The 56,800-nt window shown below is 37.5% G+C and overlaps 3 protein-coding genes and 1 long non-coding RNA gene across 8 annotated transcripts; 2 read left to right on the top strand and 2 right to left on the bottom strand.

Annotated features, from left to right (window-relative positions):
• The first annotated feature begins 22,377 nt into the window (after positions 1–22,377).
• Positions 22,378–24,075, top strand: LOC131013362 (wall-associated receptor kinase 2). The gene is given in 4 exon segments (XM_057941427.1): positions 22,378–22,812; positions 22,814–23,372; positions 23,720–23,758; positions 23,843–24,075. Coding segments are annotated over 4 exon segments (963 nt in total). The 5' UTR covers positions 22,378–22,572; the 3' UTR covers positions 23,968–24,075.
• Positions 24,076–25,473: 1,398 nt separating this feature from the next.
• LOC131013361 (phytosulfokine receptor 2) lies at positions 25,474–29,996 on the bottom strand. 4 transcript variants are annotated; one of them, XM_057941426.1, is made up of 3 exons: positions 29,566–29,996; positions 29,229–29,476; positions 25,474–28,927 (listed from the first exon to the last, which is right to left on the bottom strand). In XM_057941426.1, the coding sequence occupies exon 3, from the start codon at positions 28,710–28,712 to the stop codon at positions 25,584–25,586; it is 3,129 nt and encodes a 1,042-aa protein (XP_057797409.1). In that variant the 5' UTR covers positions 28,713–28,927; positions 29,229–29,476; positions 29,566–29,996; the 3' UTR covers positions 25,474–25,583. The 4 variants fall into 4 exon arrangements, with proteins under 4 accessions (XP_057797409.1, XP_057797406.1, XP_057797407.1 ...); XM_057941423.1 differs by having other exon boundaries at positions 29,229–29,479; positions 29,566–29,811; XM_057941424.1 differs by having other exon boundaries at positions 25,474–28,966; positions 29,229–29,479; positions 29,566–29,806.
• Positions 29,997–32,912: 2,916 nt separating this feature from the next.
• Positions 32,913–33,602, top strand: LOC131008308 (uncharacterized). The gene is made up of 2 exons (XM_057935195.1): positions 32,913–33,315; positions 33,550–33,602. Exons 1-2 carry the CDS (start codon positions 32,913–32,915, stop codon positions 33,600–33,602), a joined length of 456 nt encoding a protein of 151 aa, XP_057791178.1.
• A 4,895-nt stretch (positions 33,603–38,497) lies between these two features.
• LOC131013360 (uncharacterized) lies at positions 38,498–40,792 on the bottom strand. 2 transcript variants are annotated; one of them, XR_009097658.1, is made up of 4 exons: positions 40,644–40,792; positions 40,259–40,512; positions 39,217–40,119; positions 38,498–38,793 (listed from the first exon to the last, which is right to left on the bottom strand). It is a non-coding gene; the product is annotated as an uncharacterized LOC131013360 (long non-coding RNA). The 2 variants fall into 2 exon arrangements; XR_009097657.1 differs by having other exon boundaries at positions 38,498–40,119; positions 40,259–40,315; positions 40,420–40,512; positions 40,648–40,792.
• Between the last annotated feature and the right edge of the window lie 16,008 nt (positions 40,793–56,800).

Raw genomic sequence — 56,800 nt, 5'->3', positions numbered from 1 at the left:
ATTAGGCCTCTCTAATTAAATCCTCGCTCACTCACCTCTCTCTTACTTCTCGTTCACCGACGGACTCAACACACACAATCGCAGACCGACGCCGCTCCCTTCTTCCCCGGCGGAGAGCACCGCCGTCAGCCACGACCGCCGGCCACCCCTCGCCCGTCACCCTCTCAACTCCCTCTCTCGTCTCTCACGTCTTCTCCCTCCAAAAACACAACACCCTCATTGAAGCAGATCTCTCTCTCTCTCTTTGAAGGCTCCGCCGCCCACCTTGTCGACGGCGCGGGTTTGCTTTTTGCCGTCGCCGCCGATTTGGGGCTAGGGCTTTGCCGCCGCAACCGCCGCCGATTTTCCCTCTCGCATCTGGTTTGGGTGTCTGGTTTTGGAGAAGTAGGCGCAGGCGACGCCGTTAGGGGCGGAGGAGCAGAGGTCGTCGTGAATCTTGATGCGTGTGTATCGAGTGGGGTAGAAGGCTGCTGTTGTTGTCTGGTTTAGGCTGTTGTTGTTATGAAATTGAAGGAAAATGGGGGCCTGGATTTGGGGATCTAGGGTTTGTAGGTGGCGCCGCCGCTCATATGCGGGCGGCGGTTACTGAGAAGCAGATAGGAAATGAGAGGGGAAGAAGGAGCGAGGGCAGCGGTCGTCGGAGCTTGAGAGGCGGCGGCTCTATCGTCGTTCCGACTAGAGCAGGGGAGAGGAGATGGAAGGTTAGAGAGAGAGGCTGCGGTCGTCGGAGATGAGAGAGGGACGCGGTGGTCGTGGCCCTGCTGCGGTCACCGGAGCTTGAGAGGCAGCGGCTCGGTTGTCGGAAGAAGATGAAGCCACTTCTTTAATTTCATTAATTAAGACATTTAATAATAGTGGGGCCACACAATTAAAACATAACTATCAATTTCTTAATCTCCGTGCTCAAAAGAAAGTAGCCACATTTATTGGGACAGATGGAGTACCTTTGTGCAGGCAATCAAGTTGGTCAAATGATAGTTTTATGGAGTTATTACATTATTGATAAGCACTATAGTATTATATGTATGGTGGTCAATCATATGTCATTTATCTTATTCATAAAATTATAGTTTTAATTTTGGAGCATAACAGTAAAGTTTACTGTGGTGTATTGGTGGCAATGTTAATTGATATTCAAATTTATGACATCACAATCACAAATTCACTCTACCAATAAATTACCCCAATTTATAATTTAGGGTTACTTGTCCATAAAATACTGAACTTTCTTTCAATTCTGGTTTTGCACACAAACTTTGAAATGTAGCGTGAAAATTATTAAACTTTAGATTTTATCTGATTTTGCTACTAATCCAAATTCCGGCCAAATACCAAGCCAATATGACGTGCAAATATTTGACGTGACGTATCTATTGTTAATTTCTTATTAATAATAAAAAAAAGAACACAAAACAAATAACCCAAATTGTCAATAACTTAATACATCAAATCAAATAATAGTATTTTTTTTAATTCTCAAGTTTAAATCATTTTTTTTTTTCTATTACACAACTGATTACTCCAATATATAAAATAGAAATCATTCAAATAGTATAAATATATATAGTTTATAAAAAAAAATCTTTAGATAATGAAAATTTAATAAACTTTATTACTTAGCTAAATAAATTTTTTATATATTAAGTTATTGATAATTAAAATGTTCTTTGGTTGACGCACCTAAATTCGAAGAATCCCCTTACTATTATCGAATTTATTCAATTAATTAATTCAACTGTTATTTGATTTGATATATTAAATTATTGACAATTTGAGTTATTTGCTTTGTGTTCTTTTTTTTATTGATAAGAAATTAAATAAAAAATATTATTTTGTCAACTAATTGTCACGCAATAGTAAATACGTCACGTCAAAATTGGCACAACATATTACTCCCTCCGTCCATGAAATAACTTCCTAGGAGGGAGTGACACGAGTTTTAAGAAAAAATATTGTTGAGTGTATTGAGAGTGGATAAAAGGTAATTGAGTGTATTGAGAGTGGTGAAAATGTATTATAATTAATATTGAGAGTTGTGAAAACTGAAAAGTAAGAAGATTATAAGTGGTGGGGTATAGTCCAAAAATAGGTAGGAAATTCTTTTGTGGACGTCCCAAAAAGAAAAGATAGGAAGTTCTTTCGTGGACGGAGGGAGTATATATTAGCTTGCTATTTGGCCGGAATTTGGATTAGTAGCAAAATCAGATAAAATCAAAAGTTTAGTAATTATCACGCCATAGTTTAAAGTTTGTGTGCAAAATTAGAATTGGATGAAAGTTCAGTATTTTATGGGCAATTAACCCTATAATTTTCAACCCCTGCTTATTAACTGGCTTTCACACAATTTGATCGTTTAATACTCCCTCCGTCCCTGAAATAAGTTCTTATTTTTCCTTTTTGGGACGTCCCCCAAATAAGTTCCTCTTTCTTTCTTTCCATTTTTGGACAACTATCCCACCACTAATAATACTTTATTTATTTTTACTTTTCACTTTTACACCACTCTCAATACTAATTATAACACTTTTTCACCTTTTCACCACTTTCAATACTAATTATAAGTTCTTATTTTTCTTCACTATCAATACATTTTACCACTTTTCCTTAAAACCCGTGCCGTCCCCAAAGAAAAACTTATTTCGAGGACGAAGGGAGTATGTTCTTACAAGACTAGTCTAGACAATGCAATTTCTAAATAATAATAAAACGATATCATTCAAGTGCATTTCTACCCATTAATAAACCTACAAAAATGCCATATAGTAACTAGTAATTAAGGAGTTTGCTGTATTGTTTTTAAGCTTCAAATGGGTTATTGCTTTTTAATTGAGTAGGATTGGTTATTTAAATATTACTAGCATATAGTATTTGCTTACTTTTATTTATTTTTAAATAAAAACTTATAGGATAAATTTTTTATTACCAGCTTATAATTAATTTTCAACATAAAGAAAGAGGATTATAATTATTATTTTCGATCATTTTTAGTCTCTAGTTACTAACTAGAGTCGAATGAGTTTAAAATACTACCTCCGTCTCGTTATAAATGACTTTTTTATTTTGAGTGTCTCATAAGTGAGACTTTTTTTTGGGTAAAAATTTTACTTTTTAAACACCTTTTTAATTGTTCACCTATACATAAAATATGTCTTTCTTAATTCAAGTAAAAAAAAAAAAAAAAAAAAGATCTGACTGAGAGGGAGGGAGTAGAATCTATAATTGTTTTTAATGTTTGTTACTAAGTTAAAAGTCATTGCATTACTTGAATTAAGTAGAACAGTAATTACAAATAATTGATAGTATTACGTAAGATTGTCACGTCAATAGTTAATGCATTAAGTCACCCCTTGAGGCGTGAGCCATGATTGCCGCTGAGTAGCTAATCATTGTCCAACATTTTCTTTTTGTGCTCCGTGGGCGGGTTATATAGTTTCAACTTTAATCTACTTGTATACAAATTCAAGCATGCACTCTATGAATGTATGCTTAGTGATAATCGTCATCTGAGAGAGAAACTTTCTCTCCGTCCCCAGTGGCGGATCCAGGATTTTTAAATTTGGGTACAAAAAAATAATCTCATAAACATAAGTGTAAAAGATACTTTAATGTTAAAATATTTTAAAACATTGTTCAAAGATACAAATAATGGGGATCAAGATTGAAGACATGAGTGAGGGAAACCTAGCCGCCGCCGCCTTTCTCGGCGGACTATGGCCTGTTCGTCTCCGGGTAGTGCTCGAGATAAGGGGGCCCTGAATCTCCCACCCATCTCTACGAATTTTGATAATCCTAAAGCTCTCCTGCAAAATACACCTAGATCTTCTGCCATTTTTCAGCATGGCTCTGCTGCAACTCATGACGGTATCATTCGCGCTGAGTCCAGAAAAGAAGCGTCACCTTTGCGTGGCGCCGCCAGTCAAACTGTTCCTCACGCTTCGGCTGCAGTTTCGGGACCTAATAAAGAAAACCCTAGTGTGTTTGCTGGGGATAATCGTATCTCTTATGCTGCTGCAACAGTTAAGCGGCCGGTCAAGCGGCCGGATCTTGCTGCTCACGTCTTTCATGATTTGCGTCCTACGAAAGACGGAGATCAGTTTTCGCTTAAGATTCCGAAGGAGCTCTACCTAAAGGAGGTTCAGGCGTTTCAACATGCTTTGACAGGACGCGTCTTCTTTTGCGGAAAGGAGATAAGCCGAGGTCGACTTTGGAGTTGAAATCGGAGCTTCAACAGTTATGGGGAGTAGCCTCGGATTGGCAGCTGATCCCCTTGGGAAAGGGTTTTTATACTCTTCGTTTCACTACGGCTGCGGATAAATCTATAGCAAAAGGGAAGATTATTTGGGAACTCTCGAAGGGAGACTTTCGGTTACGGGAGTGGTCTCGGAATTTTGATCCTTTCAAGGAAAACTCTCCCTTGGCTAACGTTTGGGTTCGCATCCACTTTCTTCCGATCGAGTACTGGAATCCGCAAGTTATTTCTGGTATTGCTCGTTTCTTGGGTCATCCTTTGAAGATTCATGGAGCTTCAGCTGGAAGAGATTTTGGGCAATTCGCTAGAGTTCTCGTTGAAATAGATATGTCGCTCCCTTTACCTAATACTTTACTTATTGATATGGACGACTTTTCTTTTCATGTTGAGTTCGTTTTCGAAAATCTTCCACTTTTTTGTGGTCGTTGCAAGATCACGGGACACTCTCCCGACAAGTGCCATAAGATTAAAGCAACGGTGTTGAGTGAGGTTAATGGTGAGGGTGCGGTGTTGCCGAAGTCGCCACCGATTATTCAACCATGTCTGCAGACTAAGCCGTCTGCATTGCTGCCAAGGCCGACACACGAGTGGCACCAGGTTGTTCCTAGCAGCAAGGTGGCCGGCAAGGTTGCTGTTACTGTGGACAAGGATGCTGCTATTGGGCGTGAGTTGGACATCAACTCTTTTGGCCCTCTAGCGGAGAACAGTTCAGTCATGGATGGAAGGGAGGCAGCCTATCATTGTGATTTGTTGGGTCATAGAGAGGTTGCAGCTAGTCAGGGAGATCCGAAAGATCTTCAGGTCGCTAATGTCCAACAATCTAGCGGTGCAGATGCGGACACTGATAGTTTTGTGGATGAGGAATTGAAGGCTGATGATGCTGAAATTATTAATAAGGCAGCGGAGCATCCGTTGGAGGTTCATGTGGCTGTTGATTCGGTGACTGAGGTAGCTGGTGGAGTGGTCGATCAGATAACTGAGGCTGGTAAGAGAGAGGAGGTTGCCCAGACTAATGTGGCAGCTGAATTGGTTTCACAGGACGACAAGGATTTGCCCACTGCATCGGAAGATTTTGCTTGTCGTCTTAGTAGGTTAGAAGAGCAAGTTAGTCAAGGCATGCAACTGCTCGTTGCGACGCCTAAGCGACGGGGCCGTCCCCCGAAGGGGATGGAGCGTCCGCGTGTAACTCAAACTCAGGAAGATAATATAAAAAGTCGACTCAGGAATGCGGAAGAAATGGGTTATAAGCCGAGGGCCTTTGTTGTTGATCATAGCAAAAGTCCTAGTATGAGGGTTATGGATAATATCGCTAACAGTCGCTGGTCTGATGAAATGGAGTTGCACGATCTTCACACAAACATGGATTTTCTTTATTATTAGATGTTTGTGCGTTTAGCGTGTTGAAGCTTTTTTAGCGTTTTGAGTTTCGTTCTCTTTCTCTCTTTTTTACGAGCTCTTTTGAGAGTCTCGGACCCCTAGTCTGCGTCTTTGTGCTTTCACGAGTTTCTTTTTCTTTTTCTTTTTCTTTTTCTTTTTCTTTCTTTTTATATAAAACCGCAATTTAATAAAGATACAAATAGTGGCAATCGAAAAAATCAACATCAATTTAATTAGCAAAAATTACTAAAGGATAAGTTAATATGTTTTTTTGTTTCAACAGGCTTCATCGAAAGTGAACTAATATCATCCAAATATTAAAACTTATAATCTTTTCTCCTATCTTTCATGAATATATTAGAGTTGATAAATCAATACTTAAAGAGTTTAAGTTGTAAGTTTAAGTTTAAAGGATTAATCTGTTCTTAATAATCAATTTGGGGCCCTCAAATTTTTTTTTTTTAACTTTAATTTGGGCCAACCGCCCAAGCCCAAATACAATTTGAGGGTGGAGAATGGGAGACTCTATTCTCACAGTTAAATTATTGGGGGTATAAAATACACTAAATAATATATTTAATATATATTACTAGCTAAAAAAAATTATTTTGGGGGTACAGCAGTACCCCCACTGCCCCATGCTGGATCCGCCTCTGTCCGTCCCTATAAAATATATTCAATTTATTTTTAATAAATTTTTCACTTATAACATATTCAACTATTTTATTAAAATTTATACTCCCTCCGTCCATGAAAAAGTGCCCCATTTGGGTGCCGGCACGGATACTAAGAAAGCTGAAAAAGTTGTTTTGAGTGGGGTAAAAATTACAATAGGGGTAGTTCTAATGACATTGATTAGTTTGTTAATATTTTCTTGTCTTTTAGTTGTTGAGAGTTTAAACAATCCTACTCTTTATTGAGTTCAATTTTAATGTTAATGACTAGTATTTAATTTTTATGCCTATTTTAATTGTTGTGTTTTTTTTTAACATATTCATTCTTGTTTTTTTTATGCCTATGTTAATATTAAAGACTATTTAATTTTTATTTTATTGTACAATTGTAGAGAAATCAATTGATTAGTTGGCACTAATATATAAAAATAAAATTAAAATTACTTTAATTTGTTAAAATATAAATATAAAAATTATTATCCACACATATATTATGTGTGGTTTAAAAAAATTAATAGAGGGTGCACACCAAATATATAAATAAACTTCATTAAATAAAATAAAACTTAAAAAAGAATTACCGCCATATAATAAATGTTACAAATAAATTTTCTGCTACACATTTTAAATGTCAATAATAATTGAAAGTTTCAAATTGTTTCACCTACACCTTTTTCAAAATATGTGTGGATAATTATGTGTGGGTAAAACATCAATTAAGATTTGCATAAATAATTAATTAAAGCCAAAATATAAATGTAGCTAAAAATATTTTCCCACGTTTCTTACATGTCAAGAATAAATTTTTATTAGTTTTCCACGTTGGCGCAACAAATTTAAAAATAAATTTTATTATCCATAAATAAAACTTAAAAATTACCGCAAAATAATAAATATCACGAAAATATTTTTGCCACACATTTTAAAAGTCAATAACTAATGAATTTTTTTTGTATTAATTACCTACACATTTTGAAATTATGTGTGGCTAAACTACCACACATTATTATGTGTGGGTAATTATGTGTGGGTAAAAACTCAATTTCTTGTAGTGCGGAATTCACACGTGAAGTCGAGTTAATTTTCAGAACATATTTATTATTCCATTGATCTAATCAACAAACACACATAGCCCAAAAGCCATTAAATTGGGCTGTAGATATAATTTGGAGGGTTTGTGTGTATTTCTTCCACTTGTTTGAGTTTAGAGAAAGAGTAATTTAATTTTGGGGGAAATGAGATTGATTAGGCGTGGGGGAGTTGGTTTCGTAGTTTTAATTAGTGAGTTAATTGTGTGGGTTAATTGCATAGATTAAATAAAAGTGTGGATTTATTAGTGAGTTAATTGTGAGGGTTAATTGCATAGATTAAATAAAAATGTGGATTTATTAATGACATAAGTTGTAAATAAATTGAAAAGTAAAGGGTATGAATGTACAAAAAGGTAAACATGGCACTTTTTCGTGGACAAAAAAAAGGGGTAAGTAGGGCACTTTTTCGTGGACAGAGGGAGTATCATTTAAAAGATGATACTTTTAATGAAGACGAAGGAAATATTATTCTTTTTAAAAATAGAGGTAGGTCATTATAATTATGTCATTTGACAATTTTAATTTGAAATGAGTTGGATTGTAAAGACAATTGCATTAGGAAACTCGCCCATAGCAGAGAATTGAGTCTGATCGAATTGGACTGTTTCAGCTGGTTGTTGCATTTTAAAGCCTTAACTATGCACACTTCTCGGGGACTGTCGATATCTCGCGAGACTTGGACGAGTGGGTGTTGTGTTTGGAGAGTAGAATCGCATGTGTTTCCCTTGATTGTGGTGGTTGTTGCTTGGGTTCTAACTTTTGGCCTTGTTTAGGGGGTTATTTTCCCCGTCTTTGGTTTTTGAGGCGTGTTTGTGTGTGCTTGGTGCTTTTGTGTGTTCCTTTTTTGTTGGGTCCGGGGGGTCTCGAATAGGTGTATGGGGGGGGGAATACACCTATAGGCTATTTTTATGACTATCTACAAACCTCAATCAGAGGGATCTCAGTCAGAGATAGAAACGAAACTTTACACGCAAACAAGATACCTGTTTAACCGAAATAAGTGTTGACCAACAGGGTTGACGACTGATACTGAAAGCTCTTCAGTAAAGAGTTATCAGTTAAGTCACTGGAACTTAACTGATCCACGTAAGGGCTTCAGTCGTGTTTGCAGAGATGAAGATGATATATCTCTTCCTTACTATCAGAGGATAGTGAGTCAGATTGATATCATACGCAGCGGAAATTAAACTTAGTTTCGAATAGCCTCGGTGGAGCAGATAGTTGGATTAAGGTTTCTCTTTTCAGTTAGTCAGCATTCAGTTTTATCAATTGAAATAACACAGTTATGAATATAAAACTGAAAGCTGTAAATAACACAGAGACTTTTACGTGGTTCGGAAAAACTCTTTCCTACATCCACGGCTGGTTGATCAGACCAACAATCCACTCCGCAAGTGCTTCCCGGGTGCACTGCAAACCGTGAACTGAAGATAGCTCTCTCTTCAGCACCTACACACCTCACGTAGGGTTTCCCTACCTACACACCTCGTGCAGGATTTCAGCACCTACACAGCTCGCGCAGGATTTCCTTGCTAAGCACACCTCGTGCTCAGACTTCCCTATCAGAGTTCAGAACACCTTCTGAAACTCCGAGTCACTCAAACACTCTTATGGGGGAGAGGTTTAAACGAGTGCCAACTATACTTACAAAGAACAAGTTCTTTGAAGCAAGTTTGACCTTTGGCTTCTGGGTACACAGAATATATGCCTAGGGTCTAAGAGAATGTATGTAATCAGCAGTGACTGATTTTGGCTTTGGAATTCTCTTCTTCGATTCAAGCTTTGGGCGGTTTAAGCTTTAGGCTGAGTAGCTATTTCGGCAGAGCTTCAGCTTATGTCGTTGAATCGGTGAAGATTGAAGTGATCCTCGAGCGCTATTTGTAGGAGAACTCTTGAATAGATCCGTTGGCGTAAATCGTCCTCAAGATTTCTTCCGTTGGAGAGCAATTCGAATTTGGGCTGAGGCTTCAATCTTCGAGGTTCCTTGTCTGTGTGGAAACGGCTCTCTTTGATGGACAGGAGATGTGACATCTCTGAAAAGTAACCACCAGATAGGAATGACCTCTGCAGAGATAAGATATTGAGATATCTCTGCATTTAATGCGGCTGTACTTGAGCGTACATGGCTTCCTCTGAACGTTGGAAGATCAGTCCTAGGAGGATGTTCAACTGATACTTGACTTTAGTATCAGTCCATGGCGCGCATTAAATAATCAGTCTTCAACTGATACTTCAGTTGGTAACTGCAGTCTTCAGTCTTCAGTCTTCAGTCTTCGTTCTTCAGTCTTCAGTCTTCAGTCTTTGACACCGCAACTAAACTAGAAACGAACTCTAACACTTGAGTTCAAAAACGATTCTAGTCTATTACATTTAAGTCCTATGAATTTTGGTATCATCAAAACAAGGGTTAGGATATTCCACAAGGTTCCCAACAATTTCCCCCTTTTTGATGATGCCAAAACCACACAGAAGTTCTAGACAGCAAAAAGACTGAGCTCACAGTGCAAGTTCTAGACAAGGGGTGAAAGCTGTTCCCCCTTAATAACTTGTACTCAGAGCAAGAACGAAAACAGTTCTAAACACAGAACAGTAAGAAGACAGAAACAAAACCATAAATCAGAGCCTGGACAAAGAGTCATTGTCTTCAGGGTGAGATCAATAAGAAGTTGTTCTTTTTATAAACGAGAGACTGATAAAGTATCAGTCTAAGATTACATCTTGGGAACATAAAAAGAACATTACAGAGTATTGCCATCTTACTTAAGGTACTTGATTGTAGAGTTTGCAAACAACTTCCCATACCTTTTTGGCTTCTTTGGAGTCTGGATGAAAGTTCCAGATTCTACAGACGGCTCTGCATTCTTTCTTGATCTTCTCTCTGTCAACACCATTTCTGAACCTTGGTGGAGCTACTGCTTTCTTATGAGGGTCAGGTATGCTTTGTCCATAAGCCTTATGAGCTTCCAACATTTGATGAACAAGTTCTTGTTCTTGTAAATGCGTCAGGAAGTACTTCCAGGCTTCATTCCTGCGCTCCTTTTCGCCTTGAATATCCGCAAACACCATCCATTTGGTGTAGCGTTCCTTGAGTTGTTCCCACCAGTCATTCAGCTTTGATGGTATCCATTTATCTGGTCTCTCAAACTTCTCCAGATAGGATACAATCAGTTCACTCTTGAGATAATGCTCAAGCTTTTGACTTTCCTTCAGAGTTGAGCTGAATTCGACTGTTTTCTTCCTCTTCAGTTCTGATTCACTAGAAGAGTGTTCTCTGTCTCTCTTCCTGTTAGCTTCAACTGAGGCGAAGGTGGGAGCTACTCTTGCCGTGATTTCCTCAGCCCTGTTTTCCATCTTTTTGAGAACATCGGGGAGCATGTCCGCTTCTTTTTGCATTCGTCTCAATATATCCTCTTCCCCCTTTTTGGCATCAGCTGGAGGAAGTTGGCTTTGTAACTCTTGAAGATCAGTGAGCATTTTCTGAACAAGAGCGGTGTCAGTCGATTCTTTGGTTTGTTGGAGTTCCCTTTCCACCTTTGCTAGTCGTTCCATTATAGGCTGTACCGTGGTTGCAACAAGTACCTGAACCTCTGTTCTTGGCATGAACCTCTTTAGGAACTCAAGTTCCATTTCCTCGAGCTTTGTAGTTAGACTGAGGAAGTGTGTCTTCCTTTCAATCTCTGATTCGAGAAAGAGAGTGTAGAGTTCTTCGTGCTCTTTCTGTACTTTGGGAAAGCCAATCTTTGTATCAACCATTTCAAGCTTGTAATTGATCAGAGAATCTTTCTGTTTCTTCATCTTCAGCTGGATCTCCTTGATCAACTTGTCATGATGAATCATATCTTCGGTTGCCTGTTCTCCGACTTCTTTGAGCTTTTTCACGAATTTCTCACCATAGATTCGCTGCCCTTCAAGTTCGTGTCTGAGAGAGTCGATCTCAAGCCTTTGATCAGCAAGCTGATTCAGCAGTACATCCATTGGGTTTTCTTCAGTATCAGCTATCCTTAAGAGATGTCTGCGTGGCCGATTGTGCTTCCAGATAGTAAGACGCGTATCAGTTTCTTCATCTAAATCAAATAGAGCAGGTCCTTCCGGGCGTTCGACGTGTTCTATTGGAATGTCTGATTCGTCAGAGGAGTTCTCCTCTTGTTGACGTTCTTCTTCAGTCTTGGATGTGGAAGCCTCAGCTTGATTGGATGAGACAGGGTAATCAGTTCTTCCTTCAATAGGTTGCAGAATCTCTGGTTCTTGACTGATGTTTTGGCCTTCCGGTGGAATTACCTCATCAGTGTTTAAGAACGTTGATGAAGTTGGTGGAGATTCGAAGATGTTATCAACTCGTTCTGGAATAGCTTTGTCTGCTGATCTATCTTCTTCTACAGAAGGAGGAGTATCAATCGCCGTGATGCTCGTCAGATCCTTTTCAGCAGTGACAGTCGGATGGGTGGATGGTGGCTCCGGTTGACTGATTGAGTCAGTCATTGGTTGATTATAGATGGCATGATGAACAACAGCTTCCTCCGGTTGTTGAATGACTTCCTCTGTGATGAGAGGCTCTTTCAGCACTTTTGAAGTTTCTGCTTCTCTGTTGTATGTCAAGAAGCGTCTGTAGTATTTGGAGGAGAACAAGTAGCTCATGGCGAAGTTGTCGAAGTCATGAATTACTTCAAATGAGTAGGGAAGCCTCCTCCATTTCAAATGACTCTTCAGCTCCAGAGCCGAGAAGACTGTTGATTCTAGGGCATGGCGCCGTTTTCAGCAGAGTATACGTTAGGAGTCTGTGAAGGTCCCGGTAGACTCCTTGAGACATATCCACATTTCCAATAATGCTTCGGAGGTGATTGGTGGCACATTGTTGAGCTTCAGTCAGAAAGTCGACTGCTTCCTGAGTTCCTTTCAAAGCAAAAGTGGGAGCTGATTCTGGTACACTCTCTACAACTGTTTTGCCTTTGGATCTAGGAGAGAATTTCCAAGGCATCTCTGTTGGTATTGACGGTTTCTTGGGAAGGGTGGTACGAGTACGTCGAGGTACTCTTGTGCGAGGATTTGATTGAGATGAAGCAGGGGCTTCAGAATCTGATGATGGAGGATAAGAGATGTCGATTACCTTTTCCTTCGAGGAAGGTTTGGTATCTCTTCTGGCAATTTTGAAGAGGCGCAGGCTGTCTGTGAATTTGATCATCTGAGGCCAATGCACATACTTGTGCTTCTTTGTTCATTCGATGATGATCTGAGATACTCTGTTCCCTTGTCGAACCATCGTCGCCGGTCGTGTGTTGTGGGCTTCATTGTACAGAAGCTTCAAGTAAGCTTCTTCCCAGTTGAAGCACTCCTTCTTCATCAGAGCAGCCATGACATGCTTCTGCGGTTGAGAAGCTTTGTCTGGAGTTCCCGTAGTGCCTATCCAGCATTTCTGGATAATCTTCCCCAATGTGGCAAATTCTGGATGAAGATGAGACAGAGTGATCTGACTCTTTGTTGATTCCGATTTATCCTTTAGCGCAGTCTTGAGGGTTTCATTTGCTTCATCATCAGTCAGTGAAGAGAGTAGAAATCCGTTGTTTGGGAGATTGAACAATTCCCCAACAATTTCAGAGACGTTGAGAGTCTCTTCAATACGTTTTGCTCCATCAATGATGCTGACCTTCGATGTAAGTACTCCCGACTTGTTGAATTTGAGATTTTTGTAGAACTCTCTGACAGCTTCATCGAGCAAGTAATTTGGTTCACTTGTGACAAACTTCGTCCAACCATTCTGGCGAAGTATTTCAGAGACCTTCAAAAATTCTGGCTTCTTTTCAAATGATTCTTCATGTATTGTCTGTTCATATCTGACTTCTTTCTTCATTGAAGCTTCCTTCTCTTTGTCAGTCTTCTTCATGTCAGTATTGGCCATTTCGAACAGAATATCAGTGAAGAGAATTTCTGCAAAAGGGGATCTCACAGTAGATTGCTGTGGATTTGGACTGTTAGAGAGAATGTGCAGATGCGATGGAGAAGGTGGAATGGCAGTAGTAATGAAGAAAGTGTGATCGTGGGAGATGAACAGTTTCCTAGGGCAAACGAAAAGGCGTGGGCGCGGTTTGAAATGTGCGCGCTAAATCAATTATAATAAATTTTGACGTCCGTAGTAAGTGCCCTACATAAAAATGCCTAGAAAAATGAGATATGCACTGATATAGAATATTTGTCATAATCATTTGCCGTAAATAGGCGGCGAGCAGTGTTTGCAGAGATTCGAAAAGATATGCAAAAAAGAGTTGTTGGAAATTGAAAGTCTAAAGATGGATGCAATCTCTTCAGTCAGTCAAAATCACACCTAGGCCCTTTTAAAGATAGGACAAGTAAATGATACGAATAGGTTCCCAACAAATAGTAATTACAGTCAGTCAGGTTCTGAGGAAGAAAAACATTAACTTAAACAGTGTTCCCCCTGAATAATGTAACCCATAAACATCGTGTGAAAAGAGACAAACACTGAAAAAGCATGAATCATCTATGAACACAGTCTAAATCAAAAGTAATCAAAAATACGGAAGATCATAACAAGGAAGAGCTAGCTAAGACAAACCAAGAACATCATATACAAAATAATGAGTTTCTGTTTAGATGACATTCCTTGTTCTTTCTTGGTCCTTAGTTGATGCGGAGTTGCTTGTTTGGCTTCCTTGGAGGACTTCCTTTTGATTCTTCAGTCAGCTTCCCTTTTCCTTTCCTGTCCTCTTCACGTGTTTCCTTGTTACCAGATTCGGGGACATTGATGACTTTGTCCTGGACGTCCAGTTGTTGTTGAAGGTGAGCGACTGTTGATTCCAGAATCGCGATTTTTACTCTTAGCTCATATGAGACTTCTTCATGAATGAGCATCCTTTCCTCCAGCATCTGGACCCTTTCATCAGTGGTATTTTCAGTAGGCTCTTCTTCTTCTTCAGATTGCTTCTCTTTTTCCGTTGCTCTTGTTGAAGCCGACTGATGAGGTGGAATTTCATGGTGGACTTCAAAGTCCTCATCATTGTCTTCTTTGAGAAGACCTCTGGAGGTGAGGTACAGTCTAAAGTTGGGTGCCCAGTCGTGGATGCCATCCCACACATTTGTGACTCTGAACTTCTCAAAGATGCTGTTTTCCAAAGTTTCTATCTCACCATCAGTGAGAACTTCATCAATATCTTTGTATTGAGATTTGGGTAGAGTCTTGATGAAGATATAGAAGAAATAGCTGACAAGAGCTTGGAACTCTTCAGGATTCAGGGAGGCTAAGACTGTGGGAAAAAGGGTTGTGACACAGTGTTCGGACAGTCGTGTCACGAAGCTTTTGAGAAGGGCTTTTTGATCGACAAAGGTTGAGGATGAGGGAGCAGCATTGTCGTTAGAAACTTCATCAAATTTTTCCTTCTTGTTGAACCCTTCAAGACAGTAATGGAAGAAACCTCTGAGAGGAAGTTCTTCAGATTCTGTTTTCTTGTCAAAGGTTGCTCGAGTCTCCTCTGTCGGTTGATTTTCTTCATCTGCAGGAGTGATAGATGGAGTCTGTTGTTGAGGAGTTTCTGTGCTTGGCATTGGAACTTCTTCAGAAGATTTTGGAGCATCTTCTTCATGTTCCTCATTGTGGGATTTCAGTGGGGTGTCCAGCGAGATCTTGACTGGAGACGACATGCTATCGAGCTTTCTTTTGGTTGAGCCTCGAGTCTTGTATCGTGGCTCGGATGTAAGGAGAGGAATTTCAGTCGAGATGATGGACTTTCCTCTGAGTGAGCTATTCTGTTTTTCAAACAGATGAATGGTGGAAGACACTTGAGTAGTGTTTTTCCAGAAGCAAGGAGTCCCCTTAGCACTATGGAGGATGAGTGTTGAGACTCTTGTTCCTTGACGCAGATGTCTGGTGGAGTGAGACTCTTTCTTCTCTTCAGCGAGGATCTGAATATAGGCCTTCTCCCAGTTGAATGGGCCTTTCTGCATTAGGGCAATCAGCACAAGTTTGTGTGGTCGTGAGAGATGACCAGGAGATCCAAGAGTGCCGAACCAGCATTTCTTGATTATCTTTGCAATGGGTCTCAGATGAGTGTGAATTCTTTGAAATGCTTGTCAGTGCTTCCCTCATATGCTCAGTGGCTTCTTCGTCATTGAAGAATGGAGCTGATCCATCAGTTGGAAGGTTGAACATCTCTCTCACAGCTTCAGATACATTGATGGACATCTTGGTTGATTCTGAGAAGTCTTCGTTGGTGAAAACAGAAATCTCTGTTTTAAGTTCACCAGTCGATTCATCCGTCTTGATGTTGTCGTAGAATTCTCGGATGATCGACTCGTTGAGAAGAAAACTTGGTGAACATTGGACGAACTTCATCCATCCATGTCGTCCTAAGATCTCATCGATCTTTTTGAAGTCAGCAAGCTGTTGGAGCGACTCCAGTGTTACCACAGATTCGTAACACACAACTTGTAGCGAAGCTGATTTTCCCATTTGAATTCTTTTAGAGGTTTTCTGCAAAAGTCTGAAGATTGATTCTCACAGAGATGGAACTGTGGATTCTTGTTGTTAGTTTTGCAGAGAAAGACACACACAAGAATTTTGGCACACTAAGATTTCTCAGAGATTGAGAAAATCTTTAGTCGAAGATGAAACGTTTTTGAAGATAGTGTGAGAGATCGTGCAAAAGGCGGTTTCAATAAACGTTTGAAATCCGTGCAAATGGAGTCGTGCCACGTGGATCACTCCGCTTGTTAGTAAAAAAAGGCGGGATCGTGTGATTTTGTGACAACCGTTTTCGAATAAATGTACACGTGTCTATAAAATAAGGAATTTAAGCATTTAGACACATCAGATTTAAGTATAGTACAGCCAAAAACAAGTTATTAAAGAAAAGCAGTCATAGATACAAGTGATATTGTTGAGAAAGGCTTACACAGAGAGAATTACAAGATATGACTTTGTTTGAAGTGTAAGTTCCCCCTGAGACTTATGACTGATTCTCCTTTGGTTTTGAATCCGTTGGCTGTTGTTGCATGCTTCTTTCTCGTTCCATCTTTCTTCTGTGCAGTAGTGATTCCTCACGAATCACTCTTTCAAGGACTTCTGACGTCGCTTTGAATTCTGTCTCTGTTTCCTTGAGACGTTGAAGAAGTTCTTGTTTCTGAGTCTGAAGTAGTTTCAGTCTGTTGTTCAGTCTGTGTGCCTGAACATATCTTTTGTCTGCTTCGTCTTCATCTGTTATGAAGTGATGCATGACAATCCATTGAGCATCTTGCACTTGATCAGTCTCTCTTATGATCTGTTTGTGCTCCCTAAGAAGATTTTCAAATCTTGTTCTTAGGTTTTGATACTCTAGTCGTGTTTGATCATATATGCTCGTTGCTTCTGAATGTGAGTGGGTTGGACTCTGATTTTCTTCTGGAAAGATGAACCTTTCTTCTTCATCAGACTCCAATGATCCCATCTCAAGTCCGCTGATCCCTCGAAAATATGTATGAACATAATCGCTGGAGGGATCCATCTTGTTCCTGTACATGGTTAGAGAATGAAGGTAGAAGCACACAGGAGACAGGATAAGGACACAAACCAAGCAGACACAAGGGTAATCTCGAGAAGAGATTTTTGATCAAAGATAACGTTTCCCCCAAATAAGATCTAGTTCAAGTAGAACTAGTCAGAGACAGATAGTTCTTGCGAACAACCTGCTCTGATACCAATTGTTGGGTCCGGGGGGTCTCGAATAGGTGTATGGGGGGGGGAATACACCTATAGGCTATTTTTATGACTATCTACAAACCTCAATCAGATGGATTTTAGTCAGAGATAGAAACGAAACTTTACACGCAAACAAGACACCTGTTTAACCGAAATAAGTGTTGACCAACAGGGTTGACGACTGATACTGAAAGCTCTTCAGTAAAGAGTTATCAGTTAAGTCACTGGAACTTAACTGATCCACGTAAGGGCTTCAGTCGTGTTTGCAGAGATGAAGATGATATCTCTCTTCCTTACTATCAGAGGATAGTGAGTCAGATTGATATCATACGCAGCGGAAATTAAACTTAGTTTCGAATAGCCTCGGTGGAGCAGATAGTTGGATTAAGGTTTCTCTTTTCAGTTAGTCAGCATTCAGTTTTATCAATTGAAATAACACAGTTATGAATATAAAACTGAAAGCTGTAAATAACACAGAGACTTTTACGTGGTTCGGAAAAACTCTTTCCTACATCCACGGCTGGTTGATCAGACCAACAATCCACTCCGCAAGTGCTTCCCAGGTGCACTACAAACCGTGAACTGAAGATAGCTCTCTCTTCAGCACCTACACACCTCGCGTAGGGTTTCCCTACCTACACACCTCGCGCAGGATTTCAGCACCTACACAGCTCGCGCAGGATTTCCTTGATAAGCACACCTCGTGCTCAGACTTCCCTATCAGAGTTCAGAACACCTTCTGAAACTCCGAGTCACTCAAACACTCTTATGGGGGAGAGGTTTAAACGAGTGCCAACTATACTTACAAAGAACAAGTTCTTTGAAGCAAGTTTGACCTTTGGCTTCTGGGTACACAGAATATATGCCTAGGGTCTAAGAGAATGTATGTAATCAGCAGTGACTGATTTTGGCTTTGGAATTCTCTTCTTCGATTCAAGCTTTGGGCGGTTTAACCTTTAGGCTGAGTAGCTATTTCGGCAGAGCTTCAGCTTATGTCGTTGAATCGGTGAAGATTGAAGTGATCCTCGAGCGCTATTTGTAGGAGAACTCTTGAATAGATCCGTTGGCGTAAATCGTCCTCAAGATTTCTTCCGTTGGAGAGCAATTCGAATTTGGGCTGAGGCTTCAATCTTCGAGGTTCCTTGTCTGTGTGGAAACGGCTCTCTTTGATGGACAGGAGATGTGACATCTCTGAAAAGTAACCACCAGATAGGAATGACCTCTGCAGAGATAAGATATTGAGATATCTCTGCATTTAATGCGGCTGTACTTGAGCGTACGTGGCTTCCTCTGAACGTTGGAAGATCAGTCCTAGGAGGAATGTTCAACTGATACTTGACTTTAGTATCAGTCCATGGCGCGCATTAAATAATCAGTCTTCAACTGATTCTTCAACTGATACTTCAGTTGGTAACTGCAGTCTTCAGTCTTCAGTCTTCAGTCTTCGTTCTTCAGTCTTCAGTCTTCAGTCTTTGACACCGCAACTAAACTAGAAACGAACTCTAACACTTGAGTTCAAAAACGATTCTTGTCTATTACATTTAAGTCCTATGAATTTTGGTATCATCAAAACAAGGGTTAGGATATTCCACAAGGTTCCCAACATTTTTCCTGCTTATTTTTTGGTGTTTGGTGTTTTGCAGCTGGTTGGTGGGTCTTGGGCGTGCGCTGGTCCCGGCTTTGCCTAGCTGTTTCCCGTTGGGTTGTTTCCTTTTTGTTTAGTTATTTTTTCCTCTCTGGGCCGCTTTGTTTTGGCTTTTGCTGTTCTTTTGTTGTCTTCTCTTGTTTCTGGTTTGTATGGGCCGGGCTTCCTAGGGGCGATGATTCGGCCGGAGCCTTTGAGCCTTCTTGTTTCTGGTTTTTTCCTCTCTGGGCCGCCAGTTCTTTTTCTGTTTTGTTTTTGTCTTTCGTAGACGGTCTCTCTTTTGAGTCCCGGCCCTCAGTTGTGCTTATGCTCTCATGGGTTTAGGTTTTCTTCGTTTTCAATAAAATTTATATTTCAGCAGTAGGTTATTATAATTTTTTTTCTGAGACAGAACCGAAACTTATATTATATTACGATGAATAAAGTCTAAAAGCAAACCAGGATAGCTCAACTTCCAGATCATATCATCGTTATAAGAAATAGCGAAATTCGCTAAAAAAATGAGCAATTGAATTTACTTCTCTCCAAACATGAAAAAAATCAAGAACACGCGACTCTTTTGAATGAGAAAAGGTCTCATACAAGTCATCGCACAAGGCCTCCTTGCTAACCCAGTTATCGTTCACCACATGGATCGCCAGGAGGGAATCCGAGTAAACAACAATACGGCCAATATCATTCTGTAGGCAAAAACTAATGCCAAGGAGCATCGCATAAAGCTCTCCCATCAAAGTAGTGTTAGTACTCCCAATCTTCTGAGCAACCACGGCAATGGACGAGGCTCTCTAATCAAAATGCTCACTTCTATTAAGTGTGTATAAAATATACTTATATTTTTTATAAACATAAGCATTATATTCTCAAATTAAGTGAATATACTTAAATATTTTTAGATGTCACTTAGTTTTTTGCGAAAAGTCTTATACATTTACAGTTGTGTTAGAAATATGTAAGAAAAATCTGAAAAAGTGAACGATTAACAACAATTTGTCAAAATGCATCTAGTCGAGGACAAAATCATCCAGACAACTAGATCATCTGGTCAGCCGGTCAAATAGTTTAGCCGTCGGTCAGATGTATTTTTTACTGATCGTTGTCAAATCGTTCACTTTTTCAAAACATGTCAGAAATGTGTAGGATTTGTCTTCCAAATACAATAATGATACTGAGCTATTTTTTGTCAATCTATTTTTTTCTACAGAAACGATACTGAGCTAAATAAATGGTATGAGCAGCACATCAATCATGATATTATTCTGATGTGGACACGTACAAATTTCCTAAATCTACCTAATAACTTCCACCAGGTTTATTAGTTTATATGCTACCTAAATTAATTGTTTACTATAATAGCAGGCCTTAGTGGACAATATAGCTTTGTTTGTAGGATATCTTGATTGAATTAGTATTTTTCTTTTTTGGTAAAATGATCTTAGCTTGCACCGCAGAAATCAAGATCTGCTATCCTTGTGATTGTAAGTAAGCTATCAACACCGGAGGTCTAACTCTTTAGTGCTTCTTTGTAAAATAAAATAAAAAAGTTCATCTTTAAGAATAAGGCTTCAAGAGTATTCTATTTGCTTTCTTTCAAATCATAAGAATTCTTCTAGCGTTGTATTCAATTAAGGCTTGGAGATTCTGGCTTAGAATCATATATATAATAGCAAAATAAATCTTATCCTATGTGGCATCGTATAATCACTCCATTCTAATTTTCCTCAATTCTCATTCATTCTTATTTATTTATATATTTCTAATCAATTTTTACATTATAGCAAAATAAATCATATCTTACGTGGCATCGTATAATCACTTCATTCTAATTTTCCTCAATTCTCATTCATTCTTATTTATTTATTTATACATTTCTAATCAATTTTTACATTATAAACTCCATCCATTAAAAAATCTATTTTTATTTTTTTCTAAATCTCTAATAAGTCTCCACCTCTAATCAAACTCCATCCATTAAAATATCTAAATAAACATTATATATATATATATATAGACCAATTTTATGTATTTCGCATATAAATCGAATCATATATATCAAGTGTGATTCTTTCAATAATGATTGTATGTTTCTTTTAATACCTAATAGATGATTATTTGAAATATAAATCAGACTAGCTTATCTTTTATGTAGCCATTATTCATAAACATCTGCTAAATAATTCGTCCTCCAAAATATTAATTTTTTTATTCACACTCATTCAAATTAATTAACTACTCTGTCATAAGAACGACGACCTGAAAGACAATTATAAGGAAGCATGATACACAATGGGTTTCCTAGAAAATGACAAAGAACATATTTTATCCATTTTAATTTTGTGTGTTATTTAAACAATTTATTAATATTTACTTTGTAATGTCAAAACTCAAAATTTTCTTCAGATGAATAATCAATTATTGTAAAAATTTATATTTCATTATTTAAATTAGGTAATAAGCGGAAATCACTATACGAGTATGGGAAGAGGACAAGCAATAAAATTATTTTTAATAAGATATGAGATTAGTACGAGTCTATAAATTCTAAACATACTTCTTAAATTGTATAATTTCCTAATTTATGAAATTGAATGATACAAGTTTAAAGAAATATTTAGTTGATAGTGTGTTTAGTAGAGAAATGTACCAACCACTTTTGAATTGTAGGGTTATTAATTGTAGAGAAAGGTATCGGATATTGTAAAAATTTATATTTCATTATTTAAATTAGGTAATAAGCGGATATCACTATACGAGTATGGGATCAAGAGGACAAGCAATAAAATTATTTTTAATAAGATATGAGATTAGTACGAGTCTATAAATTCTAAACATACTTCTTAAATTGTATAATTTCCTAATTTATGAAATTGAATGATACAAATTTAAAGAAATATTTAGTTGATAGTGTGTTTAGTAGAGAAATGTACCGACCACTTTTGAATTGTAGGCCGGTTATTAATTGTAGAGAAAGGTATAAGACACTTTTATTATTTATACTAGGTATTATTAATATTTACTTTGTCACTTTAATATGTTGTCTTGGTATATCTGTTGGGAACTTTATAAAATATCATAATCCTAGTTTTGATGATACCAAAATCAATAGGTTTCACTTGTAACAGAGGAAAAAAAATCATGCTTTTAAATTAATAAACAAACTTAACTCTAGTTATATCAAATGCTTAGTATTAATTGTTTAGTTTCAATTTTATTTTTCGATGGTTGTAATTTACGCTCTTAATTTGTCGCATTTTAAATTTTTATTAGTTTATTCTTTTTAGTATTTAAATTTTTTACAATTATTGGCATTTCATATGGTGAGCATTTTAGACTTTTAGTTAATATCTTCACAATGATTTTTAACTTTTTGTATGGAACATTAATTTCGCATGGGCCTGTTTTGTTACGAAGCCCATTATACAAACTCATGAACCTTATAAAGGGTTGATGAAATCTTGGTTTCATATACCGATTGAAACATGATAAAACAACTCGAATTAGAATAGACAATAATATTCATGTATCTGTTGTTAATATGTGAGAAACATTTCATTATAACATTTTCTTAAATCTTAAAGTTCACAAAATTTATAAGTAAAATAGTAAGACTCTCAATATCCATAAAAAAAAAAAAAAAGCAGAATAAAGCACACAACACACCAAGGAAAAAAGGGCAAAATAAAAGAAGCTAAAGAAACAACAAATTAAAAGCAAAAGTTGCGAAAAGCAAAAAACCAACGAGTATATGAGATTCTTAACTTGATCTAATCGTCAAACACACTTAAAATCTGATGAAAACCAACATTGAACTAAAACTCGAAAACAATTAACTCCCTTTTCCTCGAAACACGAACACGATGGCTCCAACAAAGTTGATCTTGATCTCAATGCTGGTGACGCTAGCACACACCCAATCCAAACGCACCCAATTATGCCGCAGCTCCTGCGGGCAGATCCCAATCAGTTACCCGTTCGGAGTGGACGACGGCTGCGGCAGCCCCTACTACCGCCGCATCCTCGTCTGCTCCGACTCGGGCGACCTCGAGTTCCGCACCCCCTCGGGGCGCTACCCGGTCCTCAACATCAGCTACTCCGACCCCCCACCTCCTCATCACCGACCCCTCCATGTGGTCCTGCCGCGACGGCGACGGCGACGCCTTCCGCCCCACCACCGCCTTCAGCCTCGACACCAGCACCCATTTCCGCCTCTCCCCTCAGAACGACTACCTCTTCTTCAACTGCAGCCACGACGACGTCATCATGGAGCCCAAGCCCGTCTTCTGCGAGCGCTTCCCCGACCAGTGCGACTCCGCCTGCGACACCGCCAGCTATCTCTGCCGGCATCTGCCCCACTGCGGGGCGGCGCTGCATGCCGCCTCGTGCTGCTCCTACTACCCCAAAGGGAGCGACTCCCTCAGGATGATGCTCAACCACTGCTCCACTTACACCACCGTTTACTGGAGGAATCTTGGGGTCACGCCCGCCTATAACCAGGTGCCGGAGTATGGGATCAGGATCGACTTCGATATCCCCGTCACCACGCGCTGCCTCTGGTGCCAGGACGCCGCCAAGGGCGCCGGGACGTGCGGCTTCGACGTCGGAACCCTCGATTTTACGTGCTTGTGCGATAAGGGGAATGCCACCACCTATTGTAAAGGTGACCTTCAAAGAAGGGATAACAAAAATTTATGTATTTTAAATGTCTCATTTCTTTTTGCACCTTTTATACAAAATAGAAGTTGATCGTTTTTCTTTCCTTATTTTCACTTTAAGAAGAAATAATATTATCCTTTCATAAATAGAGGGATAATATTATGGCTCTTTAAAGTGAAAATAAAAAAGAAAAAATTGTGAACTTTTCTTTTGTATAAAATGTAGAAAAAGAAAAAATACATTTAAAGGCATAAATTTCTCTTATCCCTTATTTATCCATGAAAGTAAATAAATTTTGGTAACGTGCATGGAATTAGGTATGACCGATTGTTTTATGTTGTTGTAATGTAGATCGCAGTGGGCAGGGGACCAGCCCGGCAATGGTGGCAGGTGAGCTAGATCGGTTTTGTGATGTTTTTTTATTTTATTTTTGGGTTTAATTGAGTTTGGATTTGAATTGGAATTTTGTGGTAGGGAGTGTGAGTGCGGTGTCTGTTGCTGGAGCATTTGTTGGAGTTGGAATTTGGTACCTTAGAAAAGTGAGAGCGAAAGCTCCCGTGACTCATGGAGTTCAGACCAACGAGAATAGACTTTTTTGATTTTCTTCCAACCAATGAATCTTAGCTGCTGCCTACACTTCATTTTTGCTCTACAATCTTTTCTTTTCTTCTCTGAGTTATTTCAGTGATTACTTACAGTTGAGGCAAGGATTAGATTCTTTCTATTTTCTAATCAAACCAAATTTGGTGAAACGAATTTTCTATATTTGTTAAAGGGATTCTTCAATTGGGGCTGTTTTTGAAGTCCAATGGAATCTTCAAACGCGTGATCGAGCAGACAATATGGAAAATTAAGTAAGGCCATCCAACAATGATAAATTTCAGTAAATAAAGAACCAATGTTGAATTGATCATCTTGAATATAATTGAAAATATGGTTAATTATCTCAGAATACACAAACGTTATATTTATTGCAATTTTCAACTTGGTTTAAAAGTTAATATGACATCGACGTGGCTACTTGGAGTACACATCTATTTCCAAAAACGACGTAGTATAGCTAATGAAATGCTAAACTATATTTTGTTGATTTTTTGAAGGACATGTAATCATTAAAACGACATCATTTAATACTTGACTTTTAGACTCCGTTGTTTTATTCTAAGTGCTACTTGACTTAGATTATAAATTTATTATGGGAAAAGAAGAGATAAATAAAATTTTACTCTTTAAATCCTTCTTTTCCTTCATTTTCTACAAAATAGAATTTGTCCCTTACTCATTCATCATTTTCATTATAAAGGAGGGATAATATTATCATCACACCAAAAATAGGGGGATGACATTATTCCTCCTTCGTAGTGAAAATGATGAATGAATAAGGAACAAAGCTCACGTTTGGTTGGGTGTTTTTAGAGGTTGGAAAGGGAATCAAGTAATTGAATCCATTACTTGTTGTTTGGTTTGAGTAATGAGATAATCATTACCCTTACTTGAGGGTAATCCAATCACCCAATTTGTTACCCCTTAAAATAGAGGGGAAACAAAAGAAAGGAAATCCCTTACTAATGATTCTTTTCCATTGTTAAACCAAACACTCAATAAAAGTAATGGTTATTGTTACCATTCCACTCCTTTATTTAATTCCATTCCATTTCCATTCCTCTACTTGAATCAAACGAGCACAGAATTAAAACTCTCTTAGGTTGTAAATTTATCATGGAAAAAGAAGAGATAAATAAAATTTTACTCTTTAAATCCTTCTTTTCCCTCATTTCCTACAAAATAGAATTTATCCCTTACTCATTCATCATTTTCAGTACAAAGGAGGGATAATATTATCATCACACCAAAAATAGGGGGATAACATTATCCCTTCTTCGTAGTGAAAATGATGAATGAATAAGGAACAAATTTTATTTTGTATGAAATGAGAGAAAAGAAAAAAAGGATTTAAAGAGTGAAATTTTATTTATCCCTATTTTTTCTATGATAAATTTACAATCACAGAGAACGCACCCTTAATCTTTCCCCATCATATGCAATGGATAACAATAAATAAATCAAAACACAAACAAACTACCCCAAAATCAGACGAAGAGAACTCATAACAATAGAGCTATATTTTCCACTTGAAATCCATGAGAAGCACAAGTCATCAAGTTAAAAACAGGGAAGAAAAAAAAGAAACAAAAACCTATATAAAAACTTATATTCAAGCTTTTCCTATCTCAATTGCTTCAAGCAATGAAACAACTTCATCAATTGAGGGTCTTTTTCTAGGATCCTGCTCTATACATTTACAAGCTATATCAAGCAACTCCATCAACTGTTTTTCACAGTCTTTCTCTCGTAGACACGAGTCGAATAGCTCCGATTCCCTCTTTTCCGATCTCATCTGGTACATCCACCCCACCAGATTCCTGCAGTTCTTGCCTCGACACACTTCCACGGGCCGTCTCCCCGTTATCAGCTCCAGAAGAACCACCCCAAAACTGTAAACGTCGCCCCTGAAAGTTGCAGTCAGCGTCTGGCTATACTCCGGTGGAATATAACCTAAGGTCCCCACCAAATCCGTCGTCACATGAGTGTCGTACGGGTGGAGCAGCCGTGAGAGCCCAAAGTCCGCCAAGTGAGCCTCGAACTTCTCATCCAAGAGAATGTTGCTGGTCTTGATGTCTCGATGAACTATATTTGGCTCTTTGTGTAGATAAGCCAGTCCACGAGCGGCTCCTTGAGCGACTCTCAGTCTCGTTTCCCACGTAAGGAAGGAGCTCCCGTCTACTCTTTCGTGCAACCAATAGTCGAGGCTCCCGTTTTCCATGTACGAGTAGATCAACAGCCTGTCATTTCCATAACGGCAATACCCTTGAAGAGACACGAGGTTCTTATGCTGTGCTCTAGAGAGAGCCTCAACTTCAGCTTGGAATTCACGTTCCATCTGTCCACAATCCCCGGAGAGCCTCTTGATTGCAGCTCTCGAGCCGTTAGGCAGGTCAGCCTTGTACACGAGACCAAATCCTCCACAGCCAACGATATTCGATTGGCTGAAATTGTTTGTTGACTTCAACAAGTCTGCGACAGTAAGATCCTTGCAGTAAGCATTCTTGAAGATAACCAGCTTAGGCGGCCCAAACGCATCAGAGAGCCTAGGTGCTCGACCCATATCCTCCTCCACGTCTTCAATTGGCACTCCAACGTCTCTTCTTGATATCCTGATCAGAAGAATCGCCAAGAGTATAGCAATGCCAACCCCGATGCTGATCGTCACTCCAAGAATACTGCTTCGCCCAAACCCACTATTGTCCTTAGATGGAGTAGTAGGCTGCCGAAGCCCCATAGTGTTGACAGCACACGGAGAAATCAGCTTCCCACAAAGTCCGGGGTTACCCTCGAAGCTCGAGCTTGGGAAGCTAAGAAACTGCCCTCCTGTTGGAATTGCTCCCTCGAGATGATTATAAGCAACACTGAACTTTGACAAGAAGGTCAGCTGGTTGAACGACGAAGGGATTGATCCTTGAAGAACATTGTACGACAAATCCAACGTCTCGAGGTTCCCCATACCCGAAATGGAGCTGGGGATGGTGCCACTTATACTATTCCTACTCAGATCCAACACGTGAAGCTGCTTCAGTCGTCCGATTTCAGGCCAAATCGTACCATTTAGACGATTGTTACTCAACAATATGGATGGAGGGAAACTTGAAGCCTGATTATACTGCAAACCGCTGGCACTCTGATTCCTCTTCACAAAGAGTGGAATACCTGTTGAAGTGTTGAGGCTCGTCGTGTAACTTTTAGCCGATATCAGACTCTTGAGCTCCGTCAGACCCTTTGGAATCTCTCCTGATAGTGAATTGTTCGAGAAGTCCAAGTAGAACAGATTCTCCATTTCCCCGATCCACGAAGGGATGCTGCCCTCTAAATGATTCCAAGACAAGTCGAGGACCTGCAACTTCCTGCAATTCAACAGCCAGTTTGGAATGCGGCCGTCTAGGCCACAGTTTCCTAGAGCAAAAACCAACAAGCTCTCAAACCCACTCACATTTTGAGGGATCTTTTCACCATGAAAGTTTTTGGTGAGTATAAGTGTGGTAAGGTTTTTGCAATGCTTCAGCACAGATAAGGATCCTAATATGTTTACGAGGCTGTTATTTGACAATGAAAGAGATACAAGGGATGAAAGATTGGCATAACTATCAGGGATCTGGCCAGTCAAGTTATTCTTGGCTAGACTCAGAATCTTCAGTTCCTGGCAACTAGATAGTGATTCCGGCAAAGGACCAGAGAATCGGTTACTACCAAGTTCGAGAGTGCAAAGATTGGACAATCGAGAGAAATCAAGAACTATAGGACCATGAAAGGAATTGTTTCGAAGATCAAGCAACCGCAACTTAGAGCAGGTAGACAGAGTTGAAGGCAATGGACCAGAAAATGTGTTTGAATGTGCATCAAACTGTTCTAAATCAGTCAAATTCCCAAAAACATCAGGAAGGTAACCAGAAAACTGGTTCCCATACATATACAAGGATTTGAGATTGGAAAGTTTACTGATTTCAACGCTTAGCTGGCCAGAGAGGCTATTTGAAGAGATGGAAAGCTGCTGCAAGGAAGATAACGAGTATAACGAGTCGGGAAGGTCACCCGAAAGGGAATTGGAATAGATATGCAGCTGCTGGAGAGCCTTGCAGCCAGTCAAGCCTTCGAGCCCTCCGGTTAGGTGATTGGACGATAAGTCCACAACTCGAGAGCTCTTGGAAAAGTTGCATATTTTGGAGCTTATCTGGCCTGTGAACAAATTGCTACTCATGTTAAGAGCAACAAGATTAGGGAACACTCCGATGTCAGTGAGGTTTCCCGAAAGCGAATTGCTGGACAGGTTGACTGATTGAACTGATTTCAATCCAGCAATAGCCCCAAACGGCGCCCCAACCAGCATGTTGTGGCTGAGATCAAGAACTTCAAGCCCCTGCAAGTTGGAAAGCTCCAAGGGCAGTCCATCTTCAAGAGAATTGTGGGAGAGATCGAGAACTTTTAGTCGATCCAATCTGCCCAAAGACACCGAGATATTGCCCTTCAGACCTTTTTGAGATAACTGCAACATGATCACTCTATGCGCCCCCGCCTTACTCCTACCATCTTCACAGACAACACCTTCCCATCTGCAACAGTTTTGATCATTAGACCAAGAAACTTTAACCGAGCCATTGATCAGTTGGCCGGCAAACTCCTTCAAGGCCGACAAATCATTTGGATCACAGCCGTGTGCAGGAGCTGCAATGCTCAAGGATAAACAGAGGAAACCAGCAAAGAACGCCAAATTCAGGATATTCATGATCACCATCAAGGATCAAACAATACTACCAGCTCAAATCATCACAAGATTGATCCCTTCCACGGCTCAATAGAATCAAGGAATACGCGATGATGAAGCAATGAACGCTCAGTCACAGAATTGAGTCCTTAATTTCACCTCCCTCACAAATCACCAAAGATCCAAACACACTATTTGCAAGTAATCAAGCCCACCAAGACCACATTCTCATGGATTTCCAATCCCTAGAATAGAATGAGAAAATTCAACTCTTTAGTGCTGACCTATTTGAGATATAGATGCAAAACTCAAATTAGAAACTTCAACCAAAGTCAGATAAAAAAATCTACCACTACCAACCAAGAATAAATGAGCACCCAGTCCCCACTCCAAAAACAATAGCTAAACCTAAAACCTTGCCTCATTCACAAACATTACCTCGAAGCTAGCATATGAAGAAATAAATTTCCAAGAAAACCCAAACCCAATTCCCAAAATCACCTCAAAGATCAGAGAGAGAGAGAAGAGAAATATGAAGCAACGCACCACCAACTTGTCGTTGAAGCAAAGTTTCTCATGGTTTTAGATCCCAAAGCTCGCAATTCGTAGACATAAATAAGGAAAAATCCTTTCTTTATTCCAAACCCACAAACCAAAGCTCCTCTCTTTGCGAAAAAAAGGCAGCTGCTGAATCCCTTATGACTTACAATTGAAGCGAGCAAACGCCACTTGCCCAAACAAAGGTTTTCAATGAACTCAATAAAGTTTGCTCCTTTTTCTGCAATGGTTTCACACTGCTGCACAAGTACAATTTCAAGAATGAAAACCCACAAAGAAAATTAATTAAAGAAATAGTTAAGAAAAAGTGTCAAACATTACTTACTCAAAATCCAGTGATTTCAAATCAAAGATAGTAGTAGAAGAGAAAAAAGACCATTCTTGTACACGACATGAAAAAAGGGGAAAGTGTTTTTTACAACTCGGAGCTGCTCACTGAATTTTGATTTTGTTCAACAAATGCAATTTTATTATTATTGTCTGACAGACAAAATAGACTGGTGGGATTGGTTTGAAATGATGACACAAAGAGCTGACTTTTTGCGTTGAGAGTTATATTTGAATATTGTGCACCATAAATTTTGTTTGGAGTTATCTATTGTCACAGTTATATTTTGCCATCATACTAACTCTGACTCAATTGTCAATACCCAAGTTTGTCTCTTTCTCTCTCTCTCTCCCTGTCAGTAGAAGATGTGTTTTTCAGTGGGAAAGTGGAGAGTTTAGCAAGGCTTTGCGACATTAATTTGGTGCCCCCCTCCCTCTCTCTCTCTCTCTCTCTCTCTCTCTCTCTATATCGGTGCACGTTTTGCTGCAAGAAGCCACATCTTTTTTTTCGTTCTCTTTAGAAGGCTACATATGAATAGTTGTTGTAAATACCTTATAATCATGTATAAATATTTATGATGGATTTAAACTTTTGGGGTGTTATTAGTTATAAGTATGGTATATAAGTGTACATAGTTGGGGACCTGGGGTTTATAAATGCCGTAAATATTTGTTCTAAAAAATGCCATAAACATTTGTTCCACAAAAATGCCACAAATATTGACATTTTTTATCATCGTTGTGCATGTGTATACAAAGTAGCAAAAATGAGTGTTTAATACTCTCTCCGTCCCAATTAAATTGACACTTTTAAGTTGGACACGAAGATTAAGAATAAAGAGATAAGAATGTAAAGTACGTAGGGTCCACTTATTTTATGTGTGTAGAGAAAGTGGGGATCACATAATATTTTAAAAAAGTGTCAATTTAAGTGGAACAAATAAAAATGGCAAGTGTGCCAATTTAAATGGGATGGAGGGAGTACTATAAAAATGAGTATTCGAATTTTATGTTGCGCCGTCTTTAAATTTTTTATTTAATACTATTAATTTATAAAAAAAAATGAGTGTTTAACCATACTCTCTCTGTTTCGTATCTACAAGCGTATTTTTCTTTTTTAAATGTCGCATTCATATAAGCTTATTTTTATAAAAAAAAGAAATATTTTTTACTCATTTACTATTATGTCCCTATTTAATTCTTTAATTCATTCTTAAATAATAAATATGTGCATATAAAGAAGTTTACTTATATATTTTATTTTCAATAATCTTTCTTAATAGTGGTGAGTATTTGATATATAGATTGGGATTTTTAAACGTTGGATTTGTGAATTGGTCCTAATTAAACTTTGTTTTCTTAAATAATTACGTTTAATTGTGAATCTGCAATATTCATTTGAGAATACGACAATAGTACATTATAAAGTTTAAAGATTAGATTGAACAAAATCAAAATTTAAGAATTTTAATTGAATCAAATAGAAGTTTAGGATTTCAATTTTCAAAAAATAAGGTTCAAATGTATGGTCCTGTAGTATCCTCGTAAAAAATGTCACTGTTTTTTTTTTTTTTTCCTATTTGTCAAAATATGCTACTACATTATAAAATATTACTATTAAATGTTGTGCACATGAATGAATAATATATTTGTTGGACAAAAGTACACATTACTATTAATTGATTTATCGCTCAAACTAATCTGTACGAATGGTAGTAGGTGAACTAACTTCATAAGTATTCTTGAGATGACCCATTTAAAGTCAAACTAAAATCTTTTAACAATCCATCTATATAAACAGGATGGGATTTGGTTTGGCGAACAAGAAAGACCCGTCGAGCTTGACAAATCAAGCTATATATTTGACAAAAATAATACTCTCTCTATTCCGCTCCAAATGTCTCATTTCTTTTGGACACGAAGATTAAAAAATATGTATAAAATAGATAAAGTGGGTATAAAGTAGATAAAGTTGGTTAATGGAAATTGTTTAAATATTAAGTATAGAGAGAAAGTGTATTTCCAAAAAAGAAAATGGGACATTTGAAATGGGACAACCCAAAATAGAAAATGAGACATTTGGAGTGGGACGGAGGGAGTACTTCTTTCTTTCTCATAAAACTGTATATCACTTAAGAATAGCATAGATTTAGAAAAGAATAGCATAGATTTAGAAAAAATGTCAATAGATAATCTGTTGAGTGGAAATGAATGATTGTAATTGAATTGATTATGAGATTATATAGAAATAAGTGGTTGTAGTTAAAAGGAGAAAGTGAGGTAATGCACTAAAATAAAAGTGATACTTTATTATGAAACGGGCAATAATGAAAAATTTGATAATTTCTTATGCGACGGAGGGAGTAATAGTATTATTTATTTATTGCAATTAATACTTTATTTGACAACAATATTTGTAATATTTATTTATAGCAATTTATACTTTCTCTACCCCAATATTTAAAGGGCTTTTTTCCACTTTGGATCGTTTCATATTACATGGCCTATTTCATTTTTGAGTCTTGCTTCTTGATCATACTTCTTTCGTTCATGAAAGCACTTTTTAGAAGAGAGTGACACGAGTTTTTTAAAAAAATTATTGAGTGTATTGAAAGTGAAAAAAAAAAGTATTTAAGTGTGTTGAGAATAGTACTCCCTCCGTCCACAATATCATTGCCACTTTGTCGACGATATGGGTTTTAAGAAAGTACGTGGACATTGTTGATAATAGTGGACAGTGTTGTAAGTGGAGTTTGAGTCTCATTATTGTTGTGAGTGGAGTATGTAGACCCTACTGCTATAAATAGAAGTGACAAAGATATTATGGACAGACCAAAACGACAAAAGTGGCAATGATATTGTGGACTGAGGGAGTAATTAGTATTGAGAGTGGTGAAAAGGTGTAAAGTAATAATAAATGATACTCCCTCCGTATCTTGGCACATTTGCTTTGGATATGAAGATTAAGAATAAATGGTTAAGAGTGTAAAGTGGATAGAAACCATTTATTCTATGTGTGTAGAGATGGTAGAAACCACATAGTATGTTTGAAAAGTGTCATTATAAATGGAACCGACTAAAAAGGAAAGTATACCAAGATAAGTGGGGGACAGAGGGAGTGTATTATAAGTGGTATGGTAAAGCCCAAAAATAGGCAGAAAGTTTTTTTTGTAAATGTCTCAAAAAGAAAAAGTAGGAAGCTCTTTCATGGACGGAATTAAGGAATATTTAGCGGCGTCAAACCGCGGTGATCTCGTTGCTAGAAATAGCCATGGTACTTTAGATGTTAAAACATGTCAATTTCGAGGGCATTTCTCCGGAGAATAAATTCTCGTTGAGATGCAAATGGCGAAGATTGGCGAGCAGATGCGCCCACAGAAAGCTAAAGTCACGGCATGGCGAGCGCTCAGAGATAGATTACCGACGTGTGCAAACTTGAGAAAGAGAAATATCATGATCGATGAAGTTGAGATGAACTGTAACGCATGCTTCGAATCAGTTGAGGACATTAACCATACTCTTCTCTGTTGTCCGAAGGCTTCGGCAATTTGGGATGGTATCTCAAGGTGGATTGGTTTCCAAACGGCCCGACCGCAAGTCGTGCAGGATCACTACCTTGCTTTATCTCATTTGGGCAATGGTAAGAAGAGTAAGAAGTTCTTGAAGTCTCTTTGGGTGTGCACAGTGTGGATTCTTTGGAGACATAGGAATGCAAGCAGATTCGATCGAAAGGGGTGGGACATCCCTGGTACAGTGGGGGAAATTATCACTAGAATGTGGAGCTGGAATAATATCTTCAACATCCTTGGTTGGGATTCTACTTTTTCTTCTTGGTTCTCTCTTGGCCCCTCGGCCTTCCTCTGTACTTAAATGTTTTGTGGTACCTCTGGTACCTTCGGTTCTATTTTATCTACTTTCGTTTTTCTGATAAAAAAAAAGATGCGCCTGCTTGGGAAACTCGTTTGTGGTATTATTGTTCTAGAGGTGGAGAACCTTGAGATTGAGGACATTGTTGGAGAGGTTGAGATAGATTAACAAGGATTATATCAATTAAAAACTACATTAAACATGTGTGTCGACGCACCTTTTCTTCCTAATTTTTGGTCTCCTAAATATCTCTGTCCAAAAGTTTTGAGGCATCAATGGATGGAGGAGGTAATAATTAATATCATTTACATTTTGGAAAATAAAAACATTTCAATTCCTATCATCCTCCCTCTTAACTCATGGTTTAAGAAGAGACCCGGAATTTATTCTCATTAATTCATGTAGCTCATAAATTAAGGAAATGACATGAATCTCAAATTATATTATAAAAAGAGTAGTGCTATTTGGACAAAATTTGTTCGAACAAAAATAAGGTTAATTTTTTTTAAAACTATTTAGTTATAAATTTTGATTCAAGTTTAAAAGAATTTAGTTAGTTTTATTGTTTTCTTCATATTGTAGTTTTTCCGTAATTTTTTAACAATTTTTTTATTTTTGTTATTTTTATATGTAGTTTGTGTACTTTAAAAATAATAATAATTAAAAAGGTTATTAAAACATTACAAAAAAAATACAATATATAGAAAACAATAAAGCTAGCTAAATTTATTTTATATATTTTGAACCAAAATTTTTAAATAAATTTATTTTATAAAGTATTTCATCATATTTTGTCCGGACAAATTTTGTCCAAATAGCATTATTGTTATAAAAATATTTGATTAATCTACGTAAATTATGAATTAAGAAGAGGCCAATAATCTAAAATCACAATGATGACGAGGCAAAAATATAATTACCATATTTTAAAAAATTGCAACACCGAATTATTGGGCTTTTTTAATAGATGGATTTTTTTGAGAATATATTTTTCTACTAGTACTCTAATGTAGGTTTTTTTTAGAGCTCTTAATGTAGGTTAAATTTAAGTGTAAATATTTTATGTTATTTTGACTAAGCTCGTTGGATCCGATAGCATTGATTGACGTGCTTAAAAAACTCACTTAATTTGGTATAGATGCATAGAAATGTATTGTATTTCATTCATATCCATTTTTGAACAACATAAATTTTCATGTCGAACTGCATTTGTTGTTCTGTTACGTATAGTTTGAACTTTGAAATAGATGTTTCATCGTGACATATAAAAATTAATAGAAAATGATTTTACGGAGTTGGCAAAGTTATTATGCTAAACATGAGAAAGAGATTAAGCTTCATTGTGAAGTTTTATAAAATGCAAGTGGAGCGAAAAAGCAAGAAAAAGATATGATAGTAATGCAAATGGGAAGGACACAATCATATGTTTTGTGTGGCTTTCAAAGGTTGACAAAATGTGTTAAATACCAAACTTTTGACAAAAGAGAGCAACTCACTACCACTCTCATTATTTACCCAACTTACATAGTTCCTCTCTCTCTCTCTCTCTCTCACGCGCACACACATAGGCAGATCCAAGATTAAACCTTAATAATTTATTACTTCCTTCGTCCCTAAAATAAGTTCCTCTTTGGGGACGGCACGGGTTTTAAGAAAATGTTGTAAAGTGTATTGATAGTGAAAAAAAAGTATTAAACTATTATTGAAAGTTATGAAAATGTATTGAGAGTGGTGAAAAAGTGAAAAGTAAGAATAAATAAGTATTATTAGTGGTGGGGTGATTGTCCAAAAATGAAAAGAAAGAAAGAGAAACTTATTTGGGGGACGTCCCAAAAAGGAAAAAGAAGAACTTATTTCAGGGACGGAGGGAGTACAATATATAGTTGTTCGCATTTCATTAGTTCAACAACAAGTATATTGAAAGCATATAAAGACATATTTCTATATATTTTTAAGAAAAGGTTTCATCTTTTAAAAAAATAAACTAATTTTTATTATTAATAGTTTATAATTTTACTTTAACTTGAGGATTGACTCAAATTCAATATTATAAATTAACTAAGAAATAAAAAATAAGACAATAATAACACAAATTTAATAAACTAATATAACAAATCACTATAAAATATTAAGCAATTAACGTGAATACTATGATTATTAAAACAACGTATTATATTCTCTCGTGTATTATATATATATATATATATATATATATATATATATGGGAGAATTCAATGGAGACCACTCCCTTAGATAAAGAATAAAGATCAAATCATGTGCATCGATTTTGCTTAATCTAACAGACCAAAAAATTGTAGATTTTTCTTGTATTTAAATATGTAAAGGTCAAATAAGTAAATGCATAATATTCTGTAACTGATATCGTCCATAATGAAATTCATTCAACACTATTTTATATTTGACAAGATATACTAAATCCCTAAAAATTAGTTAAATATTGTGTATCAACCGTTTTTGTATATGTTTCAATCACTCCAAATGAACATGATAATGTTCGTCGATATGTTCGTATAAAAATAAATGAACATACTAATGCTCGTCGATATGTTCGTATAAAAACAAATGAACATACCAATGTCCGTCGATATGTTCGTATAAAAACAAATGAGCATACTAATGTTCATCGAAATAAATGAACAAACTAATGTTCGTCGATATGTTCGTATAAAAATAAATGAACATACTAATGTTCATCGATATGTTCGTCGAAATATATCAGGTCCCAGAATGGGAAGAGAGGAATTTTCGGGATTTGTTCAACGGGATGAATTCGATCAATTTATTTTTTACACATTTGACATTTTTCGATTAAATAAATGCTAATCACCAATTTTTAATTACATGAAAAAATAAATCCGGATGCAATCTGGATCGTTGATTGAGATTCAATGAATGACCTTGATTTGGTCTTTATTCTCTATCTAGGGGAGTGGTTGTCATAGAATGCAATCCTATATATATATAAGGGGCCGCTCCAATGAGACCCCCTAATTTTAGAGAGATATAGAGCATGATCTGGTGCGTTTATTTATCAATCCTATGGCTGATATTGTATCAAGAGGGTGATTTTTTTTCACAGGGTTCGAATCCTGGAGGGAGTAGAATATTTTAAATTTTGTTATTCATCAGTATATACTGCCTTGTTCATCAGTATATATGTCTTATTCATTACCAATTTTTTAAATTTTATTTTTCATCAGTATATACATCTTGTTCATTAGTATTATATGTCTTATTCATTGTCCTCATGTTACACGAAAAATAGAGGGTCTCACTGGAGCGCGCCCATATATATATATATATATATATATATATATATATATATATAGGGAGGGGTTAGAATAAAAACAACTCTTAAAATATAAAATACAAACCAGCTAAAATGTATGAATTCTATGTGGAATACGTATAAATTTGCTGTGTAAATATATGAATTACGAAAAATAAATTTTTCGCTAACTATGAGAGTCGAACTTAAGTTCATGAATTTACCCAACAAGGTGATAAATCAACCGTAGATCTTGTTGATCTAAGGGTTGAAATAATTCCTATTTTATATATTAATAAGATGTGTTTTTATTTTAACTCACTCATATATATATATATATATATATATATATATATATATATATATAGGGTGTGGTTCTAGAGAGAACTACATTATTTGTGAGAACGGGAGAACCATCAAATCTAATGCATTCACTGTAAAAATTAATGCATTCGCTGTTAAAATTAATGCACTCAAAAAAATAAAAAAATTGCTCCCTTCAGGATTCGAACCCAGGATCTGCATTCATCCAACAAGATGATGTATCCACCGTAGATCTTGATGATCGAATGGCTGAAAATGGTTCTCCGTTCTTTTTTTATTTATGGTTCTTTCCTGAACCTCTCCCTATATATATATATACATATATATATATATATATATATATATATGTATGTATGAAGGGGTGAGGATAAAAATAACTCCTGAAATATAAAATATAAGTCAGCTAAAATGTATGAATTATATTTAGAACATGTATGAATTCACTGTGTAAATGTATGAAAATATAAGCCAACTAAAATATATGAATTATATTTAGAACATGTATGAATTCACTGTGTAAATGTATGAATTGCGAAAAATAAAATTTTCGCTACATATAAAATTCGAATTCAGGAGCATGAATTCATTCAATAAGATGATGAATATCAATCATAGATTTTGATAATCTAACTATTGGAAATAATTCCTTATTTATATTTTAAGAGGTGTTTTTATTTTAGCACCCACGCCCCCAACACACACACAAACAATTAAGAAAGGGAATCAACCCTCAATTCCTTCGGTGAGTATTTAATTATCATTTTTTATTGATTTTCTTTCCTCACTTTTTGAGTTTTAGACTCTTATTCTCAAGTGTTTTTCATTTCCTCCTTACTACTTGAGATTTGGATTTTATTATTATTAGGGAAAGTTACATGTATCTACACAAATTTTGCTCAAATTCATATTTCACGTGAAGTTAGGATTTTACAATTAAATACATCAATTTTATAAATTGTTCAATTTTGACGCCGATTTCATTTCTGATGATCGAAAAAATGAGGTGAATTTAGGAATTCATTTCATTTCGTTTTTTTTTTATTTTTTCGGCAAACTAAAAGGTGTGTGACGACGAGCCACGTAGAAGCTTCGTCATTTTAAAATTTGGAGAAAATGAAATCGCATTACAAGAAAAATGCTTATAGACACCGGTTAAAAACTGGTGTAATAGCCTAAAAATCAGTGGTGTCATTGGAAGTGGTGTTATAGGTGTCTCAACAAAGATGCTAATAGACACCGATTAAAAATCGGTGTCGTAAATACCTACGACACCAATTTTTAACCGGTGTCTATGAAAGTCTTTTTTAAGCGGTGTTGTATATACCTATGACACCGCTTTAAAAAGCTAGACACCGGTTAGGTTAATTAGAAAATAAAAATAAAAATAAAATATTTTTTAGATATATTTTGTAGCCCTTACAAAACAATTTTTTAATAAAATAAAATATAATTAATAAACAATAAATATCGAATTACATAATCAGTTATCATCAACATTCATCACAATCATCTATTACACCAAGTTTCAACTATAAATCTAACAATTTTATCACAATCATCTATTACACCAAGTTTCAACTATAAATCTAACAATTTTTCAAAATCTAATTACAAGTTCCAAAATCAAGTTCCAAAGATGCAAATATTCTTCAACCTCCAATGAACTTGGTTCTACCATAACCATGTCTTCCAACAACAAAATGCTTCACATGAGGACACCTCGGCCATTTCTTTCGCAGCCAGCTCCTGAAGAAAAATAAGACAACTATATGAGTAAAGACAATCTTCACACATACAAAGTAAGTTATGCATCCTTTAGAAAAATTTCATACAATAAGAGAAAGATATATGAGTAAAGACAATCTTCACACAAGTTATGCATCCTTTAGAAAAATTTCATACAAAAAGAGAAAGACATATGAGTAAAGACAGTCTGACACTGTATTATTCAAAATCCTATAAAAATAAGAGAGCCAATAAAAATTACAAAATTGCGTTAGCAATCTACTATGTAAGCTAACAGAAGATAGCAGAGTTATTAAGCTAGTGTCCTATTTTTTCTACTTATTTTTCTATAATAATCATGCTTAAACGGATACCAAACAATCTGGACACCAGGACACTACTAAATGCATTTCTTAAATTGTTAATAATCAAGTATTCAACAACCTCAAAGAATCTTGCTCACATGATATATGTACACCACCAGTCAGTTGCTGTTCCTCTGAGCTTCATCTATGGCAGCTTCTTCGCCCCCGGTTTCCCATAGAAATTTAGAATCGGCCTCCGAAGCTCGAAAATAGTATTCCTCAGAACCATAAAGATCTCCAGTGGACTGTCATGAAGTTCAGTTCAACATTTTTATGGCAAAAATCAGAATTTTCAGATGAATGTTTCAACATTTCAGTATAATCTATGGGTAAAAAGTGTTTATGCCAAAGCTCTACAACACAATATTTAGCAAGAAATTTGCACAAGGTCTCTTCCTATCCATGATAGTAAAATTTTCTTGAAAATTATCATATACTGTAGTATATATGATATGGCTAAAAGAGTTTGACTAAGCATTTTTCAACTCACGAATTCTTAGCATGTCATTAAGCATTTATACTCATCCCTGCCTACTACAGAGCCAAAATATCAAGCTCAATCTATAATCATCTACTATAAGCTAGTCAAGCCCAAGCTTAAAAATGAACTCAAGCTCCTGAACAAGATTTCTCAAGATCTATTTAACGGCCTTCATTATGTTTATGACAAATATGATGCATTACTAACACATTTGCCACACATTCTTCTATCCTCAAACTGGTTAGTAAGGAATATAATAAACTTCGAAAAAAAATTAAAGGAGGTCCTAGTTATAAATTAGGAGGAAGCATAAAATTGAAGGTCCAATTATGGTGCGATAGTATTTGTTTTCTTCAGTGCTTCCAATATTTCAGGATCTTGCCTTTTGGTTGTTACGAACTCATTCACAGAAGTATAGCTCCCAAACAAAATAAGGTAATCCACATTGAAACCAGGCTCTTTAACTGTCCTATCGCAGGTGAAATTTCTCCAACAAGATTACTGCAACACATGGAAAATAACAAATCACTACAACAAATTTGAAGAATGATAAATTGAAATCTAGAAATATTTAATACAACAACAAATTTCCAAACAATGGAATTGAAAATTAATTAGGAAAGAATATTCAGAAACTCACAGAGCACCATATTGAAGGTGAAATTATCTCAACCAATTCCTCCCTAAACACAATAGTCTGAAGAAGGATTGTTAGTCTACTCATACAGAAAATATTGGATCAAGCATAAGCGAGAGATTTATCAGAGGGCAGTGAGAGCAGCGGAATAGATGGGGGGAAACCTGAAGAGCAGCAAGGAATGAAGATTCAATCAGAGCAGGCTTCTGATAACCTAATCGAGGAGCAACACCTCGTGTCATTTGGAAGTAAGGATCCTGAAACAAAACTCAATCAAATTGTGAACTGGATTGGGGAACATCAAATTCTTCAAAATTACGCCTCGCTAAAAAAACCAAATTAATGATTTTAGCAACCACAAACCAAAGCCTAGGGTTCATATTCATACTTACAGGCTGAGGAAGTTTGGTGCAGACCGCAAAGTGGCGGAGCAGGACTTCGACGATCGGAGCTCAACTTTTCGAGCGTAACCAAATGTTTGCCTCCAAATTGCCAGTTATCGAAAATGGCGTGTAAAATCAGAGAGAGTGGTAGTAATTGGTAGGGATGGCAATTTACCTGGGGGTAGTGGATTTCCGCGAAAACCCGAATCTATTAGGGTGGGTTTGGATACCATTTGATATCCACGGATAGTTTCGTGGGTACAATTCACTATCCATTTAGTTCGTGGGAATGAGTTTGGATACTTACTATCCATACCCGCGAAACCCGTTTACCCTCGAAAAATATCCGCCAATTACCCGTCAAATATCCACAAAAAATTCTATAAAATATGGGCTTTAAATACATATTTTGAGATTATGGGCTAATATTTTATATTTTAAAATAGGCCCAAACAATAAGGCCCAAAGTCTAAAATTGAGCACCGCAGTCGTCTCAAACCAAAGCTATTAGAAGCATTAATGTGTACTCAAAATTGGCTATGAAATCAACTCGAAGGTATGTAAATTTATAATTATAATTAATATTTTATTTCATATATCTAATGTAAATAATTGCTTATTTCATAGGTCAAGGAAAGAATGGAAGCTTTTGGACTTGTCTTGAAGATGAAGAAGAAGAGTTTAATGAAGAGGGTTCTATTTCTACTGTCGAGCAATTATAGAAATTGTTCTTTGTTGGATTTTATATTTTAGTTTATGAATTTAAACATTGTTCTTTGTGGATTTGAACTATGCTATTTGTGTTGATTTTTTTTTTCTATTAAATTTGTTGTAAATTTATATTTAAATTCTATTTCGTGGGTATCCAGCGGATAGTGGGTATCCGGCGGATAGCAGGTATCCGTCGGATAGTGGGTGACGGATACCCGTCGGATAGCGGGTTTCGCGGATACCCGACGGGTAGCGGGTATCCGCGGGTAGCGGGTTTGGATACCATTTGATATCCATGGATAGTTTCGTAGGTAGCAACCACTATCCATTTAGTTCGTGGGTATGAGTATGGATAGTCACTATCCGTACCCGTCGTACTCGATTGCCATCCCTAGTAATTGGAGAGGGTAAATTTTATTGAGGGTAATTTAGAAAATTTGTGTATTAATCAGCCCTCGAAAAAGAGATTACCAAACGTAAATGTGAAGTCAAAAGCCTAATAAGCTCATTAAGCAAACACTCAAATTCGATTAATTAACAAGTTTTATGAGTAATGGGCCTGTCAGTTTAATTAGTGTATGGATATTGGGCAAACTTAGCAAACAACCCCTAACAGTAGTAGCAACCACGACTATTTATTTATTGGTATGACCGGAATGATTGATATGTGCTGGGCCTCAAGAGATATATAATTATGCGGCCCATTATTTTGGACATCCATCTATGTCAAATTATGAAGAGTTCGTTTATTAGTAAGCCCATTAATATGAATGGGCCTAAACAACATTTTTTTCAGAAACAACCAACATTATCTGTTGTCTTGTGTCCCTTCGATCAATTATAGTCATTTTGCTATGTTAAAAAATTCTAGTCATTTTGCTTAGGAATTGACATTATTCACATTTTAAAAAGTTTTGCGGTCTTGTGTAATCTACGAATCTCACGCTTTAAAATTTAATTATTTGAAATAAAATCCAATATTCTTCTCTTAGGAAAATTCTAAATATATATAATATGTAAATATATTTGAATATTTTTGTCATTTTCGAATATTTTCAAAAATTAAGTAATTAATTGATTTTGATTGAAATTACATTTAACATGGTTACCCTATTAAGGAAATAATATTGAATTCATAGTCATTTGTCAGTATTGAAAGATTATATTTCCATAAATTAAAATAACTAACTTCATTAACTATGGAATTATAGGTATTGCAACGGAGTATTCGTCTTCATCTTTTCTATTTATTCAACTAATTGTGGATTATATGTATTGTTATAAGCATTACTCATTAAGGTTACGTGGTTTATTATTATTACTAGTATTAGTACCCGTGCGATACACGGTCTATAAATATATAAAATTTTACATGTAGAAATAATTAATACATAAATGCATATTCTTTTATTAGGGTGGTCAACCCGTGTGAGGCACAATCTACAAATATGTAAAAAGAAATATTATCAAATAAAACATAATATATATAACAAAACAACAAAATATCTTATACAAATTAATTGCATAAAGTTCCACATAAACAATATTATTGAGAATCGTAAAATTTTAAGTTTCAAATATCAATGATTAATAATCATTGATATACGAACATAAAATTAACCATAAATAAAAAGTATATCTAGTAAGTAAAAAATTAAATGTGAAAGATATCCAATTATTGACTATCATGTTTAAGTATATTTAGTAAGTAAAAAATTAAATGTGAAAGATATCCAATTATTGTCTATCATCTTTGTCCGAAATAATCTATCAAACTTAAGAGAAATTAGCTTTGTTTAATTACAAAAAAACTATGGAATAATTTATACTTAAAAGCATAATGTTTGTGGGAGCAAAAAAAAGGATAAAAAAAACCACGAATTTCACAAATATTTCAGGAAGGTAAAGCCATGTTTAGTTATTATTTTTTAAATATTACATTATAATTAAAATAATCTATAAATTACCATACAACTATGTATATTACCAAAATAACATTAAATAAAATACATATAAGAAATAAATTGAACACATAAACAACAACTTTTTTTTTAAGGATACATAAACAACAATTATTAATCAATCACATAATACACAAAAAACATAAATCAATAAAACGCACAAATGAATTAATATATTACAAATTACTAATTAATGCATTTCACTAATAAAATGAGGCTGACGCTCAATATTTAATGGTCACTGACTCACTAATACCAACAAAATTCATTAAAGACTTTCTTTTCACACAAACTGTTCCATACAGAAACTTTCTCTCTCACACTAACACTCGCCGTCAACATCTTCAGCGATGACCAAAGATTTACACCAGGTTCTAACTTCAATTACTAATGTCTACCACTGCATTATATATTTCACAAAGCTTAACTGTATCTCTCTGTTAATTGTTCTATTTCTTTCGATTTTAGAGTGTCTTTCGCAATACATTTCAATTTGTCTTCTTATTACTTCACTTATACATACACCATGTTTTTCTACTTGCAAATTCATTGTTGTTTTTGGGTTTTTACAGACACATTTCATCATCATTATTATTATTATTATTATTATTATTATTATTATTATTATTATTATTATTATTATTATTATTATTATTATTATTATTATTATGACGATGAAGCGCAGTCTGTTGGTAAGACGCTTTCCCTCCAACCAATAGGTCGGGGGTTCGAGTCACCCTAGGAGCTAGAGTGTGAGTGAGTTTTTTCTTTTCTTTGGTTGTAACAATTTAAAAAAAAAAATATTATTATTATTATTATTAAATAAATAAAGAAATTTAAAGGTCGCGCTACAGGGGACTCGAATCCAAGACCTTTGACTTTAGACATTAACCATTTACTGCTTGACCAACACACACACACACAAAGAACAGAGATTAAAAAAAAGAAAATGTGACTTAAAAAAAACTAAAAGTTAATTGCAACAAAAAAAAAGAAAAACGGAGAGTAGAGAGAAATAAAAATGCAAATAAGTATAAAATTATGTGGTTTATTATTGTTTACTAGTATGTCATCCCGTATTAGATCCCAGATATTTGACCATCGCCGACTCTGTGCGGTAGATCCCAGATCGCAGACTCTTCTCCAGACTCCACCATCGCCGATCCCACTCTTCTCCACCATCGCCGACCACTGTGCGAAATCGCTGGACTCCATTCGCCCGCGGCTCAAGATCTTACGGCGGACCAGATCTGGAGCAACTCGCGGCGGCTCACGGAGACTCCTTCGGCCAGATCCCACGGCGGCTCCTCGTGAACAGCCATTGGCTGAAAACAGAGTGACGGGAGGCGAGCTAGAAACACAGCGGCGCGGCAGCAGCTGCTGCGAGCCGTCTTCCTCGCCTGCTCCACCGCGATCTGCTCCGGCAAGCTCCACCAATCTTTCTTCCTCGCGAGCTCTTTCACGAAATTGCAGGAGTGAAGCGGCTGCAAACGGCGACCTCGGCGACCTCACGCCGCTGATCTTCCGTCCGTCCGATGGCGTCAAAAGGCGGCAATGGCTCATCGAGCGTTGGTTGGTTCCCACCGCCGTCTTTGGCTTCCGGTGGACTCAGTTCACCGGGCGACAGAGGTGCGCTCAATCTGCCGGTCGTCTCTACAAATTTTCTCCCAAATACTCCTCGTTCCTCCTTCGTTGTTGGAGAGCACTCCGAGACCGCTTCTTTGGATCGAAGGTCGGGTGTTGCTACTCTACCCAACCCTACGATGGCCCCCCCGTCTGCTCCGAAGGTGTCACCTCCTCCTCAGCCGAATGCCTCTTTTGCAGATAAGCTGAAGGCTAGGGATGGCAGTCCGACCGAGCAAGTTTTCAAACCTTGGGACGTCCCCGCTCATGACTTTACAATCCTCCGGCCGGAGTTGGTGGATCTTAAGCGTTGCCTTGTTTTGGACCCTTCTTTCCACCAACGACAAGTCCGGCGTTTCGCCCATGCGATTCACGGCCGACTGATCCTCCGCAAAGGTGATTCACCTCGGTTTGCAGCGGACCTTTGGGAGGAACTTCAGCAGCTTTGGAAACCGTCTGCTGGTTGGTCGATCCATCCTCTCGGAAAAGGTTTCTTCACTTTTAATTTCACATCCGACGAGGATAAGGCAGCGGCTTTCACTAAAACGACTTGGCGTCTACACTCAGGTATTCTACATCTCTAGGCCTGGGTGCCGAATTTTGATCCCTACAAAGCGCATTCTACCCTTGTTCAGGTATGGATTAGAATCTTTAACTTGCCGCATGAATATTGGCACCCAGAGGTTCTTTCCGGGGTCGCACGAGAAGTGGGTACGCCTATCTTGATTGATGGTCAGTCTGCACAGGCTCATGTGGGTCATTTTGCTAGAATTCTAGTTGAGTTAGATGTTTCGGCTGATATTCCTGAGGCTTTAGATATCAAGTGTGGCGACATTGATTTTTCTGTCAAATTTCGATATGAGAATTTGCCTTATTACTGCTCCGTTTGCAATGTTGTGGGACATACTGCTAACCAATGCAGAAGGAGTAAAACGACCATGATCGCGGAGGGCTTTACGGAACATCAGGGCCGGGAACGTGGTCAGTCCAAGGTTGATGACCACAGGGTTGATCCTCGTCCCTACAACGGAAATCAGGAATCTCCAGCAAGGGCTGGACCTTTAGCTGAGGTTGGACAGAAACTGTCTTCAGATCCTACCTCATCCAATCCCTTTGCTGTGTTGGTTTCTCTAGAGTTGCAAGAAGAACAGAGACTTGTTGGTGATGATAACATGGACAAGCCGCCTTCTGATGGAGGCCGGGCTTCAGATGCTTGCATCCCTCAGGACAGTCAGGGTAGAAAGGATATGGAACAGCCTGGGTCAGATGACGAAAAGAAGATAGTTGAGCAGGAACACGAGAGGACTTCTGCACCTCTGGTTGTTCAGCCGCTTGCTGTTATGACTGACAACAACGCTGTGCTAACTTTGACTGGGACGACAGGACCCATTTCTCGTACACGAGGGCGTCCGAAAGGGGCTATCACCAAGAAGGGAAGAGTTTCTGATTCTTCTATCAAGCACAGGCTCCGTCGTATCATAATCAATGGCATGTCTTCGGATTTCCAAAACTCAACACGTCGTGATGATATGCATGGCCCAGGTCTTGATGCTTCTTCGCCTGTGGAGTTCCTGAATAAAGTGAAGTATGCTCAGTCTGAAGGACAGATTCTGCAAAACTTTGTGATCAACTCCTCTAACTCTACCGATGCAGCCCATGCTATGTCGGTTGTGGCCTCTTCAAAAATGAAGGAAAAATGGGGCGATTGGTTGGACGATGAAGAGGACGATGTTTTAGACGAGGAAGATCCGCTTAAAATGTTCTCTTAGTCTTGGTTTCTTTTTTAGTTACCCGGGGTTTCTTGCGGGTGCTTTTGCTTGTTTCCTTATGTATCTGATCTCTCTTTTTTTCTTTTCTTTTTAATAAAATTCCTATTTCAGTATGTCATCCCGTATAAGTCACAATATCTTTATTTATTTTTGTGATTTATTATTTTCTCATCTTGTTATTCATGTGGTTTATAATTTTTGTATTTTATTTAATTATTTTTATTTTTGCTGTTATTAAAATAAAAATAATTCTTTGTAACAATTATTTAATTTTGTTTATGATATGTTTAAATTTACTCATTCAATTATATTTTTATAAGTTATTGTCAATATGATATCTGATTATTGTTCAGAGTTGTAATTTTTTAAGGTAAAATAATACTCCCTCCGTCCCACTAGACTTGACACTTTTGAGTTGGGCACGGAGATTAAGAATAAATGGAGGAGAGTGTAAAGTTGGTAGGGTCCACTTATTTTATGTGAGTAGAGAAAGTAGGGACCACATGCTATTTTAGGAAAGTGTCAATTCTAGTGGGACAAACAAAAAAGGCAAGTGTGCCAAGTCTAGTGGGACGGAGGGAGTAGTTGTCAATTGGGTCGGTCCAACGCAGCTCGGCCTAGACTTGGATGAGCTCGTAGAGAGTTAGGCTCATCTCAGCCCAGGATCATACTTAGAACGGGCCGGTCATGGGCTGAGCTTTTTAAAACTCTCTAACCCAACCAGGTTTAGGACCATAAGTTTAATAGGCTTGGGTTAGGGATGGGTCGGGTCTTAAATTGGCCTATGGTGGGTCAAGTATGATGGGCTTGGGTTGGGTTGTGCTTCATATTGGGCTTCAGTTGGGCTCAAACAAGTTTTCAAATTTAGACTGTTGGGAACTTAATGAAATATCCTAGCTCTAGTTTTGATGATACCAAAACTCCTAGATTTTCTTTTATTAGACTAGAACTTTTTGAACTCAAGTGTTAGAGTTCATGTTTTCTAGTTTAACTGTTGTCCTGAAGACTGAAGACTGGAGACTAAAGATCTCAACTGAAGATAGCATGTGAAAAGACCAAGTCAAAAATACTGATGTATTGACTGGACGAGGATTCTCACTGAAAAATCAGTTATGACTGATTAACTAATGTTGGCCACGTGAAATTAGCGGACTGATACTCAAGTCAAGTATCAGTTGACATTCTTCCTCGAACTAATCATTTTAAGTTAAAAGGAAGCCACGTACACTCCAAGTACAACCGCATTAAATGCAGAGATTTTGAAGATCGTCCTTCTCTGCAGATCATTCCTTTTTGGTGCTAACTTTTCAGAGGTGCCTTACTTCTGTACCTGATACACCGTTCTTCACCAATTTAGGAACCTCAAAGATTGAAGCCTCAGTCAAATTCAAATTACTCTCACAACGGACGAATTCTTGAAGACCATCTTGCCAACGGATCTATTCAAGACTTCGCCTATAAATAGAGCTCGAGGAACACAACAATCTTCACCGATTCAAACGCACAAGCTGAACCTCTGCCGAAATTGCAACTCAGCCTTTCACTGCCTTCAAAGTTTGAATCAAAGAAGAGAAGTTTAGTGATTACTTACATTCTCTTAGTTTCTTAGGCATATCCTTTGTAATATCCAAAGCCTAAGTTCCCGATTACAGAGAGCCTGTTCTCTGTAATCTAGTTGGTAATTCGAACCCACCCCTTTTCAACTAGGCGAAAAAAGAGAGTTTGAGAGAGTTCGAGACAGTGGTCTGAACTTAAGAGTTCTTAACTCGCGCACGCAAGACAAGTGTGGTCTTTGCATTTGCGAGTTAAGAAGGAGACGAGAAGTCCAATCCAGTGTATTGGCACTGAAACTTTGTTTCAGTTGAAGGTTTGATGTGCACACGCAAGCACAAGCCCAGAGTGATTATTAGTGTGTTTAACTGACCGTGGACGTATAAACTTTTTTCCAACCACGTAAAAATCCTTTGTTGTTTATCGCTTTCAGTATTTACTTCCTCATCTGTGCACAAACATTTTCTTAACTGAAACTGATAACTAGTAAAGTGAAACTTTAATTTGACAACGTGTTAATCTCAAAAGCCATTTCCTAAGTTTAAATTTTTACGCTGCTAGGGTTATTAGTCTAACTGATAAATTTTCGGATAATCAGTAAGATTCATAACACTCATCTGTTTACAAAATCTAGACTGAAGCCTTACGTGGATATCAGTTAAAGCTTGTCGCTTAACTGAAATCAAAATACTGAAGTTACCTTAGTATCAGTCTACAACCACCTTTTTAACTGAAGTTGTCTTTAACTGATCACATCAGTCAATCCCCTTCAGTATCAGTCGATACTCTTTCAGTTATTTACAAAACAGTTTTGAAAAATAGCCTACAGGTGTATTCTCCCCCCCATACACCTGTTCAGTGACCCTCCGGGACCCAACAATTGGTATCAGAGCAAGTTGTTCGCAAGAACAAGCTGCTTTGACCCGTTCTACTGAACTAGATTTTTTTTCTAAAGAGAGTTTAAAATCGTTTCGTCTCCTAAGTGCTATTTGTGTTCTATATCTGTTATTCCTATTTTCTATACCGGGGAAACTAACTACAGAAGGTCCTTATCACTCCCGACGTTCAAATAGAAAAATACGACATATGAAAATTTCGGATCAAGAGCTACCTCACTACTCAACATTGCCGAATGTGGGAAGTCATTACAAGAGGCCCAATCATCATCACAGAAATAGTCAAGAGAACTCCCATTGACACCACGAAAGATCCATACAATGAAGTCCAGATCAAAGCCAAAGCTGAATTCACCACTGAAGAAAGAAAGCAAGCCGAGCTGGATAATCTTGCCAAGAATATCATCTCCGGAACAGTTCCCGGAAAGCACATCACCAAGATCATGAACTGCAAAATTGCAAAGGAGATGTGGGATATTCTTGAAAGAATGTGCATCAGATCAGAGAAAATAAAAGAGAACAAACTATCTATTGCTTGTTGACTCAACTAGAAACACCTCTAAGTTGACTTGCAATAGAACAAGGACATCCTAGTGATGGTAAGTTGACCCAGTGTCATCTCTCAAGGAAAGTCTTTAAGGGCTTTTAGTAGTATCGTAAGAAAAAGCAATAAAAGAAAGCAGTAAAGAGTTTGATTTTAAAAACTGAAACTTAAGCTTAAACTTAAACTTAAATTAAACTTGACTTGAATTTAAACTTAACCTAGGCAAGAATTTAAGCAACTCAAATTAAACCTAACTTAAGAAATTAAATACTTGTAAATTAAAAACCAACTAATCTAGGCGTGAAACTAAAGTGCATAATTTAAATTGCATAATTAAAAAGAAAGCATAAACATGAACGAAAAACGTAAACATGATTAAACAAAATAAATTGAATTGAAATACGAAATACCGTAAACGTCTTGAACGTGTAATTGTATCACTCAATCACAATCCAAGAATAAAAGCTAAACAAAACTAAATTGAAACCTAATTAAAACAATGAAAACTCGAAACTATGAAAGCACTAAGAAAGCAAGTAAATCCTAAGCTTCGGATGCCAACAGATCTCCAAGATGGCGTCTAAAACTAGGGCAAAGTATGATGATTTTTTACAATGAAAAGTATGGCCCTATTTATAGACTTCAAATCCCTCTAGATCACCATGGAAGTTGCCATGCAAAGTAGAATTCTAAAGGCAATAGAATCGTGCAAGATAAGGCAACTTCCAGCTGTGACGCGCGCTGCAAGTCATCTCCATTCTGGCCGAATTCGCGGCTCTCGCTAGAGGAACGGCTTCCGCTCTAGCCTTTTGATTTCTCTGCTCTGGCTATCGATTTCGCTGCTCTGACGCTTTGATTTCTCTGGCGAGTGATTCCTCTGCTAGTGATTCCTCTGCTCTGATATGTTGATTTCTCTGGCTTCCCATTTCACTGCTCTGGCATTCATTCCTTTGCTCTGACTTTCATTCCTCTGGCGATTTCGATTCCTCTGGCACTTTCGATTCCTCTGGCACTTCATTTCTCTGCAGTGCGGGGCTTTGATTTCTCTGGGCTTTGATTTCTCTGCAGTGCAGGTCTTCCTCTGCTCTGGCACGCCAGAGTATGCACATAAACACAATTCTTAGCCCAAACTCTCCAAAATTTGCACTCTTCATCTATAAAATCTAAATCTCCTGCAAAGCATAAAACAAGCCATAAAACGCACCAATTTCCAGAAGATTATCTTAAAATAAAGCTTATATAAATCCCAAAATTTAGAACAATTAAGTATAAATCACTTGTCAAAAGTTCAACACATTCCTGATGCTCAAGAACGAATCAGTTGAAGAGATGGACTACAGGTTCAATCAAATACTGAACGAGGTTCAGCCCATTTCGAAGGACAAGTATACACAATGAGAAATCAACTTAAAAATTCTTCGAGCACTTCCATGAGGAGATTGACAAATTTATGCAGTCGCTCATCAGACCAAGCTCGGAGTCAAAATGCTTGCCATTGATAAACTTTTCTTAGATTTAAAGGCAAACGAATTCGACATCCGTAGAAATCTAGACACCAAGAAGGCCGGTGGATAAGATGAAGGCGCTCCATCAGGATCAAAGGGAACTGCACTGAAAGCTTCATCAAAGGAAAGTAAGAAGCAGTCGAAGGAATCGACTGAACTGAAGCCAGAGGATTTCTTCAGTCAATACGCATTGTTGACCGAAAGATTCAACAAAATGGAATCCAAGTTTTGCAAGTACAAGAAGTTCCACAAGATGAACTACAAAGGAAAAGAGAAAGACCATAAGTCCAAACGTCCACTGACAAGAACAGAGAGAAGAAATCATCCACTACCGATCTCAAGGGTGTGGAATGTTTTGGATGCAGAAAAAAAGGGGCACTATAGGACAGATTGCTCTGATTGTTGGGTCCCGGAGGGTTGACCGAACAGGTGTATGGGGGGGAGGGGGGGAATACACCTGAAGGCTATTTTTCGCAGAAACTGATGTTTGAAAGAAAACGAGAACTTAACAGTTTTCAGTTGAAGAGAGGCTAGCGACTGATACTGATAATATTATTAGTGGATGACTTCAGTTGTCCTGATCAGTCAAATAACTTCAGTCCAAAAAAGGCTTCAGTCGAATTTGAACGATAACAGAGAAGTGTTATGAATCTTACTGATTATCCGTAGATTTATCAGTTTGACTAATAACACAAGCAGCGAAAATTCAACTTAGTTCAAGTTGCCTTAGAAAAGTTTGTCACTTAAAGAAATCCTTAGTTACACTTTTCAGTTAATCCATTTCAGTTGAAAACAAATTTAACACAGAGAAGAAAAAACTGAAAGCAAATAAAGAACACAAGATATTTTACGTGGTTCGGACACAACGTTCCTAATCTACGGCCAGATGACTAGTCTGGCAAACACTCTGGGCTAATGCTTAAAGGTGCACAGCAAACCTACCAACACCATGGGTTGGATTTCTCGCTGGCTCTTAGCACGCTAAGACACACTCATGCCCTTGCAGCGTTTCGCTAAGATCTCTGTGTCAGAACCCTAGTCTGAACTTCTTTAGCTCACGGGTGCCAAGGAACCTATCTGTTTAGTTTGCTACTACTAAACAACCACTGAGTTCGGTCTAAGTCTCGAACTCGATTACAATCACTCTTCTCACTCTCAAGAAAAGGTTATGTAACAAACCAACTAGGATTACTGAGAACAGACTCTCGAGTAATCATGAACTAGGCTAAGGATAAATCTAGTTTAATTGCCTAGTAATTTTAAGAGAGTTTATGTAATCAGTTGCACTGATTGTGTCGTCTTTGATTGCTCTCTTATTCGATTCAATGCTTGTTGAGGTTAAGCTTAAGTTGATCTTTCGATGTAGCTTTTCGCATTGTTGATTGAATCGGGTTTTCTCTCTCTCTCTCTCTCTCTCTCACAACCCCATTTTTTGGGGTATTTTCCTGAGCTATTTATAGGAAGCTCTGAAGAATAGATCCGTTGGTGGAGATCCCTTCTTCAAATCCTACCGTTGTGAGATATAGTCCAAATCTGCTCAGGTTCTTTTGGTCTTCATCCTCCTTTGACTTCTAAAGATTTGGTCTTTTTGTCCACGTGGCTAGAAGTAGTTAGTCATCCTTTCTTTCTTCAGTCTGTCATAGTTTTTAGTGAAACTGTACTTGTCTTCAGTTGAACTGCTTGCTATGATTCGTGGATTCTTCAGGTGTTTCTCGTGTATATTCCATCAGTCAGGTCATTAGTTAAATCCACAACTTTGAAGTCTTCAGGACTTGTAAGGAGCTTTCAGTCGAACTATTCTTCAATTGAGTTATCGTCTTCAGTCTTTGATCTAGCTACTAGGGGGACTAAAACATTTAAGTCCAGAAAGATAACCTCTAGCTAGAATGTGCCTTCTAACAATTTTTGGTATCATCAAAACACAAGGGTTGGATATATATTTCATTTTCCAACACTGATTTATCACACGAAGAACACAAAGAACTGCGAGCTAAAAGGGATCGCAAGTACGCAAAGAAGAAAGTAGTGGTGGCTGGAGATACTGAAATTTTTAGATCAACAACTGTATCATCAACCAGCAACTCCACCAGCTCAGACGACGAGAGCCAGGCCCTCATGGCCAAAGATGCCGAAAGTGTGACTGACAACTCTTGCAACAGCTACAACAACGGAATGAATGGGCCTGAGGTAAACTCTTAATCTAGAACTCTTAATACTGATAGCTCATTTTTTATTACAGGAGATAACTCAGAATCTGGAGACTCATCAAACAACGAAGTTGATGAGTATGATTAGCTCTTGACTGATAATCGTCTCCTAAGGTCAATGTTCGAGAATCTCCTGCAACAGATTCAGAAACTAGAGAAAGAGATCAGTGAAGATCAGTGAAATAAAGAGACAGTTAAGATCTACTATTCAGATGAGAATTGTCTTGACGAACTGATTATGGAAAACCACCAACTGAAAACAGAGCTCAAGAAATCAACAGTGGAATATGAGAAGGCCTCACACGAAATCAAGAGGCTCAACTACAAATTGGAGCAAGCAGTCAAGAACTGCATGAAAGAATCTCCATTGATGGACAACTTTCCATCAACAGCTTTAGTGGAAAGCATCGGAGGAAAGTTGACCACCACTGGTAAGGGAAAATGAATCATAATCCAGGACATAACTGAAGCATTTGACGACCTCATGTCAGAAGAACCCAATGATTATGATAAGGAAGAAGTTCAGAAGAGAAACCTGATGGTGAACAAGAATGTTCCTCCTCCACAAAACTACAGACGAGCAAAGAAGGCTCTCAATCAATTCATCAACACAGATGAGCAAAGAATCAAAATCTTCCTCATCAGTCCAGGGGAAAGAACAACAATAATCAAAAACTGAAACCAGTTCAGTTCAGAAGAGAGCAACAACCGTGGAGACAAGATAATGACCAGTCCAGTCGAGCTCAACATCATCCAAGACACTTTATGACTGAACCCCATCATTCTCAGCTTAAATAATATCAGTTCAATGCTCCACACTATCAATCAAGATGTCATCAGTCAAGACCCACTCTATTATCTCAAGGGAGATACACTACTGATCAAAGGAGACCTCCAATCAACACAAGACCTAACTACTTCAAGAAGGAGGTTCCAAAGAAGAAAACTCAACTGAGAAGAACTCATGTGCCAACTGAAGAACCTACAATTTCAGTCAAGCGACCAGTGAACTGTAAAGGATCAGTGGCACAACCAGTGCTAAAATAGATCTGGGTTCCTAAGGGAACACTAACTAACGCTCAATGACCCAAACATTGATTGGGTACCTAAAATTTCTCTTCTTTGCAGGGCAAAACCAGGAAACATAAAAAGAAGGAAGAAGTAAAAGCTCCAAGAAATACGTGGTACCTAGACTGTGGCTGTTCGAAATACATGACGGGCTATAAAGAATAACTGACGGGCTATAAAGAATATCTAACTCAATATATTGAGAAAGTTGGATCAAAAGTTGCATTCGGAGACAACTCTTCAGGAGAAACTAAAGGCTATAGTGCTCAACATGGGTAACGCCAGTATCAGTAATGTTAGCTATGTTTCTAGACTAAAACATAATTTGTTGTTTGTCTGTGAGTTAATTTTGTGACAACGGATTCGCAGTGAAGATCAAGAATGATGAATTCACTGTGAAGAACAACAAGAAGAAGGTGGTGCTGAGAGGAATCAGGCAAGGAAATCTCTACGTCGTATCATGGGAAGATAGCCCACTTGAAACATGCCTCATCAACACGAGCAACTCATAGCTCAACTGGCTATGGCACAGAAGACTCAACCACCTCAACTTCCAAACAATCAACAAACTTGCCAAGCATCAACTGGTAGAAGGATTACCTTCTATCGTGTTTTAGAAGACGCAAGAATGTGAAGCATGCCAAAGAGGAAAGCAAACCAGAGCCTCTTTCAAGTCAAAATCAGGACACTCGTCAGAAAGGATTCTACAACTGCTTCACATGGATCTATTTGGTCCAGTGTCTCCCAGGACCTATAATGGTAGAAAATATACCTTTGTAGTAGTTGATGATTATTCACGATACACTTGGGTTGTTTTTCTATACAGAAAAGGTGAGACACTGAAGGAACTACTAAAGCTGATGAAGAGACTAAGTGTTGAAAAAGACATGAACATCATCAATATCAGATCAGACAGAGGGACTGAATTCCTCAATTCAGTGATTCGGAACTACTGCGAGGAACGAGGGATCAGTCATCAAATCTCTACAGCAAGAACTCCACAGCAAAATGAAGTAGCTGAAAGAAGAAACATGTATTTGAAGGAAGCAACAAGGATGATGCTAGCTGAATCAAAACTTCCACTGAAGTTTTGGGTCGAAGTAGTCAATAACACCTGCTACGCTCATTCTTCACTCAAAGACATGGAAAAACATCATATGAGATATGGAAGAACAGGAAGCCAACAATTTCTTATTTTTATGCTTTCGGTTCTAGGTGTTTCATCCATAACAACGATAAAAAAAAGTTAAACACTTTTGATAGCAAGGCTGATCCATGAATTTTCCTTGGATATTCTGGTACTGAAGAATCCAACAAAGCCTATCGAGTGGTTAACTCTCAAACCTTGGCTGTGGAAGAAACACCTCATGTTATTTTTGACGAGTTTATTGATGATTTCAGGAAACAGAAAACTGAAGAGAATGTTGAGAATAAAGGAGTTTCCAGTTCTGAAAAGAAATGCACCGAACTAACGGAGGTGCTAGTATGGGGACTAGGAAAAGATGAAGATACTGAATAGCTTCAGTATCAGAAGATCAGTCAAGTAACTGAAGGTCCAACTGAAGTTGCTACAGAAGGCATCAGTCAAGGGGAAACCCACCCACTGGAGAAACTAAAGAAGCTGAAACTGAAGAACGCGTGGAACCACTCTCACCACCAGTTCAACACTCCCCTGCTCGAGGAGTAACTGAAGCCATCACAAAACAACAGTCAACTGAAGGACCACGACCCATCCTGACTGAAGAACCTTCACCTTCACTAAAAGAAATCAAGAAGTAAAGATGGTTTGAGCTACATTCAAAGGACAACATCATTGGAGAATCATCAGACGGTGTAAAGACTCGAAGATCAATGTGTAACCTCGTCTACGACATCAACCAAAACTGCATCAACGAAGATGAGAGTTTCAGTTGTTTCTTATTAGATACTGAACCCAAAGATGTAGAAGAAGCACTGAAATCCACTCAGTAGGTTATAGCAATGCAAGAAAAGCTAAATGAATTCAACAGGAATTCAGTGTGAGAATTAGTGGATCGACCAAATAATGCAAAGGTTATTGGACTGAAATGGATTTTCAAGAGTAAGAAGGACGAGAAAGGAAATGTGGTCAGAAACAAAGCAAGGTTAGTGGCCAAAGGATACAGTCAAGAAGAAGAGATCGACTACGATGAAACCTTTACCCCTGTTGCTAGACTGGAAGCAGTCAGATTTTTCTTAGCCTACACTGCATACAAGAGATTCAAAGTACATCAGATCGATGTAAAATGTGCATTTCTCAGTGGAGTGCTCACTGGTGAAGTTTACGTGGAACAACCTCCAGGATTTGA

Source organism: Salvia miltiorrhiza, chromosome 2 (genome assembly GCF_028751815.1).
Source record: "Salvia miltiorrhiza cultivar Shanhuang (shh) chromosome 2, IMPLAD_Smil_shh, whole genome shotgun sequence".
NCBI lineage: Eukaryota > Viridiplantae > Streptophyta > Magnoliopsida > Lamiales > Lamiaceae > Salvia > Salvia miltiorrhiza.
Note: the sequence above shows the minus strand (reverse complement) of the source record. Positions and strands in the feature narration are given on the sequence as shown.

What these genes read in the sequence shown, in the direction of transcription:
- LOC131008308 (XM_057935195.1), top strand. Translation starts at nt 32,913, where the DNA reads ATGGCGAAGATTGGCGAGCAGATGCGCCCACAGAAAGCTAAAGTCACG. An exon ending in AAAGGGGTGGGACATCCCTG is followed by an intron (nt 33,316 to 33,549) that starts GTACAGTGGGGG and finishes TTATTGTTCTAG; the next exon opens with AGGTGGAGAACCTTGAGATT.
- LOC131013361 (XM_057941426.1), bottom strand. Translation starts at nt 28,712, where the DNA reads ATGGTGATCATGAATATCCTGAATTTGGCGTTCTTTGCTGGTTTCCTC.